The sequence below is a fragment of the Rhinopithecus roxellana genome, chromosome 12 (genome assembly GCF_007565055.1).
Source record: "Rhinopithecus roxellana isolate Shanxi Qingling chromosome 12, ASM756505v1, whole genome shotgun sequence".
NCBI classification, from domain to species: domain Eukaryota; kingdom Metazoa; phylum Chordata; class Mammalia; order Primates; family Cercopithecidae; genus Rhinopithecus; species Rhinopithecus roxellana.
Window position 1 is genome coordinate 133,497,670 of NC_044560.1, and position 66,711 is coordinate 133,564,380.

Sequence of the window (66,711 nt, forward strand, 5' to 3'; positions counted from 1 at the left end):
GTTGCAGTGAGCTGAGATCATGCTGCTGCACTCCAGCCTGGGCGACAGAGCAAGACTGTCTCAAAAAAACAAAAAACAACTTTGGGGTTTCTGGCCGGGCGCAGTGGCTCATGCCTGTAATTCCAGCACTTTGGGAGGCTGAGGCAGGCTAATCACTTGAGGTCAGGAGTTTGAGACCAGACTGGCCAACATGGCAAAACCTGATTTCTACTAAAAACACAAAAATTAGCCGGGTGTGGGGCATGCCTGTAATCCCAGCTCTTCAGGAGGCTGAGGCAGGAGAATCGCTTGAACCTGGGAGGTGGAGGTTGCAGTGAGCTGAGATGGTGTGGCTGCATTGCAGCCTGGGTGACAGAGCAAGACTCTGTCTCAAAAATGAACAAACAAAACAAACAAGAACTTCGGTTTTTTTTTATCCATATATCTTCCCAATCTTCTGGATTTATATTTGGAATGACTGTAAGAGACCAAGCATTAATGTAATGACTTCTATATGGCAAGTCCTGTTCTGAGCATTTATTATCTTAATGATCAAGGACTCTATGAAGTTGATACTATTATGATTATTGTTATGACTATTATTGTTGTTAATTTTAGAGACAGGGTCTTAGTCTGTCACCCAGGCTCGAGTGCAGTGGCATGATCATAGCTGGCTGTAACCTTGAACTCCTGGGTTCAAGTGATCCTCCTGCCTCAGCCTCCCAAGTAGCTAGGCATACAGATGTGTGCTACCATGCCCAGCTAATTTTTATTTTTATTTTTAGATATGGGGTATCGCTGTGTTTCCCAGGCTGGTCTTGAACTCCTGGGCTCAAGGAGTCCTCCTGCTTCAACATCCCAAAGTGCTGGGATTGTAGGCCTGAGCCACCACACCCAGCCCAAGGTTGATACTACTCTTTTTTTTTTTTTTTTTGAGTAGCTGTTGGACCCACTGCTAGATCTTCTTATTTGGTAGATTAATGACATACAGACATTACTGGATCACAAATTCATGTTTAAAATATTTTGATAGCTATTCAATGTTTGTTTCCTCTATTATGAATTTTTTTTTTTTTTTTTTTTTCAAAACAGTCTCCCTCTGTTATCCACGCTGGAGTGCAGTGGCATGATCTCGGCTCACTGCAATCTCCACCATCAGGTTCAAGCGATTCTCCTGCCTCAGCCTCCCCAGTAGCTGGGATTACAGGCGTGTGCCACCATGCCTGGCTGATTTTTGTATTTTTAATGGGGATGGTATTTCACCATATTGGCTAGGCTGGTCTTGAACTCCTGAGATCCACTGGCCGCAGCCTCCCAAAGGGCTAGGATACGCCACTGCGCCCGGCCTTACATTGTTAACATTTAATGACGTCACAAAAGTGTCATTTAGCAGATGAACAAGTTTTGCTTCACTATGGGAAGTTTCAAACAATCTCTAGACAAGGAAAAATTACAGTCATCTGCAGCCATAAATAAAATCAAGTAGGGTTTATTGTTTTTAAACCAGTCAAGGTGATAAAAAGTGAATTTTACCAGTTTCTCTCCTAGCATCCAATTTCACTTCCTGTTAGCAATTTGAGTCTCCTTCCAGAGATACTATATACATATGCCATATTCTGTGCATGTCCAGCTATATATATATATATATATATATTTTTTTTTTTTTTTGAGACAGAATCTCACTCTCTCACCCAGGCTGAAGTGCTGGAGTGCAGTGGCATAAGGTTGGCTCACTGCAACCTCTGCCTCCTGGGTTGAAGCAATTCTCCTGCCTCAGCCTTCCAAGTAGCTGGGATTACAGGCACCTACCACCTCGCCCCGCTAATTTTTTTTTTTTTTTTTTTTTGAGAGGGAGTCTCGCTCTGGCCCAGGCTGGAGTACAGTGGAGAGATCTTGGCTCACTGCAAGCTCAGCCTCCTGGGTTCACGCCATTCTTCAGCCTCAGCCTCCCTAGTAGCTGGGACTACAGGCGCCCACAGCCATGCCTGGCTAATTTTTTGTATTTTTTTTTTTTTTTCCTGAAACGGAGTCTCGCTCTGTCGCCCGGGCTGGAGTGCAGTGGCCGGATCTCAGCTCACTGCAAGCTCCGCCTCCCGGGTTCACGCCATTCTCCAGCCTCAGCCTCCTGAGTAGCTGGGACTACAGGCGCCCGCCACGTCGCCCGGCTAGTTTTTTTGTATTTTTTAGTAGAGACGGGGTTTCACCGTGTTAGCCAGGATGGTCTCGATCTCCTGACCTCGTGATCCGCCCGTCTCGGCCTCCCAAAGTGCTGGGATTACAGGCTTGAGCCACCGCGCCCGGCCTAATTTTTTGTATTTTTAATAGAGACGGGGTTTCACCGTGTTAGCCAGGATGGTCTCGATCTCCTGACCTCGTGATCCACCCGCCTCGGCCTCCCAAAGTATTGGGATTACAGACGTGAGCCACCACACCCAGCCCAGCTATACTTTTTTTTTTTTGAGACGGAGTCCCTCTCTGTCGCCCAGGCTGGAGTGCAGTGGCCGGATCTCAGCTCACTGCAAGCTTTGCCTCCCAGGTTTAAGCCATTCTCCTGCCTCAGCCTCCCGAGTAGGTGGGACAACAGGCGCCCACAACCTCGCCCGGCTACCAGCTATTCTTTTTTACACCAAAGGAACAAAGGATAATGCTAAATGTTCTATTACATCTTCACATTTTTTCTCACAATTTTTAATCTTTCCATAGAGGTTTCAGAGTTTTCCATGGTATAAACAGTCTACTGGTTTCAGAGTTTTCCATGGTATAAACAGTCTACTGTTGATGGGTAGTTAATGGTTCTGTCGTCCAAAAGAGCCTGCTTTTCCTGTCTGTGAAACCAGACAGGAGACAGGTTCATTAAGAAGGAAAGATAATTCCTTCAATCCCACTGGCCCAGAGACATCTGTTCACCGCCTTGCTCAATGTCTCCCCAAAGAGCACACTGAAGCAGTTTTACAGTCCTTTTTTTGTTTTGTTTTGAGACGGAGTCTCCCTCTGTCGCCCAGGCTGGAGTGCAGTGGCGCCATCTGGGCTCACTGCAAGCTCCGCCTCCCGGATTCACACCATTCTTCAGCCTCAGCCTCCGGAGTAGCTGGGACTACAGGCGCCCGCCAACACGCCTGGCTAATTTTTTGTATTTTTAGTAGAGATGGGGTTTCACCGTGTTAGCCAGGATGGCCTTGATCCCCCGGCCTTGTGATCCGCCCGCCTCGGCCTCCCAAAGTGCTGGGATTACAGGCGTGAGCCATCCCGCCTGGCCAGCAGTTTTACAGTACTTTTTATGCCTTTGGGTAGCTGGCTTTTACCAAGGGAGTTTCTTTCTTTCTTTTTTTTTTTTTTTTCTTCTTTTTTATTTTTTATTTTTTTTATTTTTTTTATTTTTTTTTTTGAGACGGAGTCTCGCTCTGTCGCCCGGGCTGGAGTGCAGTGGCCGGATCTCAGCTCACTGCAAGCTCCGCCTCCCGGGTTTACGCCATTCTCCTGCCTCAGCCTCCCGAGTAGCTGGGACTACAGGCGCCCGCCACCTCGCCCGGCTAGATTTTTGTATTTTTTTAGTAGAGACGGGGTTTCACCGTGTTAGCCAGGATGGTCTTGATCTCCTGACCTCGTGATCCGCCCATCTCGGCCTCCCAAAGTGCTGGGATTACAGGCTTGAGCCACCGCGCCCGGCCTCTTTTTTCTTTTTTTTAAGAACACAAACATTTTTTCTTTTCTTTTCTTTTCTTTTTTTTTTTTTTTTTTTTTTCTTTTGAGACAGAGTCTCGCTCTGTCGCCCAGGCTGGAGTGCGATGGTGCGATCTCGGCTCACTGCAAGCTCCGCCTCCCGGGTTAACGCCATTCTCCTGTCTCAGCCTCCCGTGTAGCTGGGACTAAAGGTGCCCGCCACCGCCCCCGGCCTTTTTTTCTTTTCTTTTTTTTTTTTTGAGACGGAGTCTTGCTGTGTCTCCCAGGCTGGAGTGCAGTGGCACAATCGCTGCTCATTGCAACCTCCGCCTCCCGGGCTCATGCCATTCTCCTGCCTCAGTCTCCCACTGGGATTAGAGGTGCCGGACACCGCACCCAGCTAATTTTTGTATTTCTACTAGAGACAGGGTTTCGCCATATTGACCAGGCTGGTGTTGAACTCCTGACCTCAGGTGATTCGGCTGCCGCGGCCTGCCAAAGTGCTTGTATTACAGGCGTGAGCCACGCGCTGGCCTAAGAACATGAATTCTGGAGCCATGTAATCCTTGCTTTAGCCCTTCTGAAGCCCAGCGACCTTGAACCTCGTGTCTTCCCGTGCCTGAGTCAGTTTTCCTCTGTATATAGTGGGTAATAGTACGACCTCCTGGTGGGAGTTCATATACAGTCAGCACTTAATGTTGGCCCATCTGTACTCATTCCTTTATGTGGGTAAACTCACAGTAATGCAAGTTTTCTTTAATTTTTAGTTAACATGATATATCCACATGCATGATGACAAGCTCTGCTGCCATTATGTCCTTGGACGTTTCAGCTGTCGCCAATTATGCCACCATTATGAAACAGCGGTGTGATGAATTCTAGCGGGAGCAATTTTCTTTTCTTTTCTTTTCTTTTTTTTTTTTTTTTTTGAGACGTAGTCTCCCTCCGTCGCCCAGGCTGGAGATCAAAGGCAAGATCTTGGCTCACTGCAAGCTCCGCCTCCCGGGTTCACGCCATTGCAGGAGCTATTTTCTTAGGCCAGGTTCCCACTGGGGTAAAGGGTCCTTTTCTGAGCCTGGCTCTATGTAAGGCAACCGGAACTCGGCTGCCCTTAGCAAAGATGGCGGGAAGAACGGCGTCTTTGCCTGTCAGGGTGCAGCATCGGTGCCCTCGCTCAACATGGCGGCCGTTTGTGCCCGCCCCCTCCGCTAATTGACGGGTTACTCGGTCCCAACACAGTAGACGAAGGCGGCGGCGATGGCGGCGGCGATAGTGGCTTCTCGCAGACTCCGCGACCTACTGAGCTGGCGTGAGTCAGCTCTTGACATGGGGGTGTATCCCGCTGTTAACAGCAGCTGTAGGACGTAGGACGGGGAGGCCCATCCAGGGTCACGAAGGGCCCGAGTCCCCTAAATTCAGGGGTGCGTGTGCTCCCTTTTGAAGGGCTCCCTAATTCTATAGGCCTGTGTCTTGGAGTCTGGGGTCATCAAAGGCTCTTTCTCCGCAGGATTGACAGCCTCCAACTACTCGGGACCCAGTATTAGCCTTCGCCTCACTGGCTCCTCTGCACAAGAGGAAGCCCCAGACCACAGCTATGAGTCCCTTCGTGTGACGTCTGCGCAGAAACATGTTCTGCATGTCCAGCTCAACCGGCCCAACAAGAGGAATGCCATGAACAAGGCCTTCTGGAGGTCTGACCTGCAGATCCTGGAGGCCTGCCTGCCGGGGAGGCGGGGGCTGCGGGACTGGGCCAGAGTGGAACCCTGTGGGGAGATGGACATGAGGGCAGGGTATTCCCACCCTATTTGTAGCCCTTCACTCGTTGCTTCACAGAGAGATGGTAGAGTGCTTCAGCAAGATTTCGAGAGACGCTGACTGTCGGGCGGTGGTGATCTCTGGTGCAGGAAAAATGTTCACTGCAGGTACCAGACGCTCTTCACACACCCTACCAGCCTTCCCAGCTCCTGGCAATAGACAGTGGAGCAGTGCTTCTTAATTAGGGTTTTAAGCAGCTTCTGACGTACACTTTTTTTTTGCTGTTCTTTTTGTTTTGTTTGTTTGTTTTTTGAGGCGGAGTCTTGCTCTGTTGCCAGGCTGGAATGCAGTGGCTCAATCTGAAGTCACCGCAACCTCCGCCTCCCGGGTTCAAGCAATTCTCCTGCCTGGGACTACAGGCGCGGGCCACCACGCCCAGCTAATTTTTGTATTTTTAGTAGAGACAAGGTTTCACCATGTTGGCCATGATGGTCTCCCTCTCCTGACCTCATCATCCGGCTGCCACAGCCTCCCAAAGTCCTGGGATTGTAGGCGTGAACCACCACTTCGACCCCTAACTTACACTTTTATCTGTTTTTGTGTGTGTGTGTTTCTTTTTGGGAGACAGGATCTTGCTCTGTCACCCAGGTTGGAGGGCAGTGGCCTAATCATAAATCACTGTAACGTCAAATACCTGAGCTCAAGCGATCCTCCCACCTCGGCCTCCCAAAGTGCCAGGTTTACAGGCAGGTGCCACCATGGCCAGCCCTCTCTTTTTTTTTTTTTTTTTTGAGACCTAATTTAAAACATTCAAATATGAAAATTAGTCCAACAGAACACGACGGGATCATAGGCTCTGAAGTCTGGGTTTCCATCCTGGATCTGTGGCCATGAAGGACATGCTTAACCTCTCAGTCTATAGCTGTGTCAGCATATAATATAATAACATGCTTTCATGCAACTCTGCAACTCACTCATTGATTTCCAGTTACAGGTCAGTTGAATCTTTGGATTGACCCACTGACCTGTTCTTCAGATGGGAGAATTTCCACTGATCACAGTTACTGACTCTTTCCTCATCTCTGTCCTCCTGTAAAGCACACCCAGTGATTTTTTTGTTTTGTTTTGTTTGAGACAGAGTTTCGCTTTTGTTGCAATGGCGCAATCTCAGGTCACTGCAACAACCTGTGCCTCCCGGATTCAAATGATTCTCCTGCCTCAGCCGCCCGAGTAGCTGGGATTACATGCACCCGGCTCCATGCCCGGTAATTTTTATATTTTTAGTAGAGACGGGGTCTCACCATTTTGGCCAGGCTGGTCTTGAACTCCTAGCCTCCAGTAATCTGCCCACCTCGGCCTCCCAAAGTGCTGGGATTATAGGCGTGAGCCACTGTGCCTGGTCAGTTATATATTTTTTGTCATGTATGTTTTTCTTCCTGCCATTGAGCATAGTTATAATGACAGATTTAAAATCCTTGTCTTCTGGCCGGGCGCGGTGGCTCATGCCTGTGATTTCAGCACGTTGGGAGGCAGAGGCGGGTGGATCACGAGGTCAGGAGATCGAGACCATCCTGGCTAACACGGCAAAACCCCGTCTCTACTAAAAAATACAAAAAAAAGTTAGCCGGTCATGGTGGCAGGCGCCTGTAATCCCAGCCACTTGGGAGGCTGAGGCAGGAGAATGGCGTGAACCTGGGAGGTGTAGGTTGCAGTGAGCCGATATGGTGCCACTGCACTACAGCCTGGGTGACAGAGGGAGACTACCAAAAAAAAAAAATCCTTGTTTTCTATCTCAATATCTGTGTCATCTTGGGGTCAGTCTCCTTATTATCTTTTCTCTTGAAAATGTCAGGCCAGGCCGGGCGCGGTGGCTCAAGCCTGTAATCCCAGCACTTTGGGAGGCCGAGACGGGCGGATCACGAGGTCAGGAGATCGAGACCATCCTGGCTAACACGGTGAAACCCCGTCTCTACTAAAAATACAAAAAAACTAGCCGGGCGAAGTGGCCGGCGCCTGTAGTCCCAGCTACTCGGGAGGCTGAGGCAGGAGAATGGCTTAAACCCGGGAGGCGGAGCTTGCAGTGAGCTGAGATCCGGCCACTGCACTCCAGCCCGGGCGACAGAGTGAGACTCTGCCTCAAAAAAAAAAAAAAAAAAAAAAAAAAAAAGAAAATGTCAGGCCGGGCTCGGTGGCTCACACTTGTAATCCCAGCACTTTGGGAAGCTGAGGCGGGTGGATCACTTGGGGTCAGGAGTTCAAGACCAGCCTGGCCAACATAGTGAAACCCTGTCTGTACTAAAAATACAAAAATTATCCTGGTGTGGTGGTGCATGCCTGTATCCCAGCTACTGGAGAGGCTGAGGCAGGAGAATGGCTTGAACCCAGAAGGCGGAGGTTGCAGTGAGCCGAGATCACGCCATTGCACCCCAACCTGGCTGACAAGAGCAAGACTCTGTCTCAAAAAAAAAAAAAAGAAAAGAAAAAGGCTCTCACTTCCCTGTTTCTTTTTATTTTGAGTTAGTTTGGATTGTTTCCTGGATGTTGGGTTATAGGAATAAGATGTAGATATTCTGGATTCTATCATATAAGTCCAAAGAATATTGAGTTTCCTGTTTTGGTAGCTTAGTTGGAATGAGTTTTTTTGGTTTTTCTGTTTTTATTTTTATTGTTTTGTAGAGATGAGGCCTTGCTATGTCACCCAGTCTGGTCTTGAACTCTTGAACTCAAGCGATCCTCCTGTCTCGGCCTCCCAGTGTGCTGGGACTATAAACGTGAGCCACTGTGCCTGGCTTCTTGCTGATTTACAAACCATATGTGCACCCCCAGCAAAAGATTTAAAAAATTCTTCAGCCTGGGCAACAAACTGAGACCTCGTCTCTAACAAAAATTAGCTGGGTGTGATGCATGACCACACTCCCAGCTACTCTGGAGGCTGAGGTGGGAGGATGGCTTGAGCCAGGGGGTCAAAACTGCAGTGAGCTGTGATCGTGCCACTGCACTCCAGCCTGGGTGACAGAGCAAGAGCCCATCTCAAAACAACAACAAAAACATAAATCTCCCAGCAAGAGATTAGGACGGAGGTGATACACAGAATTCGGAACTCCTCGCTCTGGCTCTCCCCTTTTTGGAATATCCCCCCTCACTTCCCGGCAGCTATGGTTCCGTCGGACTCTATCCTGTGGCTCTTCAAGCACAACTTCAGTCTGCCCTCAGGCTGAAAGCTTTCAAAACCGTTGTCAAAAACACCGTGAGAGTGTTCTGCCACTCTCCCAAGTGGTCACTTCCTCTAGAATCTGCCCAGTGCCTTCAGATAATTGTTTGTTTCTTGTCCAGCCAGAGTATGTAGTTGTCCGTGGGAAGGTTGGCCCTTTAGGAGTAAACCAGAAGCAAAATATTTCCTACACTGATTTCTGCACAGGGCCCAGAGCCCAGTGCTGGGAACCCAGTCGTGACCGAGACAGTCCCAGGCCCTCTCTCTCTCTCTCTCTTTTTCTTTCTTTCAAGACAGGGTCTCCCTCTGTCACCCGGGCTGGAGTGCAGTGCAGCAATCTCAGCTCACTGAAGCCGTGGCAGCCTGGGCTCAAGCCATAAGCCATCCTCCCACCTCAGTCCCTCAGGTAGCTGGGACCACAGGTGTGCACCAACATGCACAGCTAGTTTTTTCATTTTCTGTAGCGGCGGGGCTTGCTATGTTACCCAGGCTGGTCTCGACCCCTGATCTCAAGCGATCCTCCCGCCTCGGCCTCCCAAAGTGCTGGGATCACAGGCATGAGCCACCACGCCCAGCCTCCTTTCTTTCTGCATCTCGCTCTGTTCCTCCTTTTGTTCATTTGTTCATTCATTTGACAAACATTCAGTGACACAGTCCAGGGTCAGAGCCCCCTCCTGGGTGCTGGAGACATGGAATCGGGAGGCAGCCCCCATTCCTGACCCCTTGCTCTCATAGAGGTCATGTCTGAGAACAGAAAGATGAGGCTCCTTTCTGGCTGTGCCGGGCCCAGGTCCTTCACCTTTCAGCTCCCAGCTGAATGCGGCCGTCTCATCTTTTTTTTCAGCAGCAAGACCCAGAAGGCCAGAAAGAGGAAACAGTGGGTCATGCCGTGAACCAGTGATAGAGTAGAACTACTAAATAGAGAAAGAAAAAGTTGGCCACAATTATGCAGCACTCACGGTGTGTCACGCCCCTTTCTAAGCACTTTAAACATATCAGTTAATTCCAATCAGAGTCCACAAGACAGGTTCTGCTAAAAGCCCCGTTTAAAGGTAAAACAGATCCAGAGAGAGCAAAAAACTTATCCAATTCTCACAGCTTGTAAGTGGCAGAGCTGGGATTTTGGAACTCTGGCTCCTACCTCTGCTTGTCTTTTCACCTCTCTGTCCTGCCATTTTCTTTTCTTTTTACTTTTTATTTTGGAGCCAGGGTCTCCCTCTGTCGCCCCAGCTGGAGTGCAGTGACGTGATCATAGCTCACGTATCTTAGCCTCCAACTCCTGGGCTCAAGCGATCCGCCCACCTCAGCCTCCAAAAGTGCTGGGATTACAGGCGACCACGCCCAGCCTCATATGCAGCTAATTTTTTCATTTCTTGTAGAGAAGAGGTCTTGCAGTGTTGCCCCAGGCTGTTCTTAAAACCCTAGCCTCAAGCGATCCTCCTGCCTCTGCCTTCCAAAGTGCTGGGAGGCCCCAAAATATATTTGTTTATTCATTTGTTTGCCTCCCCAGGAGGACGGGGACTGTTGTCTATATTGGTCACCTATTGAGCAGCTCATGTGTGCCATGCCCTGTTCTAGGCACAGGGGATCCAGCAGTGGACAGAAAGACAAGAACTCCTGTGTTCTCAGAGCTCACATTCTAGAAAGGGAGTCAGGCCCTCAAGCAGATAAGGACATAGCAATAGGACAGGGAGCCATGCAGCCCAGAGGTAAGGTGGGATCAGGATGCAGGGGATGCTGCCACTGTTTAGTCAGGTTGGCCAGGGAGGGCCTCTCTGAGGAGGTGACCTTTGAGCTGTAGCTGAAGGAAGTGAAGGAGTCAGTGTGTGGCTGTTGAAGAGGGAGGGATAGTTGTCAGCCCAAAGGTCCTTGGCTCCCTCCCTCTCCCCCTCCGGATATTTACTCCAGGTCACCTCCTATTACTCCGGGTCACCTTCTCACTGAGAAGGTCCTGTACCACTGCAGCAGCCCTGTCCACGCGTGCACGTGCACACACACACACACACACACACACACAGTTGGAGGCCAGTGTGCCCAAAGTAATAGGTTGTGAATGGTGTTCACGAAGGGTAGTCATAACAAGGACGTTCCATTTTGTTCTAACAGCGACAGGCGGGAAAAAGAGGGTCTGGGCCAGGCACAGTGGCTCACGCCTGTAATCCCAGCACTTTGGGAGGCCGAAGCGGGTGGATCACAAGGTCAGGAGTTCGAGACTAGCCTGGCCCACATGGCAAAACCCCATCTGTACTAAAAATACAAAAATTAGCTGGGCGTGATGGCGGGCTCATGTAATCCCAGCTACTCGGGAGACTGAGGCAGGAGAATCGTTTGAGCCGGGAGGTGGAGGTTGCAATGAGCCAAGATCATGCCACTGCACTCCAGCCTGGGCGACAAGAGCAAGACTCTGTCTTAAAAAAAAAGTGTCTGATCCAAGCAGGTGTCCACTGGCTCCCCCTGGCTGCGTGTGGAGACAGACTGGGGACACAGGTGGAAACGGAGAGCAGGGCGGGCTCATGGAGAACAACTGATGGAGGAAAGGTCAGATTTGGGATCCTCTTGAAGTTGGAACCACAGAAATTGCTGCATCCTGAGATGTTTCTCATCTCAGGAAACAGCAGCGCCATTGACTCCATTGCTCACGCCACAGACCCTGAGTCTCGAGTTGTCTGGCATCTTGGGGAAGAGCATGGCCTCTGGAGCCATTGGATGGTTCCAGATTTTAAAATCTCACTCTGGCACGGCATGGTGGCTCACACCTTCAATCCCAGTGCTTTGGGAGGCCGAGGCGGGAGGATCACTTGAGCCTGGGAGTTCAAGACCAGCCTGTGCACAGTCCCAACCACTCAGGAGGCTGAGGTGGGAAGATTGCTTGAACCTGGGAGTTGGAGGCTGCAGTGAGCTTTGATCGTGCCACTGCACTGTAGCTGGTGTAACAGAGTGAGATCTTGTCTCCAAGATCAATTATTTAAATTAATGAGTTAATTTAAATAATTCACACTCACTACTCACCAGCCACTGTGACCCCTTGGGCAAGTGTTTAACCTTTCTGTGCCTTAGTTTACCCATCGGTAGCACAAATAGTAATAGGACCCAGCTAGTAGAGTTGTTGTGAGGATTCAGTGAGTAATGACTCTACAAATAATGGCTTTTATTTCCTTCCCACTCCACATGCAATCCCTCACCAAGTCCTGTGTGAGTTGGTTTTTCTGCCTTGGTGGTTTGGGGATTCGAACCTGCTGCGCCTGGGTTCTGACCCCTGGTTGGGGCAATGGGTGGGGCCTGGGAGCCTGGACAAGCTCTCTCACGCCTTCTCACCAGGTATTGACCTGATGGACCTGGCTTCAGACATCCTGCAGCCCAAAGGAGATGATGTGGCCCGGATCAGCTGGTACCTCCGTGACATCATCACTCGATATCAGGAGACCTTCAGCGTCATCGAGAAGGTGACTCTAGGGCATCCCTCTCCATGCCCACCTCCCCTGGGCCAGCCCTGACCCCACTCTTCCTGTTCCCTCTCAGTGCCCCAAGCCTGTGATTGCTGCCGTCCACGGGGGCTGCATTGGCGGAGGTGAGTCTGTGGCTGTCCTCCTGCTCGGGTGCTCCCCGGGTCGAGCTGCTACCCCAACGCTGCGACCACTGGCATCCAGCTTCAGCTCTGTCATGGGCCAGACTCTGTCCCAAGAGGAATCCCCCTCCCACGTCCTGGGAGGCGGGGTTGGTTCTGGTGGTCATTCAGCGTCCCTGGCCTCTACCTCCTAGGTGTGGACCTCATCACCGCCTGTGACATCCGGTACTGTGCCCAGGACGCTTTCTTCCAGGTGAAGGTGAGCCATCCTCCTGAGGTCCTGCTTAGAGCTGGGCAGTGGGGTGGGGTTGGGGGGCCTGGAGTGAGCCCCGAGGGCTTCATGGAAGAGTCGGAGTTGAACCTGACAAAGTAAGACATACTGGTAGAGGAAGTCAAGAGGTGAAGTTGTGAATGGGTAAGGTATGGGGTGGGGTTGAGGCTGGCAGGTGCCAGAGGCAGGGATTGCTCCTGGGGCCATAGGGATGAAGGTGGGAGGCAGGATGGAGCCAGGGGACTCAGTAAAGGGGTCTCAGGTAGGGTGAAGAGGGCACCTCTCTCATGATAGATGGAGCTGCCCTGAAGGGATGGGAGGGCGTGTGAGTGGGAAGGTGGGCTCTATTCTAGGTTGAAGGAACTTGCCTGAGTCAAGAAGCTGCCTGGGTAATGGAGTGGGACTTTGGAAGAAGTCCCTGGGGTGAAGGTGGGGCGGGACTCTCCAGTAAACATGAAATTTCATGGACGTTGATGTTGTGAGGGGCACAGTATTGGGTAGAAACCAAACACTGGGGCCAGGCACGGTGGCTCAAGCCTGTAATCCCAGCACTTTGGGAGGCCAAGACGGGTGGATCACGAGGTCAGGAGATCGAGACCATCCTGGCTAACACGGTGAAACCCCGTCTCTACTAAAAAATACAAAAAAACTAGCCGGGTGAGGTGGCGGGCGCCTGTAGTCCCAGCTACTCGGGAGGCTGAGGCAGGAGAATGGCGTGAACCCAGGAGGTGGAGTTTGCAGGGAGCTGAGATTGCGCCACTGCACTCCAACCTGGGCAGCAGCGCGAGACTCCGTCTCAAAAAAAAAAAAAAAAAGAAACCAAGCACTGACCCGGTTCCTCCCCCAGGAGGTGGACGTGGGTTTGGCTGCCGATGTAGGGACACTGCAGCGCCTGCCCAAGGTCATCGGGAACCAGAGGTGGGTGCATGGGGTGTGGATGTGTGGGCGGGATACCCCAGAACATCTCGCAGCCCTGGGGTGACAGCCACCTCCTGATGCACACTCCCCTTTGTAGCCTGGTCAACGAGCTGGCCTTCACCGCCCGCAAGATGATGGCTGACGAGGCCCTGGGCTGCGGCCTGGTGAGGTAGAGCCATGGCCCTGGTGGCTCAGTGCTGGGGGCAGCCAGGCCTGGAGGGGTGGAGGCCTCTTCGGGTCCCCTTGCCTCCTAGCTCTAGAATTCCAAGTGGCATCCTTTCTTGGCAAGGTCATTTCTTTAGTGTGCGGTCAGTCCCCTGCTCCCGTTGGGCTGTTTCTCTGGGGTCTTGGGCCTTCCTCTGTGACTGGCCACTTCTTCATCTGCGGGAGGCTGGGGGAGAGAGCCCTTCCCAGCCCACCCGGTCCCTGATCTCTTTCGCTGCAGCCGGGTGTTCCCAGACAAGGAGGTCATGCTTGATGCTGCCTTAGCGCTGGCGGCCGAGATTTCCAGCAAGAGCCCCGTGGCGGTGCAGAGCACCAAGGTCAACCTGCTCTACTCCCGTGACCATTCGGTGGCCGAGAGCCTCAACTATGTGGTAAGGCACTTGCTCCAACCAGTCACAGCCCTCCTCTAACCCCAGGCGACCAACCAAGGCTCAGGGTGCTGCATGCTTCATCCTGATTGGCCCCTGCTAATCTGTCTCCTCGTTCTTTCCCAACACCCTCGGTACCAGGCGTCCTGGAACATGAGCATGCTGCAGACCCAGGACATCACCAAGTCGGTCCAAGCCATGACTGAGAACAAGGAACTGAAAAGTGTCACCTTCTCCAAGCTCTGAGAGCCCTCGCATCCCGGTCCCCAACCAGGGGCCTGGCCTTGTCCCACCTCATCTGCAGAAAGGGAGGATGGGCGATGACCTTCGTCTGTGTGCCTTCTCACCCAGTCTCCCAGTTTATAACTATATGACAATGACTTCCTCAAGCCCAAGGCCTTATCTTCATCCCACGAACAATAAAGCAAAGTAAAGAAACCGGTGATCTTCTTGGAAAGAGGAGAGGCGGGAGGGGCTGGGATGCCCTTGGGGGCTCCAGAGACCGCAGTCCTGAAGGCTGGGGCTAGAGGTTGGATGCGTGGGAATGGGTGGCATGGAGGTGATGGCCATTCAGACTGGCAGCGGGCAGGCGAGGGGCACAAGGAAGCCAGGGAAGGAGGGAGTGAGCAAAAGTCACTGGGCTCCCCCTGGGTTGCAAGGCTTCCCGGTCTCCCTGCCTGCCCTGGGGTTGAGGGTGGTGTTCGCACCCTGCCTGGCACCTCTCACTGCACAGCACATGGGATCTGGTGCTGGCCTCTGGCTGGGATTCCCTTGTTACCAGGGAATTCCCTTGAGCCTCATTTCTTTAAAACTTTGGAGTGCTGGGTATGGTGGCTCACACCTGTAATCCCAGCAGTTTGGGAGGCTGAGGCAGGTGGATTGCCTTAGTTCAGGAGTTCGCGACCAGCCTAGTCAACATGGTGAAACCCCATCTCTACTAAAAATACAGAAATTAGCTGGGTGTGGTGGCTGGTGCCTGTAGTCCCAGCTACTGGGGAGCCTGAGGCAGAAGAATCCTTGAACCTCGGAGGCGAGGTTGCAGTGAGCCGAGATCATGCTGCTACACTCCAGCCTGGGCGACAGAGCGAGACTGTCTCAAAAAAACAAAAAACGAAAAACAACTTTGGGGTTTCTGGCCGGGCGCAGTGGCTCATGCCTGTAATTCCAGCATTTTGGGAGGCTGAGGGCTAATCACTTGAGGTCAGGAGTTTGAGACCAGATTGGCCAACATGGCAAAACCTGATTTCTACTAAAAACACAAAAATTAGCCGGGTGTGGGGCATGCCTGTAATCCCAGCTCTTCAGGAGGCTGAGGCAGGAGAATCGCTTGAACCCGGGAGGCAGAGGTTGCAGTGAACCGGGATGGTGCCACTGCACAGCAGCCTGGGTGACAGAGCAAGACTCTGTCTCAAAAATGAACAAACAAAACAAACAAACAAGAACTTCGGTTTTTTTTATCCATATATCTTCCCAATCTTCTGGATTTACATTTGGAATGACTGTAAGAGACCAAGCATTAATGTAATGACTTCTATATGGCAAGTCCTGTTCTGAGCATTTATTATCTTAATGATCAAGGACTCTATATGAAGTTGATACTATTATGATTATTGTTATGACTATTATTGTTGTTAATTTTAGAGACAGGGTCTTAGTCTGTCACCCAGGCTCGAGTGCAGTGGCATGATCATAGCTCGCTGTAACCTTGAACTCCTGGGTTCAAGTGATCCTCCTGCCTCAGCCTCCTGAGTAGCTAGGCCTACAGATGTGTGCTACCATGCCCAGCTAATTTTTATTTTTATTTTTTAGACATGGGGTCTCGCTATATTTCCCAGACTCGTCTTGAACTTCTAGGCTCAAGGAGTCCTCCTGCTTCAACTTCCCCAAGTGCTGGGATTGTAGGCACGAGCCACCACGCCCAGTCCCATGTTGATACTACTCTTTTTTTTTTTTTTTTTTTTTGAGTAACTGTTGGACCCACTGCTAGATCTTCTTATTTGGTAGATTAATGACATACAGGCATTACTGGATCACAAATTCATGTTTAAAATATTTTGATAGCTATTCAATGTTTGTTTCCTCTGTTATGATTTTTTTTTTTTCCCCCAAAATAGTCTCCCTCTGTCATCCAGGCTGGAGTGCGGTGGCATGATCTCGGCTCACTGCAATCTCCACCATCAGGTTCAAGCGATTCTCCTGCCTCAGCCTCCAAGTAGCTGGGATCATAGGCGCCCGCCACCATGCCTGGCTAATTTTTGTATTTTTAGTAGAGACTGGAATTTCACCAGGATGGTCTCCTGACATCAGGTGATCCACCCACCTCAGCCAAACAAAGTGCTGGGATTACAGGCACGAGCCACTGCACCCAGCTGATACTACCACTATCCCCATTTTACAGATGAGCACTTGGGCAAATTGAAGGTAAGGCACTGACCCAGCATCAGACAGCTGAGAAGTGGCAAAGGCAGGATTTGAACCCAGAACCTCTGGCTCCACACACTAGTAATCTAAACCACTCTCACTACACTACAACGTACGTGGTAAAGCCGTGTGGTGGGCACGTAATCAATGTAGGTCCCTTCACAGTTGCTGGGAGAGGCAGGAATTCGCAGTTCCTCTGAGTTCTCCTCTTCCGCTGCCCACCTGTCCTAGGTCACTCCTGCAGCCCTGCCCTGCCCTGCCTGTTCTCACCCTCCCTCTGCCAACAGAATTCGGGGCAGGGTTTTATGGGCTCTGATAAGGCCCTGGCAGGGCCGAAGTTCATCAGCACTTCCTCTTTGCAGGAGGGCCTAGGGGAGGGGACCCAGGTGATTTGGGTCCTGGCTGGTCACCAGGGAAGCTGTCAAGGGAAGGGAGACTAGGGTGCGCTCTAGGAGAAGCCGAAAGCCTGAGAGTCCCGGAAGAGAGCCCTATGGATCCTCCCCTGCCAGCCACGCCCTTACCCTGGGTATAAGAGCCACCACCGCCTGCCATCCGCCACCATCTCCCACTCCTGCAGCTCTTCTCACAGGACCAGCCACTAGCGCAACCTCGAGCAATGGCCTATGTCCCCGCACCGGGCTACCAGCCCACCTACAACCCGGTGAGACGCCGACTCAGGCCCCACCCTGCCCGCAGCTCCATCCATAAGCCCTCACACCAATTTTCCCTACCCTGATCCTGGGGGGGCCCATCTAACTCTGTGGTTTGATTTACCCAAAGCAGACCCAGACCCTCAATTTACGCCCACCCTGACCTCAGGCTGTCTGTGTCCACGTCTAACTGTCGGCCCTCGTCATCTTCAACCTGGTCCTCCCCCGTGGTTTCCTCTCCCCTGCTTAAGGGACTGGGGGGCTTTTCCGGGAGGGGTAAAGGCTGCAACAGGCAGATGGCTTGTGAGTCCCCTCACCAGGCCTCTTCTCCAGACACTGCCTTACCACAAGCCCATCCCAGGCGGGCTCAGCGTGGGAATGTCTGTTTACATCCAAGGAGTAGCCAGTGAGCACATGAGGAGGTAAGACCCTCCCCAAGCCAGGCTGGGCTGGCAGGGGGCTTCCCACAGAGTGCTCTTGGCCTGGCTGTTGGGGGCTTTCTGCCCTTACCCCACCCTGGTGAGGAGGGGACTCTTTTGCTGCCCCACCCAATAGCTAGAGACGAGCCTGGGGGAGATCAGGAGTGGGTATGTGGGGGCCAGAAGGTTCAGGGAGGGCTCACCTTGAGAGGCAGCCCCTGAGTTGGACATTAGACTGAAGCCGATGGGTGTGATGGCAGGAATTGAGATCACAGGCTCCGGGCTGGGTCCCTGAGTTAAAATCCCAGCTCTGCCACTCCCCAGCTCTATGTTGGTGAAAGGGTGAAAGTGACTGTACCTCTCTGTACTTCACTTCCTTTTCTTTTCTTTTTCTTTTTTTTTTTTTTTTGAGGCGGACTTTCACTCTTGTTGCCCAGGCTGGAGTGCAATGGCACGATCTTGGCTCACCGCAACCTCCGCCTCCCAGGTTCAAGCAATTCTCCTGCCTCAGCCTCCCTAGTAGCTGGGATTATAGGCATGTGCCACCAGGCCCAGCTAATTTTGTATTTTTAGTAGAGACAGGGTTTTTCCATGTTGGTCAGGCTGGTCTCAAACTCCTGACCTCAGGTGATCCACCCGCCTCGGCCTCCCAAAGTGCTGGGATTACAGGCGTGAGCCACTGCACCCGGCTCTTTTTTTTCTTTTCTTCTTTCTTGTTTTTGAGATGGAGTTTTGCTCTTGTCGCCCAGGCTGGAGTGCAATGGCATGATCTCGGCTCACTGCAACCTCTGTCTCCCAGGTTCAAGCGATTCTCCTGCCTCAGCCTCTCGAGTAGCTGGGATTACAGGCATGTGCCAGCATACTGGCTAATGTTTGTATTTTTAGTAGAGACGGGGTTTCACCATGTTGGCCAGGCTGGTCTCAAACTCCTGACTTCAAGTGATCCGCCCATCTCAGCCTCCCAAAGTGCTGGGATTACAGGCATGAGCCACTGTGCCTGGCCCAGTCTTAACTTTTTAAAAAGGGCCTTAACACGGTGACAATAATTGGCCTCATATGACTTTTTTTTTTCCCCTAGAGATAGGGTCTTGCTCTGTTGCCCAGGCTGGAGTGCAGTAGCACAATATCATGGTTCACTTCGGCCTCCAACTCCTGGGCTCAAGTGATCCTCCCACCTCATCTTCCCAAGCAGATGGGACTACAGACATGTGCCACCATGCCCAGCTAATTTAATTTTTAATTTTTTTTTTTTTTGAGACGGAGTTTCGTTCTTGTTGCCCAGGCTGGAGTGCAATGGCGCGATCTCTGCTCAGTGCAACCTCCGCCTGCTGGTTTCAAGTGATTCTCCTGCCTCAGCCTCCGCAGTAGCTGGGATTACAGGCATGCGCCACCACGCCCAGCTAATTTTGTATTTTTCAGTAGAGATGGGGCTTCTCCATGTTGGTCAGGCTGGTCACGAACTCCTGACCTCAGGTGATTCGCCCGCCTCGGCCTCCCAAAGTGCTGGGATTATAGGCGTGAGCCACCGCACCCGGTTTTAATTTTTTTTATCATTATTATTTGTTTTGTAGAGACAAAGTCTTGTTATGTTGCCCAGGCTGGTCTTGAACTCCTGGGCTCAAGCGATCCTCTAGTCTCGGCCTCCTAAAGTGCTGGAAGAATCAGGCACTAGTGTGAGCCACTCTGCCCAGCCTGTTGTTTATTTATTTATTGTTTACTTCTTCAGTGAGTGCCCACTCTGTGTCCTGACACTAGGGATGGAGGAGTGAACAGGACAGACTTCTGCCCTCATGGAGCTGACGTCCTAGTAGGGAAAACATAAAAAAGAAGTCCAGGCCAGGCACTGTGGCTCACGCCTGTAATCCTAGCACTTTGGGTGGCTAAGCCAGGCTGATCACCTGAGGTCAGGAGTTGGATACCAGCCTGGCCAAAACGGCAAGATCTCATCTCTACTAAAAATACAAAATGAGCCAGGCCTGGTAACAGGTGCCTATAATCCCAGCTACTTGGGAGCCTGATGTGGGAGAATCACTTGAGCCCTGAAGGCAGAAGTTGCAGTGAGCTGAGATTACTTCACTGCACTCCAGCCTGGGTGGCAAGATAGACTGTCTCAAAAAAACTAAAAAGGCGGCCAGAGAAGTTCTGCCTGGGAAGGAAACATTTCAGCAAAGAACAGAAAGAATGGAGAGAGGCATCCCCTGGGACAGCTGAGGGAAGGGCCGTCCAGACAGAGGGAAGAGCCAGTGCGAAAGCCCTGAGACAGGTGTGTGCCTGCCCTGGGGAGCAATTTCGAGGATGCTGGTGTGCCGGGGGTGCAGAATGTGATGCGGCATGGGTGTTCACAGGGGCCCTCTGGCTGCATCAGGGAAATGATCTTCAGGGCCAGGAGTGGAGCAGGGAGGCCCAAAATGCATAGGACAGAGCCTGGCCTGTGGCAGACTCGTAGCAGTCATAACTGGAAGTTGGGAAGAGGCTGGAGGAGGTGGTCTAAGAAGGCAAGTTGGGCTGGGTACAGCAACTCACACCTGTAATCCCAGCACTTTGGGAGGCCAAGGTGGTAGGATTGCTTGAGCCCGGGAGTTTGAGACCAGCCTGAGCAACATAGTGAGACCCCGTCTCTACAAAAAAAAAAAAAAAAAAAAAAAAAAAAAAAGCCAGGCATAGTGGCATGAGCCTGTAGTCCCAGTTACTAGGGAGGTTGATGCAGGAAAATCAGTTGACCCAGGAGGTTGAGGCTGCAGTGAGCTGCCATCGTGGCCACTGCACTCCAGCCTGGAGGACAGGCTCACACCTGTAATCCCAGCACTTTGGGAAGCCGAGGCAGGTGGATCACCTGAGGTCAGGAGTTCGAGACCTGCCTGGCCAACATGGTGAAACCCCATCTCTACTTAAAATACAAAAATTAGCTGGATGTGGTGGTGCACGCCTGTAATCCCAGCTACTTGGGAGGCTGAGGCAGGAGAATCACTGGAATCCGGGAGGTGGAGGTTGCAGTGAGCTGAGATTGTGACACTCCAACTCCTGCCTGGGCGACAGAGCAAGACTCCATCTCAAAAAAAAAAAAAAAAAAAAAAGAAGGAAAGGCTGTGAGCAAAGGTGTGGTGGTGGTGGGAATCTGCCCCCCTCAGAATTCACGCCCCCTCCACACCATGGACCACAGTGCCAAGGTCGCCCCTCAGAGCAGGTGCTGAGGTCCGGACCAGGGAGCCCTGGGACAGGGCGGCGGGGAGAGGGCTTCCTAGAGGGGGCCCCCAGGCACCGGGAGGTGGCACCGGGGGAACGAGCCCTTCATGTCCCGCCAGATTCTTCGTGAACTTTGTGGTGGGACAGGACCCGGGCGCAGACATCGCCTTCCACTTCAATCCGCGGTTTGACGGCTGGGACAAGGTGGTCTTCAACACCCTGCAGGGCGGGAAGTGGGGCAGCGAGGAGAGGAAGAGAAGCATGCCCTTCAAAAAGGGTGCCGCCTTCGAGCTGGTCTTCCTAGTCCTGGCTGAGCACTACAAGGTCTGCGTCCTTTCTCTCTTATTTCCTGAGCCGGAGTGCAGTGGCCCCATCTCGGCTCCTTCCTTCCTTCCCTCCTTCCTTCGTTTTCTTTCTCTCTCTTTTTTTTTTTTTTTTTTTTTTGAGATAGAGTCTCACCCTGTTGCCCAGGCTGGAGTGCAGTGGCACGATCTCGGCTTACTGCAACCTCCACCTCCTGGGTTCAAGAGATTCTCCTGCCTCAGCCCCCCGAGTAGCTGGGACTACAGGCGCGTGCCACCACGCTCAACTAATTTTTGTATTTTTAGTAGAGACAGGGTTTCACCATGTTGCCCAGGCTGGCCTTGAACTCCTGACCTCAGGTGGTCTGCCCGCCTCGGCCTCCCAAAGTGCTGGAATTACAGGTGTGAGCCACCGTGCCCGGCCTCTTCCTTCTTTTTCTTCTTTATCCTTCCTATTTCTCCGTTCTCTCCTCTTTCCTTCCCTCCTTCCTTCCCCCCTTCCCTCCTCTCTTCTTCCTTCTCTCTCCCTCCCTCCTTCCTTTCTTTCCTTTTTCTATCCCCACTTTTTATGTCAACTTCTTTCTTTTCTTTTCTTTCTTTCTTGCCTATTTTTAAAATTCCTCTTTTAGCTCTTTTTCTTAGTCCCATTACCCTACTGCTGAGAGCCTTGTAATACATTTCATGTGGATTTCCTCCTACCAGTTTGTGTTTTTTGCAAACCGTGTACTTTTTTTTTTCTCTTTAGACTGGGCCTCGCTCTGTTGCCCAGGCTGGAGTGCAGTGATGCAAAGAGCTCACTATACCCACAACCTCCCCAGGCTCTGGTGACCCTCTCACATCAGCCTCCGGAGTAACTGGGACTCCAGGTGCACATCACCACGCCTGGCTAATTTTTGTATGTTTTTATAAAGACAGGGTCTTGCTATGTTGTAAAGATAGGGTCTTGCTATGTTGCTCAAGCTGGTCTCAAACTCTTGATCTCAAATGATCCCCCCACCTTGGCCTCCTAAAGTGCTGGGATTACAGGCATGAGCCTCCGCACCTGGCCAGTGAGCTGACTTTTGACCCTAGCTTGGCCTCTGAGCTGTGGACTCCAAGGTTCCTGATGCTGAGGCTGCGCCAGCTCATCCCCAAGACTTTCAACTCCCAATGAAAAACATCCCTGTTCCCTGCTTTTTTTTTTTTTTTTTTTTTTTTTGAGACAGAGTCTTGCTCTGTCGCCCAGGCTGGAGTACAGCAGTGTGATCTTGGCTCACTGCAACCTCCACCTCCCGGGTTCAGGCGATTCTCCTGCCTCAGCCTCCCGAGTAGCTGGGATTGCAGGCGCCTGCCACCATGCCTAGCTAATTTTTGTATTTTCAGTAGAGGCGGGGTTTCACTATGTTGGCCAGGCTAGTCTCGAACCCCTGATCTGAAATGATCTGCCCACCTCAGCCTCCCAAAGTGCTGGGATTAGAGGCGTGAGCCATGGCACCCTGCCCCTGCTTCCTGTTTCTACCTTCCCAGGATCATGGGTGCTGACTCCTGACCTCCCATCTCTGACCTCCAGGTGGTGGTAAATGGAAATTCCTTCTATGAGTATGGGCACCGGCTTCCCCTGCAGATGGTCACCCACCTGCAAGTGGATGGGGATCTGCAACTTCAATCAATCAACTTCATCGGAGGCCGGCTCCCCCCACCCCAGGTATGAGGGGTCCCATCCCTTCTTGCGTCCTTCCTTTCTAAATTCAGTTCCACATTCATTTTTCTTTCTTTCTTTCTTTTTTCTTTTTTTTTTTGAGACTGAGTCTCGCTCTGTTGCCCAGGCTGGAGTGCAGTGGCGCAATCTTGGCTCACTGCAAGCTCCACCTCCCGGATTCACGCCATTCTCCTGCCTCAGTCTCCCAAGTAGCTGGGACTACAGGTGCCCGCCACCATGCCTGGCTAATTTTTTTATATTTTAGTAGAGACAGGGTTTCACCGTGTTAGCCAGGATGGTCTCGATCTCCTGACCTCGTGATCTGCCTGCCTCAACCTCCCAAAGTGCTGGGATTACAGGCGTGAGCCACCGGGCCTGGCCTATTTTTTCTTTTTGAGATGAAGTCTTGCTCTGTCGCCCAGGCTGGAGTACAGTGGCGTGATTCTGGCTCACTGCACTCTCTGCATCCCAGGTTTAAGCGATTCTCCTGCCTCAGCCTCCCAAGTAACTGGGATTACGGGCACCCACCATCACATCCGGCTAATTTTTGTATTTTTAGTAGAGATGGGGTTTCATCATGTTGGCCAGGCTGGTCTTGAACTCCTAGCCTCAAGAGATCCACTGGCTACAGTCTCCCAGAGTGCTGGGATTACAGGTGTGAGCCATGGTGCCCAGCCAGGTTCCACATTCATTTATTTCCCAAGCGCCTCCCTCTGCTCAGTGATGCCAAGAGCCCAGTGATGATCAAGGGAGCCCACTGGGAAGACAGACCCATCACTGCAAGGGATCAGGGCCAGGAAGGGGAGGCCCAGGCTGAAGGGTTGCAGCTGGGTTGGGACCCAGGTAGAGGGATCAGGACCAGGATAGGGGGTGTGTGGGGGCAGGCAGAGGGGTCAGGCCCTGGGCTAGGCAGGGCTGGAGACGGGAATGACTGAGATATCTCTGGGCCCTGACCTCACCGGGCTCACAGACATGGCATCAGAAATGGTCAGGGCTGTGGTAGGGAAGGCACAGGCAGAGGGGTGGGGGCTGGGATGTGGAGTATGCAGGAGGTTTTGGGAGCCTAAAGGAAGGGCTTGACTAGCCATGGGTCAGGAAGGCAGGGCTTCCTGGTGTAGGAGGAAGTGTGTAAGGTGAGTCAGGAAGTGAGGATAAGGAAGGGAAAAGAACACACGATAGTGAATGAATTCCCAAGAGGTTGCTTAACACCATCATTAAAAATAAATAACATGCAATTAAATTGAGTTTCTCAATTTTATTTAATTTATTACTATTATTGAGGCAGGGTCTGGCTCTGTCACCCAGGCTGGAGTGTGGTGGTGCAATCACAGCTCACTGCATTCTTAACTTCCTGGGTTCAAGTGATCCTCCCACCTCAGCCTCCTGAGTAGCTGGGACTACAGGCACACGCCGCCATCCCCAGCTAATCTTTAAATTTTTTGTAAAGACGGAGGGGAGGAATCTCCCTATGTTGTCCAGGCTGGTCTCAAATTCCTGGCCTCAGGTGATCCACCCACCTTAGCCTCCCAAAGTCCTGTGATTAAAGGCGTGAGCCACAGCACCCGGCATATAAAGCTACTTTTTTTTTTTTTTTTTGAGATGGAGTCTTGCTGTGTGGCCCAGGTTGGAGTGCAGTGGTGCAATCTCAGCTCACTGCACCCTCCGCCTCCCAGGTTTAAGCAATTCTCCTTTCTCAGCTTCCCAAGTAGCTGGGATTACAGACACCTGCCACCACACCCAGCTATATAAAGCTACTTTTAAAGGGCCTTTGGGATAGCTGGCTGAGAATAGAAGTCAAGACAGAAAGGAGTTAATTACAAGGAGGAGAAAAGACGAGGAAACAGAGAGAAAGGGAGAGACAGAGAGTAAAAGTTAAAGGTGTTAGACTTGGGAGGCTGAGGCGAGCGGATCACCTGAGGTCGGGAGTTTGAGACCAGCCTGACCAACATGGAGAAACCCTGTCTCTACTAAAAATACAAAATTAGCCGGGCATGGTGGCGCATGCTTGTAATCCCAGCTACTTGGGAGGCTAAGGCAGGAGAATCTCTTGAACCCAGGAGGTGGAGGTTGCAGTAAGCCGAGATCGTGCCACTGCACTCCAGCCTGGGCAACGAGAGCAAAATTCCATCTCAAATAAATAAATTAAATTAAATTAAATTAAATAAATAAGGTGTTAGGCAGAAGGAAGCCCCTGTGCTGAGGTGTGGCCAAGACAGAGAGAGAGACAGAAACACAGAGACAGAGGCAGAAACTGAGATCAAGGTCAGCGAGTCAGGGCCCCGGGACAGCAGGAAGACAGCATGGGGAAGGGTACAGAGAATGGAATGGACCAGGCATTGTCCTACAACTTTGGGGTGAGTCACTGGGCATCAGCAATCCCTCAACATGGGGTGCCCCTCTCCATGAATCTGTGATTGGGGTGCCACCCTTTGATGCCAGAGTTCCCTGGCACAGTGGTGGTGGTGGGCCACCCCAGGGCAGGCACCCTCGACATCTTTCAGTCCCAAATGTGGGGACCCTCTCATAACCGCTTTCTCTTTCTGTGCCCACAGGGACCCCCAATGATGCCACCTTACCCTGTAAGTACTTGCTGACGGGTGAGGGTCTTCCCCCTTAGTGGGGGTCCCTCAGCCCTCTCACCCTTCCCACCTTCTGTCCATCGTTCAGGGTCCCGGACATTGCCATCAACAGCTGAACAGCCTGCCCGTGAGTGGGAGGGCTGAGATGCCCCCGGGTGGGGAGTGGGAATGGTGAGAATTGGGGTGGGGGAAGCTAAAAGGGGTTGCAGCCCCAGGTGTACTAACCCAGCACCTAGAGAAACGTCGGAGTCTAATGGGTGTGTCGTAGATATCTGTTGACTCTTGGAGAATAATATCGCTTCTTCCTCACTTCACAGACCATGGAAGGACCCCCAGTCTTCAACCCGGTATGGCTTAGGGGAAACAGAGGTGGATGGTCGAGAGGGGGCACGGATCCCCGGGGAACCTGAGACAGCCAGAAAGAGAGTGGGCTGAGGGTGTTTGGGGTGGGAGGTGGGGAGAGGGTAGATAGAGTTAGTGGTCAGGTTTAGGGAGCAGAAGGGGTTGGGGGATGTTTTCCAGGAGGAGTAGGGCCTCTCAGAAAATTTGTTCTTGGGCCAGGAATGGTGGCTCATGCCTGTAATCCCAGCACTTTGGGAGGCCGAGGCGGGTGGATCACGAGGTCAGGAGAGCGAGACCATCCTGGCCAACATAATGAAACTCCGTCTCTACTAAAAATACAAAAATTAGCTGGACGTGGTGGTGGGCGCCTGTAATCCCAGCTACTCAGGAGGCTGAGGCAGAAGAATCACTTGAACCAGGAAATCGGAGGTGGCAGTGAGCCGGGATAGCGCCACAGCACTCCAGCCTGGCGACAGAGCGAGACTCTGTCTCAAAAAAAGAAAAAAAAAAAAAGGAAGAAAATTTGTTCTTGGCCGGACATGATGGCTCATGCCTGTAATCCCAGCCCTTTGGGAGGCCAAGGCAGGTGGATCACTTGATGTCAGGAGGTCCAGACCAGCCTGGTCAACATGGTGAATCCCCATCTCTACTAAAATGACAAAAGTTAGCCAGGTGTGGTGGCACATGCCTGTAATCCCAGCTACTCGGGAGGCTGAGGCAGGAGAATTGCTTGAACCCGGGAGGCAGAGGTTGCAGTTAGCTGAGATTGTGCCACTGCAACCTGGGCAACAGAGGGAGACTGCTTAGAAAACAAAATTTGTGGCCGGGCGCGGTGGCTCAAGCCTGTAATCCCAGCACTTTGGGAGGCCGAGACGGGCGGATCACGAGGTCAGGAGATGGAGACCATCCTGGCTAACACGGTGAAACCCCGTCTCTACTAAAAAATACAAAAAACTAGCCGGGCGTGGTGGCGGGCGCCTGTAGTCCCAGCTACTCGGGAGGCTGAGGCAGGAGAATGGCGTGAACCCGGGAGGCGGAGCTTGCAGTGAGCTGAGATCCGGCCACTGCACTCCAGCCCGGGCGACAGAGCGAGACTCCGTCTCAAAAAAAAAAAAAAAAAAAAAAAAAAAAAAAAAAAAAAAAAAAAAAAAAAAAAAGAAAACAAAATTTGTTCCTGCAAGGCTGGGCGTGGTGGCTCATGCCTGTAATTCCAGCACTTCGGGAGGCTGAGATGGGGGGATTGCTTGAGCCCAGCAGTTCGAGGCTGCAGTGAGACTTGATAATGCCACTGCACTCCAGCCTGGGTGACAGAGTGAGACCCCATCTCTTACAAGAAAAAAAGAAAGGAAAGAAAAGAAAAGAAAAATAAAATTTCTTCCCACATCTGGCTCTGCTAAGCTGAGAGAGAATGGGACCCCCCCATTCTCTTCCCACAGCCTGTGCCATATTTCGGGAGGCTGCAAGGAGGGCTCACGGCTCGAAGAACCATCATCATCAAGGGCTATGTGCCCCCCGCAGGCAAGAGGTATAACGTAGACTAGGTGGGAACCCCCAGCCCCCTCCTCCCTCCTCAGACCCAACAGTCTAGACCCTCTGTTCCCTCCTCCTTTAGGGACTCAGAGGTCCAGCCCACAGGCCCCTCCCCATTGGACTCCATCTGACTCCCCCCTCCTTCTCTGTCCCCAGCTTTGCCATCAACTTCAAGGTGGGCTCCACGGGGGACATAGCTTTGCACATTAATCCCCGCATGGGCGACGGTACCGTGGTCCGGAACAGCCTTCTGAAAGGCTCGTGGGGATCCGAGGAGAGGAAGATCACGCATAACCCATTTGGTCCCGGACAGTTCTTTGATGTGAGTCTGGGTTCTCTTTTCCCACTTCCTTCCAGGGCCTTGGTCCTGGCCCTGGCCTCACGCCCCCCACTCTCCCTGCAGCTGTCCATTCGCTGTGGCTCGGATCGCTTCAAGGTTTTCGCCAATGGCCAGCACCTCTTTGACTTCACCCATCGCCTCTCGGCCTTTCAGAGGGTAGACACGGTGGAAATCCAGGGTGATGTTACCTTGTCCTATGTCCAGATCTAATCTATTGCTGGGGCCATAACTCATGGGAAAATAGAATGATCCCCTAGGACTCCTTTCTAAGCCCCTAATAAAATGTCTGAGGGTGTCTCATGAGTGTGTGTCTCCATCTGCTCCCCCACTACTCTTCCCTTCCTTCGTTCAGTCATGCACTTCATCTATCCTTCATCCATCCAGTCATCTGACCATCCATCCTCTCATCATCATAACCCTGGTTATGCCCCAAGCACTGATTTAGAGCTCATTCATTTCTCACAGCAACCCCAAGAGGTAGAAACAATTATTATCATCCCTCTGTAACAGATGAGGAAACAAAGGAAAATGAAACAAATTGCCCAAATTACGCAGTGTATAAATGGCAGGAGGAGGATTCAAATCCAGCTGGTCTGGCTCCCAAGGATCTGCACACTTAACCACTATACAGCTTGTCGTTCCATACATCCATGCATCCATCTCTCCACTCATGTATCCCAACATCCATTAATCTCTCCATGTATCCAACCAAAAGTCCGTCCAACCATCCATCAATCAAACATCCAACATCTAGACCTCATCAATCCATCCATTGATCTGATGGTTCAACCATCTTTCATCCAACCTTTTATCCACCTACCCATCCACCCATCCATTTACCTCTGCACTCATCATCTCATTATCTCATGGTCAATCTCTCCAAACATCCAATCAACCATATGTTCACCCACTCATCCAAACATCCAACCATTCTTTCATTCGACACTTTATCCATCACCCATGCATCTAACCATCCGTCATCCTCTCCATCCATCCAAACATCTAACCATCTACCAGTCCATCTGTCTATTCATTCAGCCATCCTTACATCTAACTTTCGTCCATCCATTCATTTCTTCATCCCTCTATTTGTCCATGTAATTCTCTGCTTTCATCACACTCATCCATTTGTCCTCCATATGCCCATTCATCCCTCCATTCAGCCATTCATCACTTTTCCATCTCTTTCTATCCAATTATCCATTCACCTCTTCATTGTCTATTTTTTTACCCTTTTCCAACTCAAGCTGGAAAGTTACCCATTCATGTATCTTTTCATCTCTCCATCTATCCACCCAACCATGCATTCATCAAATCACTCTTGCTGATTTCATCATTCATTGATTTCTTGTTTTGTTTTTATTTTTATTTGTTTATTTTTTGAGACAGAGTTTTGTTCTTGTCGCCCAGGCTGGAGTGCAGTGGTGCGGTCTCAGGTCACTGCAACCTCCACCTCCCCGGTTCAAGCAATTCTCCTGCCTCAGCCTCTCAAGTAGCTGGAATTACAGGCACCTGCCACCACGCCCAGCTAATTTTTGTATTTTTAGTAGAGACAAGGTTTTGCCATATTGGCCAGGCTGGTCTTGAACTCCTGACCTCAGGTGGTACACCCACCTTGGCCTCCCAAAGTGCTGGGATTACAGGCATGAGCCACTGTGCCTGGCCCATTCATTGATTTTTTTTTTTTTTAGAAGGTGTCTCGCTCTGTTTCCTAGGCTGGAGGCAGTATTATGATCTCGGCTCACTGCAACCTCCGTCTCCTGAGTTCAAGCGATTCTTCTGCCTCAGCCTCCTGAGTAGCTGGGGCTACAGGTGTGCACCACCATGCCCAGCTAATGTTTGTATTTTTAGTAGAAACAGGGTTTCACCATGTTGGCCAGGATGGTCTCAATCTCTTGACCTTGTGATCTGTCCACCTCGGCCTCCCAAAGTGTTTGGATTACAGGGGTGAGCCACTGCATCCGGCTGATTTCTTTACATTTTCATTCATCCCTCTATTCTTTATTCACTCTTGTGTTTTACTTATTCACCATTCACTGACTCACCCAGTTTCAAATTAGCTGGGTTGGCTTTCTGATGTAATGGGTTAGCAAGCTTCAGGACAAACCACAAAGTGATGAATTAAACCCTCTCTATTGTTAATTGGATAAAATGCTGTAAAAAATGTTATAAGCATGACTCAGACTAAGTGTAAGTGTTCGCATGTCTAAAGCAACTTTCTGGAGTGATGGATATATTCCATACGCTAGGTCACACAGCTCTGTGCATTTGTTAGAACTCCTTGGCTCATATATTTTATTTTGTTTTATTACATTTCAATTTATTTTATTAAATTCTCTTTTTATTTTTGTTTTTATTGAGACACGATCTCACTCTATTGTCCAGGCTGGAGTGCAGTAGTGTGATCACAGTTCATTGCAGGCTCAACCTCTGGGACTCAAGTGATCCTCCCACCGCAGCCTCCCAGGGTGGGCACCACCATGCCCAGCTAATTAAAAATATATATATTTGTAAAGACAGGGGTCTCCTTATGTTGCTCAGGCTGGTCTCGAATCCCTGGGCTCAAGCAATGCTCCTGCCCTAGCTGCCCAAAGTGTCGGGATTACAGGTGTGAGCCGCTGTGCCCAGCCAACCGTACATTTTAGATTTGTGCATTTCACCGATATAAACAAAGAATCTTTCCACAAAGCTTACCACAAAGAAAGAATCATAAACAAATATTGTACTCTACCTAATGATATACTTGCTGAAATGTTTAGGGGTGACAAATACTGATGTTTACAATTTACTTCGAATGGATAAGTAAATAAAATGATGGCTGGGTGCGATGGCATGAGCCTGTAATCCCAGCACTTTAAGAGATGAGGTGGGAAGATTTTTCAAATCAAAATATTAAAATAAAGAGATAGTGCTCGCTTTGGCAGCACATGTATTAAAAATTGGAATGATACAGAGAAGATTAGCATGGCCCCTGTGCAAGGATGACACGCAAATTCATGAAGCATTCCATATTTTTTGGCCGGGTGTGGTGGCCACGCCTGTAATCCCAACACTTTGGGAGGCTGAGGCAGGCGAATCACGAGGTCAGGAGTTTTTTTTTTTTTTTTTTTTTGAGACGGAGTCTCGCTCTGTCACCCAGACTGGAGTGCAGTGGCCAGATCTCAGCTCACTGCAAGCTCCGCCTCCCGGGTTTAGCCATTCTCCTGCCTCAGCCTCCCGAGTAGCTGGGACTACAGGCGCCGCCACCTCACCCGGCTAGTTTTTTGTATTTTTAGTAGAGACGGGGTTTCACCGTGTTAGCCAGGATGGTCTCGATCTCCTGACCTCGTGATCCGCCCGTCTCGGCCTCCCAAAGTGCTGGGATTACAGGCTTGAGCCACCGCGCCCGGCCCAAGGTCAGGAGTTTTTTAGATCAGCCTGGCAAACATGGTGAAACCCAGTCTCTACCAAAAATACAAAAAATTAGCTGGGCACAGTGGCGGGCGCCTGTAACCCCAGCTACTTGGAAGACTGGGGCAGGAGAATCACTTGAACCCGGGAGGCAGAGGTTGCAGTGAGCCAAGATCACGCCACTGCACTCCAGCCTGGACGACAGAGCGAGACTCCATCTCAAAAAATAATAATAATAAAATAAAAAATAAAAAACAGACTTCCAGATGACCCATGTGTCAAAGAAAAACTCAAAAGGGAATTTAGGAAAGATTTTGAGATAAAAATAAAAAATAAAAACACAGGATCTAAAGATATACAAGATCCAGCTAACCACAGTATTTAGAGGGAAATCTATAGCTTCATGTATTAGAAAGGAAGAAAGGCCAGGCACGGTGGCGTGAGCACTTTGGGAGGTCAAGGCGGGGGAGGATCGCTTGAGGCTAGGATTTCAAGGCTGCAGGAAGCCATGATTGCGTTACTGTACTCCAGCTCTCCAGCCTGGGTGACAGAGTAAGTTCCTGTCACTAAAAAAAAAAAAAAAGAAAAAAAAAATTAAAGTCCTCAAATGGGCCAGGCGCGGTGGCTCATGCCTATAATGCCAGCACTTTGAGATGCTGGGGCAGGCGGATTGCCTGAGGTCAGGAGTTCAAGACCAGCCTGATCAACATGATGAAACCCTATCTCTACTAAAAATACAAAAATTAGCCAGATGTGATCGCTAGTGCCTGTAGTCCCAACTACTAGGGAGGCTGAGACGGGAAAGTCTCTTGAACACAAGAGGTAGAGGTCACAGTGAGTCGAGATTATACCACTGCACTCCAGCCTGGGCGATGGAGCAAGACTCCATCTCAAAACACAAACAAACAAACAAACAAACAAACAAAAAGAACAAAACAAAAGGAAGGAACTCAAATAAATAAGTGGAAATCAATGAAATAGACAATATAAAAACAATCGGGAAATAAATATAACAAATTTGCCCATCAACAAGTGACTGGATAAGCGAACCATGGTCATACAATGGATTATGTAGAAGGCCAAGGTTCTTCACCCCCTAAAGGTTTGTTGAAGAATTATTGACCTGAGGTTGGTTGATTAACAGAAGAAAACGCATATACATATATCTGTATTTCTATACTCTCATATATAATGTGTATATGAGAGTATTTAGAATGATGACCCAAAGACACAGAGGAAATTGTCTACTTCTATGTTTAGTTTAATAAAGTTTTGTTGTTGTTGCTGTTGTTGTTGTTGTTGTTGTTGTTGTTGTTTTGAGACGGAGTCTCACTCCATCACCCAGACCAGAGTGCAGTGGCGCCATCTTGGCTCACTGTAATCACTGCCTCGCTGGTTCAAGTGATTCTCCTGCCTCAGCCTCCCGAGTAGCTGGGATTACAGGCACCCGTCACAATGCCCAGCTAATTTTTGTATTTTTAGTAGAGACGGGGTTTCACCATGTTGCCCAGGCTGGTCTTGAACTCCTGACCTCAAGTAATCCACCCGCTTTGGCCTCCCAAAGTACTGGGATTACAGGCATTAGCCCCCACACCTGGCCTAGCTTAATAAAGTATGGACAGCCCTACAGAAATATGACTGGAGGGGCCGGGCACAGTTGCTCATGCCTGTAATCCCAGCACTTTGGGAGGCCGAGGCAGGTGGATCATGAGGTCAAGAGATCGAGACCATCCTGGCCAACACGGTAAAACCCTGTCTTTACTAAAAATACCAAAAACTTAGCCGGGCGTGGTGGCGGTTGCCTGTAGTCCCATCTACTCAGGAGGCTGAGGCAGGAAAATGGTGTGAACCCGGGAGGCGGAGCTTGCAGTGAGCTGAGATCGCACCACTGCACTCTAGCCTGGGTGACACAGCGAGACTCTTTCTCAAAAAAAAAAAAGAAAAAAGAAATATGACTGGTGAAAAAGGGTATGATCTAATGTGAGTACACTGAGTGGGGAGAACCAGCAAGGCTTTTCTGTCTAGGTTTTTGTTTGTTTGTTTGCTTTTGTTTTTGTTTTTGTTTTTTTTGGCTCTTTGAGTGTGTATTTTTTTGGTGGCGGTACGGGGCAGGACCCTCTCTGGAATGGGAGTTTTATGACTTACTGTCAAGTAAGGTAGGTCAGATTATTATTATTATTTTGAGACATGGTCTCCCTTTGTCCCCTAGGTTGGAGTGCAGTGGCGTGATCACTGCTCACTGCAGTCTCAACATCACCCGCTCAACGATCCTCCCATTTCAGCCTCCCAAGTAGCTGGCACTATAGATGTGCACCACCACACCCAGCTATTTTTTTTTTTTTTTTTTTTTTTCAGACGAAGTCTCGCTCTGTCGCCCCGGCTGGAGTGCGGTGGCCGGATCTCAGCTCACGGCAAGCTCCGCCTCCCGGGTTTACGCCATTCTCCTGCCTCAGCCTCCTGAGTAGCTGGGACTACAGGCGCTGCCACCTCCCCCCGCTAGTTTTTTGTATTTTTTAGTAGAGACGGGGTTTCACCATGTTAGCCAGGATGGTTTCGATCTCCTGACCTCGTGATCCGCCCGTCTCGGCCTCCCAAAGTGCTGGGATTACAGGCTTGAGCACCGCGCCCGGCTTTTTTTTTTTTTTTTTTGAGACAGAGTTTCACTCTTGTTGCCCAGGCTGGAGTGCAATGGCGAGATCTCAGCTCACTGCAACCTCTGCCTCCCGGGTTCAAGCCATTCTCCTGCCTCAACTTCCTGAGTAGCTGGGATTATAGGCATATGCTACCACACCCGGCTAATTTCCCAGATAATTTTGTATTTTCAGTAGAGACAGGGTTTCACTATGTTGGTCAGGCTGGTCTCAAACTCCTGACCTCAGGTGATCCGGCCGCCTCGGCCTCCCAAAGTGCTGGGATTACAGGCATGAGCCACCACGCTGGCCTATGGTCAGCTTTTATACAGATAGGGTGGAATAAAAGTTAAAGTAATATTTTTAGGTTTTATGGCTGGCTTTGGGCAAAAGGGTTTTGGTTTTTATGACCTGCCTTTGGGGAAGAGAAATTCTAGTTTTCGTAGCTAGCCTCGGGGACAATGGGACTGAGCGACAGGAGGGCAGGAAAAGGTCCAAGGAAAACTTTTGCTACTGAAACTGCTGCTGCGGCCTTCATTTTGGAGTATTATTTTCATTTTCTTTTCTTTTTTTCCTTTCTTTTTTTTTTTTTCAGATGGAGTCTTACTCTAACACCCAGGCTGGAATGCAGTGGTGCGATCTCGGCTGACTGTAACCTCTGCCTCCTGGATTCAAGTGATTCTCCTGCCTCAGCTTCCCAAGTAGTTGGGACTAAGGCATGCGCCACTAGGCCCAGCTAATTTTTTGTATTTTTAGTAGATATGGGATTTCACCATGTTAGCTGAGCTGGTCTTGACCTCCTGACCTCAGGTGATCCACCTGCCTTAGCCTCCCAAATTACCGGCATTACAGGCGTGAGTCACCGTGCCCAGCCACCTGGCTCTCTTATTTATTTATTTATTTTCTTTCTTTCTTTAAGAGACAGGTGCCGGGTGCAGTGTATCATGCCTGTAATCCCAGCACTTTGGGAGGCTAAGGCAGGCAGATCATAAGGTCAGGAGATTGAGACCATCCTGGCCAACATGGTGAAACCCTGTCTCTACTAAAAATACAAAAAATTAGCCAGGTATGGTGGCACACGCCTGTAATCCCAGCTACTCATGTGGCTGAGGCAGGAGAATCACTTGAACCCGGGAGACGGAGGTTGTAGTGAGCCAAGATCCCGCCACTGCACTTTAGCCTGGGCAACAGAGCGAGACTGTCTCAAAAAAAAAAAAAAAAGAGGGAGAGAGAGACAGGTTCTCACTCTGTCGCTCAAGCTGGAGTGCTGTGGCACAGTCATAGCTCACTGAAGCCTCCACATCCTGGGCCCAAGCAATCCTCCTGCCTCACCTTCCCAAGTAGCTAGGACTAAAGGACTGCATCTCTGGGCCTGGATAATTTATTTTTATTTTTTGTAAAGATGGGGTCTCACCAGCCTGGTCAACATGCTGAAACTCAGTATCTACTAAAAATAGAAAAATTAGCTGGGTGCGGTGGTGGACGCATGTAATCTCAGCTACTTGGGAGGCGGAGGTAGGGGCATCCTTGGAAGCCAGGAGGAAGAGATTGCAGTGAGCCGAGATTGTACCACTGCACTCCAGCCTGTGTGACCGAATGAGACTCTGTCTCAAAAAAAAAAAAAAGGGCCAGGCCAGAGGCTTATGCCTGTAATCCCAGCACTTTGGAAGGCTGAGGGGGGTGGATCACAAGGTCAGGAGATCGAGACCATCCTGGCTAACACGGTGAAACCCTGCCTCTACTAAAAAATACAAATATCAGCCGGGTGTGGTGGTGGGCACCTGTAGTCCCAGCTACTGGGGAGGCTGAGCAGGAGAATGGCCTGAACCGGGGAGGTGGAGCTTGCAGTGAGCCGAGATCGTGCCACTGCACTCCAGCCAGGGCAACAGAGCGAGACTCCGTCTCCAAAAAAGAAGATGTGGTCTCACTTTGATGCCCAGGCTGCTGCTCTGGAACACCGTCTTCAAAGGCTCCCGCCTCGGCCTCCCAAAGTGCTGGGATTATAAACATGAGCTACTGTGCCCAGCCCATTTGGGGGTACTGTTTTCTGAGGCCCAGAAGTTGCAACTTAGACAAAAAGAAATGCAAACACACGAATAAACCTCAAAAACATTACACTAAGCAACAGTAGTCAGACGTTTATTAAAAAAAAAAAAAAAAAAAGAGGCCAGGCACGGTGGCTCAAATCTGTAATCCCAGCACTTTGGGAGGCTAAGACGGGCGGATCACGAGGTCAGGAGATCGAGACCATCCTGGCTAACAGTGGTGAAACCCTGTCTTATTTTTTTTTTAATTTTTATTTTTTGAGACGGAGTCTCGCTCTGTCACCCAGGCTGGAGTGCGAGGGGGCGCGATCTCGGCTCACTGCAAGCTGCGCCTCCCGGGTTCCCGCCATTCTCCTGCCTCAGCCTCCTGAGTAGCTGAGACTACAGGCGCCCGCCACCACACCCGGCTAGTTTTTTGTATTTTTAGTAGAGACGGGGTTTCACTGTGTTAGCCAGGATGGTCTCAATCTCCTGACCTCATGATCCGCCCGCCTCGGCCTCCCAAAGTGCTGGGATTACAGGCGTGAGCCACCGCGCCCGGCGTAACCCTGTTTTTTTTTTTTTTTTTTTTTTTTTTTTTGAGACGGAGTCTTGCTCTGTCGCCCAGGCTGGAGTGCAGTGGCCGGATCTCAGCTCACTGCAAGCTCCGCCTCCTGGGTTCACGCCATTCTCCTGCCTCAGCCTCCCGAGTAGCTGGGACTACAGGCGCCCGCCACCTCGCCCGGCTAGTTTTTTGTATTTTTTAGTAGAGACGGGGTTTCACCGTGTTAGCCAGGATGGTCTTGATCTCCTGACCTCGTGATCCGCCCGTCTCGGCCTCCCAAAGTGCTGGGATTACAGGCTTGAGCCACCGCGCCCGGCCGTAACCCTGTTTTTACCAAAAAAATACAAAAAAACTAGCCGGGCGAGGTGGCGGCGCCTATAGTCCCAGCTACTCGGGAGGCTGAGGCAGGAGAATGGCGTGAACCCGGGAGGCGGAGCTTGCAGTGAGCTGAGATCCGGCCAATGCACTCCAGCCTGGGCGACAGAGCAAGACTCCGTCTCAAAAAAAAAAAAAAAAAAAAGAGTAATGTACTTTTACGCCAAGTTTTATAGCAGGAAAAACTAATTTATGAAGCTGGAGAGCAGATCAGTGGCTGCCACCCAGGTGACAAGGGTGTGGTTGGGAGAGGTATGGAAATGTCCTGTACCTTGACCGGATGACCACACAACCGGATGTATTCACGGAACTGTAACCTAAAAAGGAGGAATTTTATTGTGTGTAAATTACACCTCAATTAAGTTGATATTAAAAAACAAAACAGGCCAAAAACAGGCACGGTGGCTTACGCCTGTGATCCCAGCACTTTGGGAGGCCGAGGCAGGTGGAACACCTGAGGTCAGGAGATGGAGACCATCCTGGCTAACATGGTGAAACCCCATCTCTACTAAAAATACAAAAAATTAGCTGAGCGTGGTGGCGGGTGCCTGTAATCCCAGCTACTTGGGAGGCTGAGGCAGGAGAATCGCTTGAACCCAGGAGGTGGAACTTGCAGTGAGCTGAGATTGTGCCACTGCACTCCAGCCTGGGCGACAGAGCGAGACTCCATCTCAAAAGAAAAAAAAAAAAAAAAAAAAGGAAAGAAAGAAACACACTAATATATTTATTTTCCTTTTTTTTTTTTTTTTTTTTGAGAGGAAGTCTTGCTCTGTCACAAGCTTGTGCCACCACAGCAGGTATATATTTTATAATCAGAATGGAGATGACAAAAAAGAAAAAATGGCCAGGCGTGGGGTCTCACACCTATAATCCCATAACTTTGGGAGGCTAAGGCAGGCAGATCATTTGAGGTCAGGAGTTCGAGACCAGCCTGGCCAACATGGTGAAACCCCGTCTCTACTAAAAATACAAAAATTAGCTGGGCATGGTGGCACACGCCTGTAATCCCAGCTACTCAGGAGGCTGAGGCACGAGAATCGCTTGAACCTGGGAGGTGGAGGTTGCAGTGAGTCAAGATCCTGCCACTGCCCTCCAACCTGGGCAACAGAACAAGACTCTGTCTCAAGAAAAAAAAAAGGTATTGGATGACATAGGTCCCAGAACGTTCTGTGCAGCACTGTTTGGATGTATTGAATGATGTGAAACCATTAGACATCAAGGAGGGCTCAGGTGACATTCCTTGTTTGTCATTCCACACAATGGGGCACTCAGGCGCCAGGAGAATTAATGAAGCAAAACACAAATGTGGATAACCCCCAAAAGGTTCAGTGGGTAGAGGGTGCTACCCTTTATGTGAGGAAGGAACAAAAGTAAAACCACATGTGCATGTGTTTGAATGCACATAGATTTTTGAAACAATGCACAAGAAATGAAGATGGATAACAGCATTTTCATAAGCATAACAGAAAGAAGGCCTTTATTTATTTATTTGTTTGTTTGTTTGTTTATTTATTTTAATTGAGAGAGAGTCTCTGTCGCCCAGCTGGAGTGCAGTGGCCCAATCTTGACTCACCACAACCTCCCCCTACAACCCGGGTTCCAGCGATTCTTGTGCCTCAGCCTCCCGAGTAGCTGAGACTATAGACGCGTGTCACCACGCCCGGCTAATTTTTTTGTATTTTTAGTAGAGACAGGGTTTCGCCATGTTGGCCAGGCTGGTCTCAAACTCCTGACCTCAGTTGATCCAATTGCCTCTCAGCCGCCTGAAAGGAAGCCTGTAGAAAATACACATGTGGGTCGAGCGCAGTGGCTCACACCTGTAATCCCAGCAGTTTGGGAGGCTGAGGCGGGACTATCCCTTGAGGTCAAGAGTTTGAGATCAGCCTGGCCAACTTGGTGAAACCCTGTCTCTACTAAAAATACAAAAATTAGCCGGGCATGATGGTGGGCACCTGTAATCCCAGCTACTCAGAGGGCTGAGGCAGGAGAATTGCCAGAACCCAGGAGGCAGAGGTTGCAGTCAGCCGATATCATGCCACTGCACGCCAGCCTGAGAGACAGAGCAACACTCCCTCTCAAAAAAAAAAAAAAAAAAAGGAAAATGCATATGTGGCTGGGTGTGGTCAGTGAAGCCTGTAATCCCAGCACTTTGGGAGGCCGAGGCAGGCGGATCACTTGAGACCAGCCTGACTAACATGGTGAAACCCCGTCTCTACTAAAATACAAAAATTAGCCAGGTGTGGTGGTGCACTCCCGTAATCCCAGCTACTTGGGAGGCTGAGGCAGCAGAATTGCTTGAACCCAGGAGATGGAGGTTGTAGTGAGCCGAGATTGTGCCACTGCACTCCAGCCTGAGCAACACAGTGAGACTCTGTCTCAAAAAATATATAAAAAAATAAAAATAGGACCGGGCATGGTGGCTCATGCCTGTAATCCCAGCGCTTTGGGTGGCCGAGGCAGGCAGATCACCTGAGATCAGGAGTTTGAGACCAGCCTGACCAACATGGTGAAACCCTGTCTCAACAAAAACACAAAAATTAGCTGGGCATGGTGGTGCATTCCTGTAATCCCAGCTACTCGGGAGGCTGAGGCAGGAGAATCGTTTGAACCTGGGAGACGGAGGTTGCAGTGAGTCGAGATATGCCATTGCACTCCAGCTCGGGCAACAGAGTGAGACTCCATCTCTAAATAAATAAATATATGTTTACTTTGAAATAACAAATATACAGAAAGTTGTAACTACAGTACAAATCTCAATTTTTGATGAACAGGCCAGGTGTGGTGGCTCATGCCTGAAATCTCAGGACTTTGGGCAGGATGACCCCCCGAGTCCAGGAATTCAAGACCAGCCTGGGCAACATAGCAAGACCCTGGCTCTACAAAAAAAAAAAAAAATTAGCCTGGCACCATGGCACGTGCCTGTAGTCCCAGCTACTTGGGGGGCTGAGGTGGGAGGATGGCTTCAGCCTGGGAGGTTGAGGCTGCAGTAAGCCCTTATCCACAACTCCACTCAGCCTGGACAATAAAGCAAAACCCTGCCTCAACAACAAAAAATTTTCATTTAAAAATTTTTGGCCCGGTGCGGTGGCTCAAGCCTGTAATCCCAGCACTTTGGGAGGCCGAGACGGGCGGATCACGAGGTCAGGAGATTGAGACCATCCTGGCTAACACGGTGAAACCCTGTCTCTACTAAAAAATACAAAAAACTAGTCAGGCGAGTGGCGGGCGCCTGTAGTCCCAGCTACTCGGGAGGCTGAGGCAGGAGAATGGCGTAAACCTGGGAGGCAGAGCTTGCAGTGAGCTGAGATCCGGCCACTGCACTCCAGCCTGGGCGACAGAGCCAGACTCCGTCTCAAAAAAAAAAAAAAAAAAAATTTTTTTTTGATGAACTGTTACCAATGGAGGGTGTCCAGGGGCTTGGTCTCGTGAATGAAGAACTGGACAAAACGCACAAACAAAGCAAGGAAATAATGAAGCAACAAAGGCAGAGATTTATTGAAAATAAAAATATACCCCACAGTGTGGGTGCACCGAGAACACAGAGGCTCAAGGGCTGGGTTACATAATTTTTTGGCGTTTAAATACCTTCTAGAGGTTTCCATTGGTTACTTGCTGTACGCCCTATGTAAATGGAGAGGATGTTTCCTGTCATAGCTGAAGTGTGAATCCGCCTTATGTTCCCTGCCTCCAGACCCTATTTTCCTGCCTCAGAACCATTTGAGAATAAGTCGCAAACATGCTGCACCACCAAATACATAACTATATTTTCCACAAACAGGGACCGGTTCCCACATGTACACTGTCAGTCAACGGTGAAAATCAGGACATTAACACGGCTGGATCGCTATCATCTAATCCAAAGACCCAACCACATTCACCACTTGTGCCAATAATGGGTGTTCATTTCAGTGTATGTTTTGAAATGTATACCAGATGCATATATTATCCTTATGAAAAAATTGGTATTTCAAAACCACTCAACACAGCCAAATGAAGTAAGAGCGAACTCATTCAAGCAGGAGCCCCGAAGAACTACGAGAATCTGGCCTCTCCCAGGCCTCCTCACCTGAGCGGGGCTCCCTCCTGACCGCCGCCCACCCACTCCAGGGCCGGTCACGGGAAGGGACCGCCCAGCCCGAAGGTCGCAAGGGCCTAAAACCCCGGGTCCTGAACGTGCCTGGGCCCTGCAGCGAACCTGGCATCCCCACCCGACTCCAGAATCAGATTCAGGCCAGGCCAGGAACCACCCCAGCTTCCTGCGTCCGCCTCGGTCCAGGCTGCAATGCCGAAGGCGGACGCCAGGGGGTCGGAGGCTCAAGGGCAGCGATCCAGACCCAAGCCTTGGAGCGCCCACCAAGCTGTGGCTCCGGACTAAGGTTCCGGAACAGCCAGCCTTGAACACCCACGGGCAGCTTCCGATCTCAGCCCTGGCCTGCCTCCTCGGTCCCGGGCTGAGACGCGCGGCCGCTGCAGGGTGCCTCGCCGAGGGTGCGGGCTTGGGGCGCACAGTGCTCCCAGCATCTCCCAACCCAACCCCGCCATTAAGGGGAGCCCCAGCGACACCCTGAACCCTGAAAAGTCACACTGGGGCCAGGGCTGCACTTGGAGTCCCCTTCCCCTCCCGTCACAGTCACCAGGGCTAGGGCCGGGGTCGGGGCCGTGCGGGAGAGTGGAGGGCGCGTGGGAATGGGGCTCGCTGCGCCACGGAAACCCCGCGCAGTCCTTCGAGTCCTCCCTGCTGCTCCGCGGAGCTGGGGCCGCTGCCATCGCGTCTGCCCTGAGGGTGCGCAGGCGGGTACCTGTCCTGAGTCGGAACAGGTCGACTCCCCACAGTGGAAGCCCGGAGACGCCCGTCGGGCTTCCCAGCCCCACCCAGGACGTCTTTGGGGGCGGGAGGCCAGCAAAGAAGAGGGTGGGAGAGATGAGCTGCAGGGGGATACGGGAACCAGGGACATTATAACACACTTTCCACGCGTAGGACTGGGGCCCACAGGTGACCAGAAAGGTGGGACTCATTCGCCCCCTTTGCAGATGGACCCATGTTGGCGCCCCTTAGATGTGCGGTGGGGGCACCAGGACCTGTGGTGAGCGCCTCCGCGCCCCGAACGCCAGCAGATCCGCCAGACCACATTTCGGCCTGGCTTGCTTTGCATAAATGCTGCGTCAGGACACGCCCCAGACCCACTCCTTCCCAGATAGCGACCCTCATGCCTTTGCAGACAGAAAGTGTCCTAAGCACAGGCAGGCTCAGAACCCGCCTCCGCATCGGATTCGCTGTGAGGCTCCGAGCCAGTATCCTGGCCTCTCTGGGCCTCAGTTTGCTCATCTCAGTGAATGGGACACAGACACAGTCGCGCTGCGGGCTAACGCTTTATTTGCCACCCAAGGCCCCGAGACCGCCTGGGCTTCTGCTCAGAAGATCTTCACCGAGTCCAGCTGCACGTCCCCGCCCACCTCCACCAGGCGCACGCGCGCCAGAGGCAGGCGGTGGCGGAAGTGGTGGTACTGGGCGTCCCCAACCACGGCCTGCAGGGGAGGGTCGGTGGTGAGGATGCCGGAGGCCCATGCTGGGTGGCCCGGGGGAAATCACTCATCCCCTCTGGGCCTCAGTTTCCCCACTGGGAAAATAGGCCTATTGTTCATTCTAACTCTTGCGTGAGGATCAAACGAGTTTACTGGGTGGCGCAATAAAAAAAAAAAAAAAAGGCTTTTTTACCGAGAGCATTACCTGCTATTAAAGCGCAGAGGAGGGAGGTGAATTTGCGTAAGGTCTGGGTGGCGGAGGATCTGCCGCCACCTCCATCCCCCAATCCTTGCTAGGACGAGTTGCTGGGCGCTGTCTCCAGCCCATCCCTCCGCGTGCCTCAAACCCCGGACGGGCCTCAGGAAGGAATGAACTGGGAATAGGGTCTGGGATGGCGAGTCAGGGCCATGCCTTCCCGCTAGGACGCCCACCACTTGGACACTGTGCTGGTGCTCCCCGCCTCCTGACTCTGCTGTCTCTCTGACCCAAGTGGAAGTTGTTTAGGCGAGAGAGAGGGTCGAAGGACACCCTTCTCTGCCTTGGCCACGCCTTCCCTACACCCCTCACCCCGCCCCAACCTCCCTGCCTTCCATCAATAGCCTGGCTTTGCCCAACCCTCTGCTCCAGGGACCTAGGTCTTGGCGTCCGCGCCCCTGTCTCAGAGACGCACCTTGAAGCCGTCGTCGGACGCGATGATGAGCACCTCGAAGGGCTGCCCGCGCTGGAAAGGAACCCCAGGCCCGCGCTCCTCGCGGCCCCAGGAGCCTTGCTCCTTGCTGTTGAAGACCACCTCCGACGTGTCCAGCCGGGGGTTGAAATGCAGGGCGGCATCGGAGCCCTGCTCCTCCCCACACAGCAGGTTTACATGGAACCTGGAAGTGGGGGATGGTGGCCGTCAGGGCTCAGAAACCACCCAGACCAAGAACTGTTGAGGGTGAGGAATACTGATGTCTACAATTCACTTTGAATGAATAAGTAAATGAAATGTTGGCTGGGTACAGTGGCTTGCCCTGTAATCCCAGCACTCTGGGAGGTGGAGAAGGGAGGATCGCTTGGGCCCAGAAGTTAAAGACCAGCCTGGGCAACACAGTAAGACCCCATCTTACAAAAAAATGAACGAACAAACAAAAAATAAACCACCCAGACCAAAGTCCTTCAAAGGGCTTATGGGCTGGGACTCCCCATTCCCAGAGCACCCCCAAATTAACAGGGACTGGAAGACAGGCACACACAGCAGAAGGAGAGGTGGCTAATGACCAGGGAGCTTAGATTCCCAAGGCAGCCAAAATGTCATGAGGCCCTTGGCAGAAACCTGCCCAGACCAAACTCACTATGCTTAGGGCAGGGTGCCCGCATTTCCAAAGAGCCTGGGAGCTGTCCAGGAGGTCTGGGTGATGGCCAGGGCACTCCTGATGCCCAGGGAACCCTCAGGTTCTACAGGACAAAGAAGAATACCAGGAAGCCCAGTATTTCCAGGGTACTCCAGAATCCAGAAGGTCCCAAGTTCCTTAGCCAGGAAGTCAAAGGATGGCTTAGCAAGGACTCCCAGGGTCCAGGGTGTCTCCAGGACTTGGAGTATTTCCAGAGTTCCCTGGGACTCAGACATGGAAGTCATAGGACTATATCTAGGAACCCTGAGATTACCCAGGAACCTCAAATTCTTAGGGAAACTTAGGGACTCCAGCCACAAAGGCATGGGGCAAATAAGTGAATACATCAGATTTGAGGTCAGAAATGGCCTCTGACTCCTAGCCTGCTGGATACAGATGGCCTAGGGCCCCTATTTCTGGACTGCAAAAATTGGAGGTCAGCTGAGTCTGGAGACCTGTACCCTTTACCCCTAGGGCCTGGGGTCTCACCTGCTGGCGTTGGGAGGAACCAAGCCACGCATTCTCAGCACCGTGCCAGGGCGGATGCCCTCGGGCAGCAAGGACTTGTGGGGGATGTTCTGCAAGAATGGAGTGCAGGGGCCACTGTGAGCTGGTGAGACCGAGGAAGGGAGGCAGAAGGTGGGTCACCCCTCAGAGGAGCCGACCAGGACTGAGACTGGCAGAAATCAGTGGAAGAGAAAAGGGTGGCAGAGAGGCAGGAAAGAGACCAGAAACAGACAGAGAAACAGATGGGGAGAGCGACAAAGAAAAACAGAAAAATCCTCCAAGAGGGACCCAGAGGAAGTCACAAAGAGGTAGAGGGGACAGTCGGGAAGGGCAGTCACCCAAAGGCCACAGCTCAGGCCCATCCATGGCGCACCCACTGCCCACTTGCTCCTTTGAAAGAGGAGCCCCCAGCCCCCTCCCTACTCAGCCCCACCCTGGGTCTCTGGAGCACTCATGGCTATGGCTGGGACAGGGTCAGGCAGCCGTGGTGCTGGGGACTGCTGGGGACCTTAAATAAAAGCAGGGCGGGGCTGGCCCTGATGACTCACCCCACCCCTTCCCACCCACCACCCACACCTGGCACAGACCCTGGCCCTGGGGCAAGCCTGGTGAAGTGGCAGTGGCACCTCTTCTTGGGGGCCCCGATCCCCTCCATCACCCAGGGCCCGGGTGCACTGCCCCTCCCAGGAGCTGATAATAAGAGGGACCGTTGAACAATAATAAACTCAGAGCAGAGAAGGCTCCTCGTGCCACCGCCCCTCCAACCATGCCTTCCCACTGCCTGGCGCACGGAGAGCCTCCATTTCATTTCATGTAGTTATTTGTTCTTTTCAGACCTGTCTGAAAGAAGTAATTTCTCTTATTTTATTTTATTTTATTTTTATTTTTTGAGACGGAGTCTCGCTCTGTCGCCCAGGCTGGAGTGCAGTGGCCAGATCTCAGCTCACTGCAAGCTCCGCCTCCAGGGTTTACGCCATTCTCCTGCCTCAGCCTCCGAGTAGCTGGGACTACAGGCGCCCGCCACCTCGCCTGGCTAGTTTTTTGTATTTTTTAGTAGAGACGGGGTTTCACCGTGTTAGCCAGGATGGTCTCGATCTCCTGACCTCGTGATCCGCCCGTCTCGGCCTCCCAAAGTGCTGGGATTATGGGCTTGAGCCACCGCGCCCGGCCATTTCTCTTATTTTATACACAGACATATTAGGTCCTGGGAGGCCAATCTAGGTGGGAACTCCAGACCCTTCTCTCCAGCTTAGAACCTCCTGCCTGGACTGAGGATGTCCACGCTGAAATCTAAGCTTCTGCCTCTGCAATGGAACAGCAGCGGCAAGAGGAGTGATAGTGACAGACAGGGAAGCTTCACGGGTTCACAAGGGGCGGCCTGATCCCCTCAGTGCTGCACCCCTGGGTCCTAGAGTGTGCCCAGTTCATGGAAGTCCTCAGTCAGGAGAGGTGAAAGGAGGGGATCTACTAGGACTATGCCTGTCATTTCCTAGGCCCCTGGGCTGCCCAGGATATGCAGGAAATCACTGATTGGGACCCCATCATTCCAACAGGAGGAACATGAGTCACTCCCATTGTACAGAGGAGGAGGCTGAGGCTGGGGTGGGAAGCGATTTGCCAAAGGCATGATCCATGCAGGACCCGCTGCGCCGACCTCTGACTCTCCTCGCCTCTGCTTGTGCCTCTCCTGTGGGTTCTGTCTCTGGGGCTGGCTGTCTCACTCTGTCCATCTCTGCCTCTAACTCTGTTTACTGTGTATTCCTGTCCCGCTTCTCTCCTTCAAGTCTCTCTTGTTCCTCCTTCCAGGACTGCTACCATCATGCCACCAACTTTGCAGGTCAGGATGAGGTGGGTTTTGGGGTGGTGGGTGGCCTAGCACTCCATCACCATCTTGATCAAAAGCAGAGCAAGGTGGGGATCCTCTCGCCAGCCCCGAAACAGCCCCCTTGGGCCTAAGACTCTGGAAGAGAACTAAGGTTTGGGAATTGGCTTGGGGGAGGGGCGGGGAGGGCTGAAAGATGATTCTGAAAGGAAGGGATGGTGTGGGAGCTGAGCAGAAACCACTCCTAGCAGTCCAGCAGCCCTCCTGGACATTTTCCACTCCCCACTCTGGCTCCTGCCCCACCCAGCAGGCTGCTAAGAGGGCTGCGCAGAGGCAGGCTGGCAGTGGAAAGTTTGGGTGGAGACACCAGACCTAGAACCATCCTCCACCCTCTGTGCCCCCAGCCCCCAGCCTCTCGCCTCCTCTTCACACATTCCAAGGCACCAAGCTGGAGGACCAGTTCTCTGGCACATGAGCTCAGAGAGGGAGGCTGGCAGCTGCATTTTGGTGGGGGCTGCAAGCACCCCCATTTTTCAGAGGACAAAACTGAGGCTTAGACAGGGGCCACCTCTCAGCCAAGGAAGCGGCCAGGCCCTCAGCTCCAGAGGGGTCTTTGTGCCAAAGACATGTCATGGGCACGAAGAGAGAGGACAGTAGGGTGGTGTCCAGTGATCACACCACCAGCCCAACTCATTTAGTTCCCGAGAATATTCCCTTGAATGGTGGATTCTGTCATTCTAACATTATTGGCCATACTAAAGAAGACACTCTTGACTGGGCAACACAGCAAGACCTCATCACCACAAAAAATAAAAATAAAATAAAATAGCCCAGTGGGTTGGTGCACATCTGCCTGTAATTCCAGCTCCTTGGGAGACTGAGGCAGGAGAATCGCTTGAGCCCAGGAGGTCAGAGGCTGCAGGGAGCTATGATCATACCACGGCTCTCCAGCCTGGGCAACAGAGTGAGACCTTAGTCCACAAAAAGAAAAGACACTTCTTACATTACTTGATGCATCATTCTGTACCTCGCTATTGTTTCCCAAGAACATCTTTTTATTTATTTCTTCACTTTGGCTGGATATGACTTTACACCCAACCAGCCTGCAAGTCCCAACTTGCCTTGAGTGACTGGCCAAATGATTGTAGTCAATCTGTTATCAGTCTAAAAGGCTGGCTCCTTTCCTGTAACTGAGATATGCATCCTTGATGGGCTCTTATTCATTAGTGTTGGTTATCTTTCTCATCAGTTAAACAATATTTTCTTTTCTTTCTTTCTTTTCTTTTCTTTTCTTTTTTTTTTTGAGATGGAGTCACCCAGGCTGGAGTGCAGTGGCGCAATCTCAGCTTGCTGCAACCTCCACCTCCCGGGTTCAAGCGATTCTCCTGCCTCAGCTTCCCAAGTAGCTGGGATTACAGGCACCCACCACCACGCCTGGCTAATTCTTGTATTTTTAGTAGAGACGGGGTTTCAGCATGTTGGTCAAGCTGGTCTCGAACTCCTGACTTCATGATCCGCCCTCCTTAGCCTCCCAGAGTGCTGGGAGTACAGGTGTGAGCCACTGCGCCTGGCCTGAAATAGTATTTTCATGAGCCTTTTTTCTTTTTTTCTTTTTTTTTGAGACAGACGCTTGCTCTGTAGCCCAGGTGGGAGTGCAGTGGTTCGATCTTGGCTCACTGCAACCTCTGCCTTCCAGGTTCAAGTGATTCTCCTGCCTCAGCCTCCCGAGTAGCTGGGATTACAGGTGCCTGCCCACCACGCCCGGCTACTTTTTGTATTTTTAGTAGAGATGGGGGTTTCACTACTTGTTGACCAGACTGGCCTTGAACTCCTGACCTCAGGTGATCCACCTGCCTCAGCCTCCCAAAGTGCTGGGATTACATGTGTAAGCCACTGCACCTGGCCGCCTTTTTTCAATTTTAAATAGTTAATGTAGGTCAGGCGTGGTGGTGCACACCTGTAGTCCCCGCTACATGAGAGGCTGAGGCAGGAGAATCGCTTGAACCCAGGAGACAGAAATTGCAGTGAGCCAAGATAGCACCATTGCGCTCTAGCCTGGGCAACAAGAACAAGATTCTGTCTCAAAAAATATATATAATAATAATAATAAATGTATGTATTTCTCAATAGTCTTTCTATGAAGGTATCCTTCCCATAAAATAAAAGATGCAGATATTATAGTTCACTGATTTTGAGAACTGTGGAGACCTATCTAACCACCTCCTCAATTAAGTTTCCTGGTGTCCAGAAAATAGTGGCCTCTTTTCTTGTTCCAGGAAGCCACCGGCCAGTGTCACTCCTGACCATTTTTTTGTTTTGTTTTTTGAGATGGGGATCTCACTCTGTCACCCAGGCTGGAGTGCAGTGGTGCAGTCTCTGCTCACTGCAGCCTCAACCTTCCAAGCTTAAGCCTCTTGGGCTCAAGCAATCCTCCCACCTCAGCCTCCCGAGTAGCTGGGGCTACAGACACATGCCACCAAGCCTGGCTAATTGTGTGTTTTTTGCAGAGATAGGGTTTTACCATGTTGCCTAGGCTGGTCTTGAACTCCTGGAGTCAAGCGATCTGCCTGCCTTAGCCTCCCAAACTGCTGGGATTATAGGCATGAACCACTGGGCCTCACCACTCCTGAGCGTTGACTGGCTACCAAAGTTCATTTGTCTCAAAATAAAGAAGAGGGAGTAGACTGATTTTTCTGACTTTATGCCTCTTTTAGGAAATGCTTTAGATGAAAAGTAGCTAATTGCACACTAGGTGGTTGTAGAGATTTAAAATTCAGCCAGACACGGTGGCTCAAGCCTGTAATCCCAGCACTTTGGCAGGCTGAGACGGGCGGATCACGAGGTCAGGAGATCGAGACCATCCTGGCTAACACGGTGAAACGCCGTCTCTACTAAAAAAATACAAAAAACTAGCCGGGCGTGGTGGTGGGCACCTGTAGTCCCAGCTACTTGGGAGGCTGAGGCAGGAGAATGGCAAAAACCTGGGAGGAAGGCCCGGAGCTTGCAGTGAGCTGAGATCCAGCCACTGCACTCCAGCCTGGGCGACACAGCGAGACTCCATCTCAAAAAAAATAAAACAAAATAAAATAAAATTCAGGCTCCATGAATGTCATTTTGTTGGTGACAGTTTGGTTATTTTTTGTACACAGTGAAGGTAATTCAGGGACTGCTTTTTGTAAATCAACATTCTGATGATGAAAATGACACTTAGAATTCTCACTTTAGCTGAGCGCAGTGGCTTACACCTGTAACCCCAGCACTTTGGGAGGCCGAGGCGGGCGGATTACCTGAGGTCAGGAGTTCGAGAACAGCTTGGCCAACATGGTGAAACCCTGTCTCTACTAAAAATAGAAAAAATTAGCTGGGCATGGTGGCAGGCACCTGTAATCCCAGGTACTCAGGAGGCTGAGGCAGAAGAATTGCTTGAAGCCAGGAGGCGGAGGTTGCAGTGAGCCAAGATTGCGCCATTGCATTCCAGCCTGGGGGACAAGAGTGAGACTTCCTCTCAAAAAAAAGAAAAAGAAATCTCACTTTGTTCTTGGCCAGGTGTGGTGGCTCACACCTGTAATCCCAGCACTTTGGGAGGCCAAGACGGTGGATCACCTGAGGTCAGGAATTTGAGACCAGCCTGGCCAACATAGTGAAACCCTGTCTCTACTAAAAATACCAAAAAAAAAAAAAAAAAAAAAAAAAAAAAAAAATTAGCTGGGTGTGGTGGCACACACCTGTGATCCCAGCTACGTGGGAGGCTGAAGCAGGAGAATCACTTGAACCCAGAAGACAGAGGTGGCAGTAAGCCGAAATCATACCACTGCACATCAGCCTGGGCTACAGAGCAAGACTCCATCAAAAAAAAAACATACACAAAAAAAAAAACCAAACCAAAACCAAAAAACAACAGAAACTCACTTTGTTCTTAAGCTTTTATGCCCACTGGAAATCTTACAACTCTATTTTTATAAATATAGTAAATATTAATAGAAGAATCCAATTGCTGCTAAGAAAACGTCTATTCTCTAGTGTTCAGTTCCATTTTTAAACTTTGTTAATTAAACTCGCTTAAATATTTTAAACTGAATGCTTAATTTTAGAGGTTATTCATTTTTCAGTGTTTCAATTGCTCTATAAACTCGTCCAATTCTTGTAAGTTTCCTAGTGATTCTTGTACATTTCAATGCTTAAACAGTAAAATACGTGCATAGCTTTTTCTTCTTCCTTCCTTTCCTTCCTTTGCTGAACAATTGGGCCCTAAAACCATTATGTGGGGCTGAACAAGGTCATGGTGGCCCTGAATGGGCTGATTGGGGCGGGATGTCCTCGGGGGAGGTGTTTGGGGGTCAGGGCTGAGCAGGATGAAGAGCAATCAGCAGAGGCTGCCTGTAAGTGCCCAGTGAGGGCCAGCAGGACACGTGAGAGGGAGCCTGAGCTCCCGGCATGGGAAGAGGACACCTGCGTGGGGTGGGTGCCCACCGAGGGGCATTGGAGCCGGCCTGTCGGGGAGATGCCATGTGGGAATCAGAGATGAGTACTGGGACTGCTTTCTTTTTCCAGGAGGGAGTTACAGATACAGAAAGGGAGAGGCAGGCACCAGCCCCGTGGAGCTGGGCTGGAAGTGGAGGCATTAGCGTGAGCTAATGGTTTGAGGATTGGGTTATTTGGTGAGGCAGGTTTGTACTATTTTTATTTTTATTTAATTGAACATGTTTATTTGTTTGTTTAGAGTCCAGGCTGGAGTGCAGTGATGTGATCTCCACTCACTGCAACCTCCGCCTCCTGGGTTCAAGCGATTCTCCTGCCTCAGCCTCCCCAGCAGCTGGGATTACAGGCACCTGCTACCACACCTGGTTAATTTTTTTTTTTTTTTTTTTTTTTTTTTATTGAGATGGAGTCTTGCTCTGTCGCCCAGGCTGGAGGGGAGTGGCGCAATCTCGGCTCACTGCAACATCCGCCTCCCGGGTTAAAGCGATTCTCCTGCCTCAGCCTCCCCAGTAGCTGGGATTACAGGCACCTGCCACCACACCTGGCTAATTTTTGTATTTTTAGTAAAGACAGGGTTTCACCATGTTGGCCAGGCTGGTCTCAAAGTGATCCATCGCCTCGGCCTGCCAAAGTGCTGGAATTACAGTTGCGAGCCACTGCGCCGGCCTGGACTCTTCTTGAATATGATAAAATATACATAACATAAAATGTATCACTTTCACCATTTTTAAAATTTGGAAACAGGGTCTTACTCTGTTGCCCAGTGCAGTGGCGTGATCATGGCTCCACTGCCATCTCACACTCCTATGCTCAAGTGATTTTCCCGCCTCAGCCATCTGTGTAGCTAGAACTATAGGCACACCCCCACAATGCCTGGCTAAGTTTTAGTGTTATTTTGTAGAGACGGGTTCTCACTATGTTGCCCAGGCTGGTCTCAAACTCCTGGCCTCAAGCAGTCATACTGCCTCAGCTTCTCAAAGTGCTGGGATTACAGATGTCAGCCACCATGCCTAGACCTCTCTCATTTTTTCTTCCTTCCTTCCTTCCTCCCTCCCTCCCTCCCTCGCTCCCTCCCTCTTTCTGTTTCTTTTCCCTTCCCTTCCCCTCCCCTTCCCCTTCCCTCCCCTCCCTTCCCCTCCCTTCCCCTCCCCTCCCTTTCCCTCCCTTCCCCTCCCCTCCCTTTCCTTTCCTTTCTCTCTCTCTTTTTCCTTTTTGAGACAGGGGCTCACTGTCACTCAGGCTGGAGTGCAGTAGTTGGATCTTGGCTCACTGGAGGCTTCCCCTCCCAGGGTCAAACAATCCTCCCACTTCAGCTTCTTGAGTAGCTGAGACCACAGGCGAGCACCAACATGCCCGGCTAATGTTTTGGATTTTTCAGAGACAGGGTCTCACTATGTTACCCAAGCTGGTCTTTAACTCCTGGGCTCAAGTAATCCTCCTGCCTTATCCTCCCAAAGTGTTGGGATTACAAGGCGTGAGCTGCTGCACTCCGCCTCTTTTCAAAAAAAATATGATAAAATGGCAGGTGTGGCCGGGCGCGGTGGCTCAAGCCTGTAATCCCAGCACTTTGGGAGGCCGAGATGGGCGGATCACGAGGTCAGGAGATCGAGACCATCCTGGCTAACACAGTGAAACCCCGTCTCTACTAAAAAATACAAAAGACTAGCCGGGCGTGGTGGCGGGCACCTGTAGTCCCAGCTACTCGGGAGGCTGAGGCAGGAGAATGGCGAATGGCGTGGACCCGGGAGGCGGAGCTTGCAGTGAGCTGAGATCCGGCCACTGCACTCCAGCCTGGGCGACAGAGCGAGACTCCGTCTCAAAAAAAAAAAAAAAAAAAGGCCGGTGTGGTGGCTCACGTCTGTAATCCCAGCACTTTGGGAGGCCGAGGCAGTCGGATCACGAGGTCAGGAGTTCGAGACCAGCCTGACCAACATAGTGAAACCCCGTCTCTACCAAAAATACCAAAATCAGCCGGGTGTGATGGCTGGCACCTGTAATCCCACCTACTCAGGATGCTGAGGCAGGAGTATCGCTTGAACCCGGGAGGCAGGGGTTGCAGTGAGCTGAGATCGCACCATCGCACTGCAGCCTGGGCAACAGAGGGAGACTCTACCTCAAAAAAAAAAAAAAGATAAAATATATAGAGGCCGGGCACAGTGGCTCATGCCTGTAATCCCAGCATTTGGGAGGCCAAGGCGGGCGAATCACTTGAGGCCAGAAGTTCAAGCACGAGTTGATGCTCGAACTCGGGAGGCAGAGGATGCAGTGAGCCAAGATCGCACCACTGCGCTCCAGCCTTGGTGACAGAGTGAGACTGTGTCTCAAATAAAATAAAATAGAATGTAAAATTTGCCATTTTCCTTAGTTTTAAATATACAGTTCTGTGGGATTAAATGCATTCACACTATTACACAACCATCACCACCATCCGGCTCCAGGGCTTCTTCATCTTGCCCAGCTGAACCTCTGTGTCCATTAAACACCAACCCCTCATCCGCTCTCCCCAGCGCCCGGCAACCACTGTGCTCCTTTCTCTCTCTTTGATTTGACTGCATTCCAGGTGTCATAGGAGGGAATCATACGGTAATCACACGGTATCTGTCCTTGCTTATTATCTCTGTCTGAAAGAGATATAACTACAGATGTCAATACATATATGTGCATCTGTGTGTGCATAGACACACATACGTGTTCCCAGATGCCCCCCTCTGTGTGCTGGAGTGGCTGGGAGTGGAGACACCTGAATAGCAGTGAGCACGCTGTGCCCAGACTTGGTTCCTCAGGGCTATGCCTGTCTCTACTAAGGGACCCTGGTAGAAATGGCTGCTTCAAGGCTTGAACAGGGAAAGTACAAAATGTGCTGGAATGACTAGGATCAGAAAACGCGAAATTGTTCACAGTGTTGGGGCACATTGCAAAGATATAGGATCCAGCTTGAAGGACTCCCCCTAGCACATATAGGCATGTGCTACCACGCCCGGCTAATTTTGTATTTTTAGTAGAGATGGGGTTTCTCCACGTTGATCAGGTTGGTCTCCAGGTGAAATCTGTGACACGGAGAGCCATGGGTGGTGAAACAGTGAACAAACTAGGAAAGTGAGGCCAGGCACAGTGGCTCACACCTGCACTTTGGGAGGCCAAGGTGGATGGGTCACCTGAGGTCAGGAGTTCAAGACCAGCCTGACCAACATCACAAAACCCTGTCTGTACTAAAAATACAAAAAATTACCCAGACGTGGTGGTGCGTACTGGTAGTCCCAGCTACTCAGGAGGCTGAGGCAAGAGAATGGCTTGAATCTGGGAGGCAGAGGTTGCAGTGAGCAGGTATCACCCCTCCAGACTGGGCAACACAGAGAGACTCCATCTCAAAAAATTTAAAAAAATAATAATAATAAGGTAGGTGTGAGTCCATATCAATGTGAACCAAGAGCTGATAGACGTGATCAAAGTGTGATAAAGAATGAGGTATTTCGTTTCCAAGCATCTCCCCACCAAGTGCTTACTAATCACAAAGGACAAAAGGTTGGCAGAGTGTGGTGGCTCACTCCTGTAATCTCAGCACTTTGGGAGGCTGAGGCAGGTGGACTGCTTGAGCCCAGGAGTTGGAGATCGGCCTGGGCAATGTAACAAGACCCCATCTCTACAAAAAATTAAAAATTAGCTGGGCGTGGTGGCATGTGCCTATGGTTCCAGCTATTTGGGAGGCTGAGGCAGGAGGATCACTTGATCCCAGAAGGCTGAGGCTGCAGTGAGCCATGACTGCACCACTGCACTCCAGGGTGACAGAGTGAGACTGTGTAAAAAAAAAAAAAAAAAAAAAAAAAAAAAAAAAAAAAAAAAAAAAAAAAAAAAAAAAAAAAATTAATTAATTAATTTAAAAAAAAAAGAAAGAAAGAAAAGAAAAAAAAGGACAAAAAGTTAATTTTGGGCCAGGCGTGATGGGTCACACCTGTAATCCCAGCACTTTGGGAGGCCTAGGCGGGCGGATCATAAGGTCAGGAGTTCAAGACCAGTCTGGCCAACATGGTGAAACCCCGTCTTTACTAAAAATACAAAAATTAGCCAGGCATGGTGGCAGGCGCCTGTAGTCCCAGCTACTCAGGAGGCCGAGGCAGGAGAATTGCTTGAATCCGGGAGGTGGAGGTTGCAGTGAGCTGAGATCGTGCCATTGCACTCCAGCCTGGGTGACAAAGTGACTCTGTCTCAAGAAAAAAAAAAAAGTTAATATTATGGTGAAGCCCAGCAGGTACCACCTTAATCAAATAACCCATCTCAATGTCACCAGTAAGGAGACAAGGGGAAACCGCATGCCCCTTGATACGATGCGCACAGCGCCACTTCTGTGGTTCTTCTGTAAAAATGGTTAACCTACAGATGAAGTTAATCTACAGATAAGGAAACATCACTGACCTGTAGCCTCCAAAAGTATCAAGCTCTTGAGAGACAAAGGATGCCACAGTATCTATTCCAGACTGAGAGAATGGAGGGAAAGAGACGGGATGACTGAACTCACTGTGGGTTTCTGAAGTGGGTGCTCTGCTGCAAGGGACATTACTGGAATGCCTGGCAGAGCTCGAATGGGGTCTGAAGACCTGATGACGGCAGTGGGGACTCAGTGCTGATTTCCTGATATTGATGGGTGCTAGTCCTACTTGATAGAAAATACTTGGCTGGGGCACAGTGACTCACGCCTGTAATCCCAGCACTTTGGGAGGCCACAGCAAGCGTATCACAAGGTGAAGAGATGGAGACCATGTGGCCAGCATGGTGAAACCCTGTCTCTACTAAAAATACAAAATTAGCTGGGCATGGTGGTGCGCACCTTTAGTCCCAGCTACTTGGGAGGCTGGGGCAGGAGAATCTCTTGAACCAGGAGGCAGAGGTTGCAGTGAGCCGAGATCGTACCACTGCACTCCAGCCTGGTGACAGAGCGAGACTATCTCAAAAAAAAAAAAAAAAAAAAAAAAAAAAGCCAGGCATGGTGGCTCATGCCTGTAATCCCAGCACTTTGGGAGGCCGAGGTGGGTGGATCACGAGGTCAGGAGTTCGAGACCAGCCAGCCTGGCCAACATGGTGAAACCCCGTCTCTACTAAAAATACAAAAATTAGCCGGGTGTGGTGGTACGTGCCTGTAATCTTAGCTACTCGGGAGGCTGGGGCAGGAGAATCACTTAATCCCAGGAGACAAAAGTTGCAGTGAGCCAAGATTGCAAAACTGCACTCCAGCCTGGGTGACAGAGCAAGACTCCGTCTCAAAAAAAGAAAAAGAAAAAGAAAAAAGAAAAAATACTTGTTAGAGTATTCAGAGCTCATGGGGCTTCATATTAGCAACTTACTAAAATAGTGCTGTATTTGCAACTAATTTGTACATTTGCAATTTTTCAGAATTTTATTTTATTTATTTCTTGTTTTATTGTGGTGCTTACTTTTTTTTTTTTTTTTTTTTGAGACAGAGTCTCACTGTGTCATCCAGGCTGGAGTGCAGTGACACAGTCTCGGCTCACTGCAACCTCCATTTCCCAGGTTCAAGTGATTCTCCTGCCTCAGCTTCCCAAGTGACTGGGATTACAGGGGTGCACCACCATGCCCGGCTAATTTTTGTATTTTCAGTAGAGGCGGAGTTTCACCACATTGACCAGGCTGGTCTTGAACTTTTTTTTTTTTTTTTTCCAGACGGAGTCTTGCTTTGTCACCCAGGCTGGAGCACAATGGCGTGATTTTGGCTCACCACAACCTCCATCTCCCAGGTTCAAGCGATTCTCCTGCCTCAGCCACTGATTACAGGCATGTGCCAGCTAAGATTACAGGCATGTGCCACCATGCCCGGCTAATTTTGTATTTTCAGTAGAGATGGGGTTTCTCCATGTTGGCCAGGTTGGTCTCAAACTCCTGACCTCAGGTGATCCGCCCACCTCGGCCTCCCAAAGTGCTGGGATTACAGGTGTGAGCGCTGCGCCCGGCATTCTTATGGCAGTTTTATACTCAAGCCACTCAAGACCGTAGGAGGGGGAGGTAAAGTTTTCTTCCCCCTGCAATGTACATTGGAGTTGTTTCCACTGTTTGGCTGTTACGAATAAAGAATGCTTCTATGAACACTTCGTTTAAATATTTGGCGTGAACATGTTTTTCTCCCCCTTGGGCATATACCTAGGAGTAGAATGCCTGGGTCCCAAGTGTAATTTATGTCACACTTTCCTCCCTTTCCTCAGCAGTCAATAAAGGCTGGTAAATTTCGTCTGGGTGTCCTGTCGTTCTCTTTGAATTTGGAACCATCATCCACCCTTTCTGGTTTATGACACTGACTCTTCAAAACTCCCAACTATGGCTGGGTGTGGTGGCTCATGTCTAATCCCAGAACTTTGGGAGGCTGAGGCGGGTGGATTACCTGAGGTCAGGCATTTGAGACCAGCCTGGCCAACATGGTGAAACCCTGTCTCTACTAAAATGCAAAAAATTAGCCAGGTGTGGTGACGCACACCTGTAATCTCAGCTACTCGGGAGGCTGAGGCGGGAGAATCACCTGAACGTGGGAGAATCGCTTGAACCCGGGAGGCGGAGGTTGCAGTGAGCCGAGATTGCGCCATTGCACTCCAGCCTGGGTGACAGAGTGAGACCTTGTGTCAAAAAAAAAAAGAAGTCATGGGACCCTCATTCAATTAAGATTCATAGTCTGCGGCAAGATAGAACCCCCTAGTGGGGAGCAGCGGCTCATGCCTCTAGCGCTATGAGAGGCTGAGGCATGAGGATCGTTTGAGACCAGGCGTTCAAGGCCAACCTGGGCAACATAGCAAGACCACATCTCTAGAAGAAATAAAAAGCTGGACATGGGCCGGGTGCGGTGGCTCACGCCTGTAATCCCAGCACTTCGGGAGGCCGAGGCGGGCGGATCACAAGGTCAGAAGATCGAGACCACGGTGAAACCCCGTCTCTACTAAAAATACAAAAAAATTAGCCAGGCGCGGTGGCGGGCGCCTGTAGTCCCAGCTACTAGGGAGGCTGAGGCAGGAGAATGGCGTGAACCCAGGAGGCGGAGCTTGCAGTGAGCCGAGATCGCGCCACTGCACTCCAGCCTGGGCGACAGAGTGAGACTCCGTCTCAAAAAAAAAAAAAAAAAAAAAAAAAAAAGCTGGACATGACCAGACATGGTGGCTCATGCCTGTAATGCCAGCATTCTGGAGGTGAGGTGAGTGGATCACCTGAGGTCAGAAGTTTGAGAACAGCCTGGCCAACATGGCAAAACCCTGTCTCTACTGAAAATACAAAAATTAGCCAGGCGCGTGGTGGTGCTCGTCTGTAGTCCCAGCTACTCGGGAGGCTGAGGCAAGAGAATCGCTTGAACCTGGGAGGCAGAGGTTGCAGTGAGCCAAGATCCTGCGCTTCAGCCAGCCTAGGCATCAGAAAGAGACCTTGTCTTAAAAAAAAAAAAAAAGAAAAGAAAAGAACAAAAAATCCCCTGTTTAAGAGAGATGGATTAATTCCTTCTGTTTATATCCATAGGCTCTTGATTTCTGCTTAGGACTTCTCCCAAAGTGGAAGAAGCAAGAACACATTGTCATTCTGAAACATATTTATTATTTTTCTAAGGCTGTAGCCTTGGCCAGCTCACAATCTGCCTTTCCAGGTACTGCAGGTGACAGAGTGAGCAGATATTTTGTTACCATGTAGCAAGAGTCACTGGCTTTCCACACTGCAATACAGGAGTCCTTTCTATTAGCCCCTATATCTCCTCCAGCCACACCCTCATTTTAAGTTCTGCTACCTGTATCACCCCACTTCTCCCATTGTCATGCTTGGGGTTGCTGGTTGCTGGCAACAGAAACCTCCTCAGCTAGTTTACAGAGATTATTGGGGCTATGATAGCTTACAGAATTATTATTATTAGTAGTAGTATTTTGAGATGGAGTTTTGCTCTTGTTGCCCAGGCTGGAGTGAAATGGCGTGATCTTGTCTCACTGCAACCTCTGCCTCCCGGGTTCAAGAGATTCTCCTGCCTCAGCCTCCGGAGTAGCTGGGATTACAGGCATGAGCCATCACACCCGGTTAATTTTGTATTTTCAGTAGAGAGGGGGTTTCTTCATGTTGGTCAGGCTGGTCTTGAACCCCCAACCGCAGGTGATCCGCCCCCCTCGGCCTCCCAGAGTGCTGAGATTACAGGTGTGAGCCACCGTGCCCTGCAATAGTTTACGGAGTAGGGAATTTTCAGAGGAGTAGGGAATAAGCCTCCATGCTGCAAAGCTAGAGGGCTGATGCAGACAGCATTCCCTCACCAGAGCTTCCTAGGCTGTTCCTAGGCTGTTCTAGATAAAAATAAATACCTCCATCACCTAACTAGCCAGAAGGACTCATCTCCCTCCCGTGTTACCTCATTTTCACCTATTGTTTTTTTTTTTTTTTTTTTTTTTTTTTTTTTTGAGACGGAGTTTCGCTCTTGTTGCCCAGGCTGGAGTGCAGTGGCGCGATCTCAGCTCACTGCAACCTCTGCCTCCCGGGTTCAAGCGATTCTCGCACCTCAGCCACCCGAGTACCTGGGATCACAGGCATGCGTCACCACGCCTGGCTAATTTTGTATTTTTAGTAGAGATGGGGTTTCTCCATGTTGGTCAGGCTGGTCTCGAACTCCCGACCTCAGGTGATCGGCCCGCCTCAGCCTCCCAAAGTGCTAGGATTACAGGCGTGAGCCACTGCACCTGGCCCTCATTTTCACCTTCTAAGTTTTGTAGGGGGTGGAGTGTAGTGGCTCATACCTGTAATCCCAGCACTTTGGGAAGCTGAACTGGAAAGACTGCTTGAGGCCAGGAGTTTGAGACCAGCCTGGGCAGCAGAGGAAGACCCCGTCTCTACAAAAAAAATTTTAAAATGAGGCAGTTGTTGGCCAGGCATGGTGGCTCACACCTGTAATCCCAGCACTTTGGGTAGCCGAGGCCGGTAGATTGCTTGAGCCCAGGAGTTCAAGACCAGCCTGAGCAACATAGTGAAACCCCGTCTCTACAAAAAACAAACAAACAAAAGTAAAAAAAAAAAAAAAAAAAAAAAAAAAAAATAGCTGTGCACAGTGGCACGTGCCTGTAATCCCAGCTACTCAGGAAGCTGAGGCAGGAGGATCTTTTTTTTTTTTTTTGAGACAGAGTCTGGCTCTGTCGCCCAGGCTGGAGTGCAGTGGCCAGATCTCAGCTCACTGCAAGCTCCACCTCCCGGGTTCACACCATTCTCCTGCCTCAGCCTCCCGAGTAGCTGGGATTACAGGCACCTGCCACCTCGCCCAGCTAGTTTTTTGTATTTTTTAGTAGAGACGGGGTTTCATCGTTTTAGCCAGGATGGTCTCGATCTCCTGACCTCGTGATCCGCCCGTCTCAGCCTCCCAAAGTGCTGGGATTACAGGCTTGAGCCACCGCGCCCGGCCAGGAGGATCTTTTGAACCCGGGCTGTTGAAGTTGCAGTGAGGTGAGATCACACCACTGCACTCCAGCCTGGGTGACAGAGTGAGATCCTGTCTCAAAAAAAGAAGAACCAGGCGTGGTGGCTCATACCTGTAATCCCAGCACTTTGGGAGGCCGAGGCGGGCAGATCACTAGGTCATGAGATCAAGACCATCCTGGCTAATACGGTGAAACCCCATCTCTACTAAAAAATACAGAAAATTAGCCGGGCATGGTGGCGGGCACCTATAGTCCCAGCTACTCAGGAGGCTGAGGCAGGAGAATGGTGTGAACCTGGGAGGCGGAGCTTGCAGTGAGCCGAGATAGCGCCACTGCACTCCAGCCTGGGCGACAGAGCAAGACTCTGTCTCAAAAAAAAAAAAAAAAAAAAAAGAGAAGAGAAGAGAAAAGAAAAGATTAGCCAAGTGTGGTGGCACACAACCGTTGTCCTATCTACTACTCCAGAGACTGAGGAAAATTGCTTCAACCCAGGAGTTCTAGGTTGCAGTGAACTATGATTGCGCCACTGCACTCCAGGCTGGGTGACAGGGCAAAATCACAGAGCAAGACCACATTTCTTTCTTCCTTCTTCCCTCCCTCCCTCCTTTCTTTCTTTTTCTTTTCTTTCTTTCTTTTTTTTTTTCTGTATTTTTTAGTAGAGACGGGGTTTCACCATGTTAGCCAGGATGGTCTCGATCTCCTGACCTCGCGATCTGCCCGTCTCGGCCTCCCAAAGTGCTGGGATTACAGGCTTGAGCCAACGCAACGGAATCCTTCTTTTCCTCCTTTCCTTCATCCCTCCTAACGAATACCGAATCCTCACCGCCCGACTATAGACTATCTCTCGCTCGATCTTTAGGTTTTCGCCACTGTTCTTTCTATTTTCTATTGGTGCATGGAGTATCGTTCTCTTTCTTTCTCTCGCCTTCCTCCCTTCCTTCCTTCCTTTCTTTCCTTCCTTCCTTCCTTTCTTCCTTCTTTCCTTCCTTTCTTCCTTCTTTCCTTCCTTCTCTCTCTCTCTCTCTCTCTCCTCTCTCTCTCTCTCTCTCTCTTTTCTTTTGTGGACAGTCTTGCTCTGTCACCCAGCCTGGAGTGCAGTGGCACGAATTCAACTCACTGCAACCTCCACCTTCTGGATTCAAGTGATTCTTGTGCCTCGGCCTACCCAGTAGCTGGGATTACAGGTGCGTGCCACCATGACAGGCTAATTTTTTGTATTTTAGTAGAGATGGGGTTTTGCCATGTTGCCCAGGCTGGTCTCAAACTCCTGAGCTCAGGCAATCTGCCTACCTCGGTCTCTAAAGTGCTAGAATCACAGGCGTGAGCCACAGTGCCTGGCCACGAGACCACATCTTTAAAAAAAAAAGTTTTCCAGGGGTGCAAACTCAGCTTGGGGAAACCCAGTCCTATGTGAATCTAGCTACAAACAACTCTGGAAAATGTAGTTTTTAACTTCCTAATGCAAGAAAGCAGGCCAGGCCAGGTGCGGATGTTCACACTTATAGTCCCAGGACTTTGGGAGGTCAAGGCAGGAGGATCCTTGAGTTCCGGAGTTTGAGACCAGCCTGGGTCACATAGTTAGACATCATCTCTACTAAAAAAAAAAAAAAATTATCTGGGGGTGGTGCCACATGCCTGTAGTTCCAGCCACTTTGGGGGCTGAGGCAGGAGGATTGCTTCAGTCCAGGAGGTGGAGGCTGCAGTGCATGATAATCATGCCTGGGCGACAGATTAAGGCCCTGTCTCAAAAAAATAAATAAATAAAAATAAATAAAGGTGGGCCAACCGGGGAGTGAGTTAGAAGCTGAGTAAGCCAATCTTCAGTAGTGGTTGCCAAAGTACTCAGAAAGATATAATTAGTTACATAGTGGGTAAATGTCTGTAACTGTGGGAACAGTTAGAATTCACTAAAAAGATTTTTATGTGTATCATTTTCATCACTGGAATGTTAATATATAAAACCAAAGGAGTCCCTGAAGAATCTTCACTGTGTTTAAAAAATAACCAAAACCACAGGGCATAGTGGCTCACGCCTGTAATCCCAGTACTTTGGGAGGCCAGAGGTTGGAGGATCACTTGAGCCCAGGAGTTCCAGACCAGCCTGGGTAACATAGCCAGACCCTTGGCTAGGCACAGTGGCTCACATCTGTAATCCCAGAACTTTTGAAGGCTGAGGTGGGTGGATCACTTGAGGTCAGGAGTTCGAGACCAGCCTGGCCAACATGGTGAAATCCCGGCTCTACTAACAATACAAAAATTAGCCAGGTATGGTGGTGCATGCTTGTAATCCCAGCTACTAGGTAGACCAAGGCAGAATGGCATTAACCCGGGAGGCAGAGGTTGCAAGTGAGCTGAGAGCGCATCACTGCATTCCAGCCTGGGTGACAGAGCGAGACTCAGTTTCAAAAAAGAAAAAAAAAGAAAAAAAGAACCCATCAAGGATGCATATCTGTTACCAGAAAGGAGTCAGGACTTCAGGCTGATAACAAAGTGAATGTGCAAACCCTTGGAGAATCAGCAAAGGCACGTTGGGACTTGCAGCATGTTGGCTACATGTGAAGTTCCATCTAGCCACAGTGAAGCAATCACTAAAAAATCTCACACACACAAAAAAACAACAAAAACCACAATAACCCAAGATATCACCAACAAAATGGCATTGACAAAACCCGGGGTTTTAAATCCTACAAACACTTAGTGTGCAATTAGTTACTTTTCACCTAAATTATATTCTGAAAGAGGCCTAAAGACAGAAAAATCAGTCTGTCCCCACCCACTTTCTCATTTTCACACCAAATGATTTTTTTTTTTTGAGACTGAGTCTTGCTCTGTCGTCCAGGCTCGAGTCCAGAGGGGCAATCTTAGCTCAGTACAGCCTCTGCCTCCCAGGTTCAAGTGATTCTCTTGCCTCAGTCTCCCAAGTAGCTGGATGATAGGCACGCTCCAGGCTGTCACATCGGCCAGGCTGGTCTCAAACTCCTGACCTCAGATGATCCGCCTGCTTTGGCCTCCCAAAGTTCTGGGATTACAGGTGTGAGCCACTGCACCCGGCCTGACTCTTAAACAGGGTCTCACTCTGCTGCACAGGCTGGAGTGCAGTGGTATGATCTCGGCTCACTGCAACCTTGACCTCCAGGGCTCAGGTGATCCTCCTGCTTTAGCCTCCTGAGTAGCTGGGACTACAGGCACATGCCACCACAATGGATCAGAGGAAACATTGTGGCTACTAACTGCTCAGGACTGACAGTGGCTTCCTGTGGCAGAAGGAGCAGTGAGTGTTTCCAGGGGCACCAGGAAACTTGATCAGGGAGGTGGTTACACAGGTGACTATATGTGTCAAAACTCATTGAACTATTCCATTAAAATCTGAACCTTGAGCAGGGGCTCACACCTGTAATCCCAGCACTTTGGGAGGCCAAGGCAGGTGGATCACTTGAGTCCAGGAATTTGAGAACAGCCTGGGCAACATGGAGAAACCCCATCTGTACAAAATGATACACAAATTAGGCAGGTGTGGTGGCACACTCCTGAAGTCCCAGCTACTCAGGAGGATGAGGTGGGAGGATCACTTGAATCTGGGAGGCAGAGGTTGCTATAAGTTGAGATCGTACCACTGCACTCCAGCCTGGGTGACGGAGTAAGATCCTGTCTCTAAACAACAACAACAACAACAACAAAATCTGAACCTTTTATTGAATGGGAAAAATATCTCAATGAAATAACAATTGGGAAATAAATACATCAGTTATTTAAAACTGAAAAAAGACACACACAAATATTATCGTGGCCAGACCTGTAATCTCAACATTTTAGGAGACCAAGGTGGGAGGATCGCTTGAGCCCAGGAGTTTGAGACCAGTCTGGGCAATGTAGTGAGACCTCCTCTCTAGAGGAAAAAAAAAAAACAAGCTCGGCGTGGTGGCGTGCACCTGTAGTTCAAGCTACTGCAGAGGCAGGAGGATTCCCAAACCTAGGAGACCAAGGCTGCAGTGAGCCATGATCACAGACAGACAGAGCAAGACCCTGTCTAAAAAAAAAAAAAAAAAAAAGTACTGCAAAACTAATGAGAAAGATAACACAATTGAATAAGAACCCATCAAGGGTTGGGTGCAGTGGCTCATGCCTGTAATCCCAGCAATTTGGGAGGCTGAGGTGGGTGGATCACTTGAAGTCAGGAGTTCAAGACTAGCCCGGCCAACATGGTGAAACCCTGTCTCTACTAAAAATACAAAAATCAGCCATGAGTGGTGGTGCATACTTTTAATCTCAGCTACTCGGGAGTCTGAGGCAGGAGAATCACTTGAACTTGGGAAGTGGAGGTTGCCATGAGTAGAGATCGTGCCATTGCACTCCAGCCTGGCGACAGAGCAAGACTCTGTCTCAAATAAGAAAAAAAGACATCCTGGCTAATACAGTGAAACCCCGTCTCTACTAAAAATACAAAAACTAGCCGGGCGAGGTGGCGGGCGCCTGTAGTCCCAGCTACTCGGGAGGCTGAGGCGGGAGAATGGCGCAAACCCGGGAGGCGGAGCTTGCAGTGAGCTGAGATCGGGCCACTGCACTCCAGTCCGGGCGACAGAGCGAGACTCCGCCTCAAAAAAAAAAAAAAAAAAAAAAAAAAAAAAAAAAAAAAAGAAAAAAAGAAAGAAAGAAACCATCAAGGATGCAATCAAGGATGCAGATCTGTTACCAGAAAGGAGTCAGGACTTCAGGCTGATAACAAAGTGAATGCAAACACTTGGCCAGTCAGCAAAGGCATGTTGGGACTTGCAGCACGTTGGCTACATGTGAAGTTACATCCAGCCACAGTGAAGCAATCACTGAAAAACTGAGTTCCTGGGAAGCATGGTACACAGACGAGGCATCAGTAATGTGAGGAGCGTCTTCTTTAGAATAATGGATAACGTTAGAATGATGGAGTCTGCCATTCAAGGGAACGTTCTCGGGAACTAACTGAGCTGGGCTGATGATGTGATCACCGGACACCCTGTTGTCCTCTCTGTCTGTGCCCATGATGTGTCCTTGGCACAGAGACCCCTCTGGAGCCCAGGGCCTGGCCGCTTCCTTGGCTGAGAAGCTGTCGCTGTCTAAACCTTAATTTTTTTTTTTTTTTTTTTGAGGCGGAGTCTCGCTCTGTCGCCCAGGCTGGAGTGCAGTGGCCGGATCTCAGCTCACTGCAAGCTCCGCCTCCCGAGTTCACGCCATTCTCCTGCCTCAGCCTCCCGAGTAGCTGGAACTACAGGTGGCCGCCACCACGCTCAGCTAATTTTTTTTATTTTAGTAGAGATAGGGTTTCACCATGTTAACCCAGGATGGTCTCGATCTCCTGACCTCGTGATTCGCCTGCCTCGGCCTCCCAAAGTGCTGGGATTACAGGTGTAAGCCACCCTGCCCGGCTCAGCCTTAGTTTTGTCCTCTGCAGAATGGGGGTGCTTGCAGACCCCACTGAAATACAGCTGCCAGCCTCCCTCTCTGAGTTCATGTGCCTAGGAACTGGTACCCCAGCTTGGTGCCTTGGAGTGTGTGGGGAGGGGCAAGAGGCTGGGAGCCTGGGACACAGAGGGTGGAGGATGGTTCTGGGTCTGGTGTCTCCACCCAAACTTTCCACTACCAGCCTGCCTCTGCCCAGGCCTCTCAGCAGCAGCCTGCTGGGTGGGGCAGGGGCCGGGGTGGGAGGTGGAAAAGGTCCAGGAGGGCTGCTGCATTGCTAGGAGTGGTTTATTTTTATTTTTTGAGGCAAAGTCTAGCTCTGTTGCCCAGGCTGGAGTGCAGTGGTGTGGTCTCGGCTCACTGCAACCTCTGCCTCCCCAGCTAGAGCAATTCTCCTGCCTCAGCTTCCCGGGTAGCTGGGATTACAGGTGTCCGTCTATATGTCCGGCCAATTTTTTGTATTTTTTTTTTTGTAGAGAAGGGGTTTCACCATGTTGGCCAGGCTGGTCTTGAATTCCTGACCTCAGGTAATCCACCTATCTTGGCCTCCCAAAGTGCTAGGATTATAGGCGTGAGCCACCACGCCCAGCCAGGAGTGGTTTCTGTTCAGCTCCCACACCACCCCTGCCTTTTGGAAACAGATTTCAGTCTGGCCCCCCCACCCCCACCCCCACCCCCACCCACGCCTCCCCCAGTCTACTTCCCCAACCCTGGATTCTCTTCTAGAGTCTTGGGCCCGAGCAGGCTATACTGGGGCTGGTGGGAGAGTCCTCATTTTGCTCTGTTTTGGGTCTGGGTAGTGATGGGGTGCTAGGCCACCCACTACCCTGAAAACCCCCTCATCCTGACCTGCAAAATTCGTGGGAAGATGGTAACAGTCTTGGAAGGAGGCACAAGAGAGACCTGAAGGAGAGAAGTGGGACAGGAATACGCGGTAGACACAGTTACAGGCAGAGACGGACAGAGTGAGACAGCCAGCCCCAGAGACATCCAGCCCCACAGGAGAGGCGTGCCCAGAGGTGGGGAGATTCAGAGGTCGGGGCAGCGGGTCCTGCGCGGCTTGTGGAAAATCACTTCCCCATCCCAGCCTCAGCCTCCTCCTCTGTACAATGGGGGCGACCCATGCTGCCCCCTGTTGGAATGATGGGGTCCCAATCAGTGATTTCCTGCATATCCTGGGCAGCCCAGGGGCCTAGGAAATGACAAGCGTAGTCCTAGTAGATCCCCTCCTTTCACCCCTCCTGACTGAGGACTTCCCATGAACCGGGCACACTCTAGGACCCAGGGATGCAGCACTGAGCCGCCCAGGCCGCCCCTCGACCCCGTGAAGTCGCCCTGTCTGGCACTATCTCTGTGGTTGTGGCTGCTGTTGCTTTAGAGACATAGAAGCCGGGATTTCAGCGCAGACATTTCCAGTCCAGGCAGGAGGTTCTTAGCTGGAGAGAAGGGTCTAGAGTTCCCTCTGGGCTTGGCTTCTCAGGACCCAACATGTCTGTGTATAAAATGAGCATGAGAGACTCTCCGTGCGCCAGGCAGTGGGAAGGCAGGGTTGGAGGGGCGGTGGCACGAGGAGCCTTCTCTGCTCCGAGTTTATTATTGTTCAACGGTCCCTCTTATTATCAGCTCCTGGGAGGGGCAGTGCACCCAGGCCCTGGGTGATGGAGGGGATCAGGGCCCCCAAGAAGAGGTGCCACTCCCGCTTCGCCAGGCTTGCCCCAGGGCCAGGGTCTGTGCCAGGTGTGGGTGGTGGGTGGGAAGGGGTGGGGTGAGTCATCAGGGCCAG

General features: G+C 50.7%; 4 protein-coding genes and 1 non-coding gene across 6 annotated transcripts in view; 4 read left to right on the top strand and 1 right to left on the bottom strand.

The window, feature by feature from the left end:
• Window positions 1-4,793: 4,793 nt before the first annotated feature.
• LOC104676874 (delta(3,5)-Delta(2,4)-dienoyl-CoA isomerase, mitochondrial) lies at window positions 4,794-14,390 on the top strand. Of its 2 annotated transcripts, XM_030912925.1 has the most exons (10): window positions 4,795-4,948; window positions 5,147-5,330; window positions 5,473-5,561; window positions 11,924-12,048; window positions 12,125-12,173; window positions 12,365-12,429; window positions 13,289-13,359; window positions 13,457-13,528; window positions 13,805-13,955; window positions 14,094-14,390. In XM_030912925.1, the coding sequence occupies exons 1-10, from the start codon at window positions 4,897-4,899 to the stop codon at window positions 14,196-14,198; spliced, it is 963 nt and encodes a 320-aa protein (XP_030768785.1). In that variant the 5' UTR covers window positions 4,795-4,896; the 3' UTR covers window positions 14,199-14,390. The 2 variants fall into 2 exon arrangements, with proteins under 2 accessions (XP_030768786.1, XP_030768785.1); XM_030912926.1 differs by lacking the exon at window positions 13,457-13,528 and having other exon boundaries at window positions 4,794-4,948.
• Window positions 14,391-16,261: 1,871 nt separating this feature from the next.
• On the top strand, window positions 16,262-27,696 carry LGALS4 (galectin 4). The gene is made up of 10 exons (XM_010359836.2): window positions 16,262-17,034; window positions 17,357-17,445; window positions 20,745-20,949; window positions 22,477-22,611; window positions 25,158-25,184; window positions 25,273-25,311; window positions 25,502-25,531; window positions 26,963-27,051; window positions 27,213-27,378; window positions 27,460-27,696. The coding sequence occupies exons 1-10, from the start codon at window positions 16,990-16,992 to the stop codon at window positions 27,604-27,606; spliced, it is 972 nt and encodes a 323-aa protein (XP_010358138.1). The 5' UTR covers window positions 16,262-16,989; the 3' UTR covers window positions 27,607-27,696.
• A 2,608-nt stretch (window positions 27,697-30,304) lies between these two features.
• On the top strand, window positions 30,305-30,412 carry LOC115892458. The gene has a single exon (XR_004052340.1). It is a non-coding gene; the product is annotated as a U6 spliceosomal RNA (small nuclear RNA).
• An 11,322-nt stretch (window positions 30,413-41,734) lies between these two features.
• Window positions 41,735-44,242, bottom strand: LOC115892176 (galectin-7-like). Its single transcript, XM_030912949.1, has 4 exons — window positions 44,215-44,242; window positions 43,764-43,852; window positions 42,575-42,776; window positions 41,735-41,906 (listed from the first exon to the last, which is right to left on the bottom strand). Exons 2-4 carry the CDS (start codon window positions 43,793-43,795, stop codon window positions 41,793-41,795), a joined length of 348 nt encoding a protein of 115 aa, XP_030768809.1. The 5' UTR covers window positions 43,796-43,852; window positions 44,215-44,242; the 3' UTR covers window positions 41,735-41,792.
• A 22,096-nt stretch (window positions 44,243-66,338) lies between these two features.
• The window catches only part of LOC104679966 (galectin-7), a 3,290-nt gene continuing 2,917 nt past the window's right edge, over window positions 66,339-66,711 (top strand). The window contains exon 1 of the mRNA XM_030913046.1: window positions 66,339-66,356. The gene's annotated coding sequence lies outside the window, so the exon portion shown is untranslated. The remainder of the gene's footprint in view (window positions 66,357-66,711) is intronic.

Bases quoted from the DNA above. Each gene is read 5' to 3' on its own strand.
- LOC104676874 (XM_030912925.1), top strand. From the start codon at position 4,897: ATGGCGGCGGCGATAGTGGCTTCTCGCAGACTCCGCGACCTACTGAGC. The intron at 5,562-11,923 runs GTACCAGACGCT...CCTTCTCACCAG, and splicing joins AGGAAAAATGTTCACTGCAG to GTATTGACCTGATGGACCTG. The intron at 12,049-12,124 runs GTGACTCTAGGG...GTTCCCTCTCAG, and splicing joins CCTTCAGCGTCATCGAGAAG to TGCCCCAAGCCTGTGATTGC.
- LGALS4 (XM_010359836.2), top strand. From the start codon at position 16,990: ATGGCCTATGTCCCCGCACCGGGCTACCAGCCCACCTACAACCCG. The intron at 25,312-25,501 runs GTGAGTGGGAGG...CTCACTTCACAG, and splicing joins AACAGCTGAACAGCCTGCCC to ACCATGGAAGGACCCCCAGT. The intron at 27,052-27,212 runs GTATAACGTAGA...CTCTGTCCCCAG, and splicing joins GTGCCCCCCGCAGGCAAGAG to CTTTGCCATCAACTTCAAGG.
- LOC115892176 (XM_030912949.1), bottom strand. From the start codon at position 43,795: ATGCGTGGCTTGGTTCCTCCCAACGCCAGCAG. The intron at 42,777-43,763 runs GTGAGACCCCAG...CCCCACTTCCAG, and splicing joins GTTCCTCCCAACGCCAGCAG to GTTCCATGTAAACCTGCTGT. The intron at 41,907-42,574 runs GTGCGTCTCTGA...CCTCCCCTGCAG, and splicing joins CGTCCGACGACGGCTTCAAG to GCCGTGGTTGGGGACGCCCA.